The 63,169-nt window shown below is 49.7% G+C and overlaps 1 long non-coding RNA gene across 1 annotated transcript; it reads left to right on the top strand.

The window, feature by feature from the left end:
• Window positions 1-40,898: 40,898 nt before the first annotated feature.
• LOC144932300 (uncharacterized) lies at window positions 40,899-60,532 on the top strand. Its single transcript, XR_013636894.1, has 4 exons — window positions 40,899-41,006; window positions 43,766-44,060; window positions 46,549-46,696; window positions 60,280-60,532. It is a non-coding gene; the product is annotated as an uncharacterized LOC144932300 (long non-coding RNA).
• Window positions 60,533-63,169: the final 2,637 nt, after the last annotated feature.

Raw genomic sequence — 63,169 nt, forward strand, 5'->3', positions numbered from 1 at the left:
TCCGTACATCAGGAAAAATGGCGAGAACCCCGTCGCCGCGTGTGGGGCCACCCTGTACGCTGCTAAGACCGATGGAATGTGGAGGTCCCAGTCGGAATGGTTTTCGTCCACCACTTGGGACAGCATAGCCGCTATGGTGCGGTTAAGCCGCTCTACCATCCCATCGGTCTGGGGATGATACGGAGATGTTCGGACCTTTTTAGTGCCCAGGATAGAGCAGACGTCCTTCAATAGCTGCGAGGAGAAATTCCTGCCCTGATCCGTGAGCAACCGCTCCGGTGCCCCCTTATCAAGGACATAGCCTCCCACGAAGGCATTGGCGATGGTCTGTGCCGTTTGGTCCGGGAGGGCCCACGCCATCGGCCACCTCGTGCAGTACTCGACTCCGACCAACAGGTATTTATTTCCCCGTGGCGTGACCGGCAGTGGTCCCAGGATGTCCAACGCAACCAATTCGTTGACCCTGGTCACTGTGATGGGCTGTAGGGGCGCCCGGCTTACCCAGGGTGGCGGCTTTCGCCGCCCACATTCGACGCAGGTAGCGACCCATCGATGCACGTCAGCGGTCATACCTGGCCAAAAGTACCGACCCTGTAATGTGTACAGTGTCTTCCGCCCCGCCAGGTGCAGCAGCTGGCGGCCATGTACGTCCATAACCAATTGTTGATGCAGCGACTCCGGAACTACCAGGCATCGCGGCGCCCTGTTGGGTCCCATCGCATGAGGAGGTCCTCCCATACGATGTACTCCTCCCCCCCTGCCTCTGCTGAGGCACGTAGCGTTTGCAGTGGGGCTTCCTCCAGCTGTAGCCGTCTCCAATCGTCCAAGGTCAGCCCCAGGTCGTGGTCGGTCAGCTGGACCTCACCCTGTGCGCCCTCCGCCGTGCGTACGGGAGCGATGACCGTCCCCTCCGGCCTCGCCTCCTTGCAGCGTGCCCCGCCTGTGGTGCATGCACAAGGGCCCTGGGGTGCCAGTCAGGACAATGCGTCTGCGTTGGCATGTCTGGTCCCTTTGCGATGCACTACTTGGTACCTGTACTCCTGCAGGCGCTCTATCCATCTGGCCAGCTGGCCCGAAGGCTGGTCGATGCGGAGCGAATACTGCAAGGCCGCGTGGTCAGTGCGGACCGTAAATTTGCGACCATACAGGTAGGGTCGGAATTGCTGCACGAAGTGAACGACTGCCAGGAGTTCCCTACGTGTGACGCAGTAGCGCTGCTCCGCTGATGAAAGCACGCGACAACCATAGGCAATAACCACCTCCCGACCCTGCTGGACTTGCGACAAAACACTGCCGATGCCCACATCGCTGGCGTCCGTGTCCAGGATAAAGGGGAGGCCAAAATCTGGAAAGGCCAATGGTGGTGCATCTGTCAGACGTGAGCGCAGCTGCTGGAATGCCTCTTCCTCCAGAGGGCCCCAATAAAACCTCTGGTTCTTCGCCGTCAACACGTGCAAGGGCTTGGCAATGGTTGCGAAGTTGGGTACAAACCGGCGGTAGTAAGAAACGAAACCCACAAACCGGCGTACCTCTGGAACCGTTGTGGGAACAGCCCAGGCCCTCACGCAGGCCGTCTTTTCCGGGTCTGTAGCCACTCCAGACTCACTGACGACGTGGCCCAAGTAGCGTACCGACGACTGCATAAGGTGGCACTTCGACGGCTTGAGCTTCAAGTTCGCGTTCGGGAACCGCAGGAATACCTGACGTAATCGGTCAATGTGTTCCTCGAATGATCGGCTGAAAACAATGACGTCATCCAGGTAGATGAGGCACGTTTCCCATTGGAGGCCTGCTAAGGCCAACTCCATTATGCGTTGGAACATCGCCGGCGGAGTCTGGAGGCCCATAGGCAGGCAGTTGAACTTTAACAGGCCCTGTGGTGTCTGGAACGCTGTTTTAGGCCGGGAGGCTGCGTCTAGTGGGACCTGCCAGAACCCGGACAATAAATCCAGCGTACTGAAAAATGTTGCTCCCGCCAGTGCATCCAATGAGTCGTCGATACGTGGTAGGGGATATGCGTCGGCCAGCGTGATGGCATTGAGGCGTCGGAAGTCCACACAGAATCTCAGTGACCCATCTGACTTCTTGACTAGGACCACCGGTGCCCCCAGGGACTCGAGGATGGAAAAATTATGTCGGCCCGCAGCATCTCCTGCACCGCTTGTTGAATGTGCCCTTTTTCCATTGGGCTCATTCTATATGTGTTTTGGCGCAGGGGTGCGCATCTCCCGTGTTGATGTGGTGCTGCGACAGATTTGTGTGCCCTAGGTCGAACGGTCCCCGGCTGAACACGTCCGAGAACTCCTGCAATAACGAGTGCAGCTGCTGTTTCTGGTCGGGCGGCAATCCTGGCTCAGGCCCCGCCAGCTGGTCCATCCACAATTCGGCCCCTCTGTCCTCGGACTGGTTGATGCTGCCTACAAGCTCGGGCTCTGTCCCTGGGGCTCCTAGTGACAAGGGACTAACGTGGGCCAGAACTGTTCCCTCCTGCACCGTCGCTGTTCTATCGGAGGTGTTCAGCACCTGAATGAACAGATGCTGGTTCCTCTGTACAATAATTTCGGCTCCCACCAGCGCATGGCGATCTATGGCAGCTGACGCCGGAGACACCAGGATGGGTGAGTCTGGTCGGGCTGTCACGAGGGGGGACCGATATTGCAGTGGAATTAGCATCTGGGCTGCCGGGGGAATGGAGACAGACTTACTGACCAGAGCCTGCACGTAGGGTACACCCCGGCTGGCCCCCTCCGCCTTTAGGAAATGGAGATGCGTTCCCTGGACTTCCACCCGCCCATTGGCCACATCGATTTTCATTGGCATCCGCCTCAGAAAGTCCGTCCCCAACAGGCAGGGTACGGGCAACGTTGCGGAGACAAGGATGGGTCCTGCTACCGAAAGCTGCCCAATCTGTATCGGGGCTTCAACCTGGCCCAGGAAGCCCATGCTGCCCCCATTTGCTGCAATGAACGTTGTCTTGACGGGGACTAAAGGTCGGATTTTATCCGGCAGCATCTCGTGCATGGTGCTCGAGATGATCGTGGCTGATGCCCCCGTATCCACCAAGATACGTGCCGACACTCCCGCGATTTCACCGACCAGGACCGAGGTTCCTGACGTGGCCGCTACCACCCGCCTTGCCAGCTTCCTCCATTGTGTGGCTGAGTCTGGCCACTGACCAGGCGGCGCCTCGTTATCCTGTGGTGCATGGTGAAATGATGGGGGATGGATGTGAATGGATCGAAGATGGGGTTCCTCCCTTTGGAGTGCGTCGCAGCAGGGTGAACGCGCCCTTGTTACATAGTGTGGGCTTACCCCTGGGTTGCGGGCTGGGCTCTCTATGTGGTGCAAATTGCCCCCCCTTGGTGACGTAGGATGGGCCCCCCTTGTGGTGTGGGGGGGCCCCCCCATTGTAGGGGGCGGTGGGGCCTGGGGGGTGGGCCTTCCCGTGAGCCCCTCCCTTCTCCCCTCCCTTTCCTTTGTCACGGGGGCGTGGTCCTCCTGGTTCCGTCTCGCTCTGCCGCAAAGCGGTGGTGAGGCGGGCCGTGGAACTGCTCCAGGGCGCAATGTCAATCTTGTGGGCTACCTCCGCCCCAGGGCCGTTGCCCCTAGCAACTCGCCGGCGTCGCAGGTAACTGGTGACGTCACGCCCGCCGGCGAAACCACGCCCGCCCGCGAAACCACGCTCGCCCGCGACGTCACGCCCGCCTGCGACGCCACTGCCGGCCGCGACGTCACCGCCGGCCACGACGTCACCCCCGGCCGCGACGTCACCTCCGCCCGTGACGTCACCTCCGCCCGCGACGTCACCTCCGCCCGCGATGTCCCTCCCGGCCTCGGCGCGATCCCCGGCGCGGTCCACGGCCCCGGCGCAATTCCCGGCGCGATTCGCGACACCACTTTCGGCCGCGACGTCACTTCCGGATGCAACGTCACGTCCGTTCACGACACCACTCCGGGTCGCGATGCCACTTCTGGTCGCGACGCGATCACCGGCCCCGGCGCTATCCCCGGCGCGATCCCCTTCCCCCGACCCGGACAATGGGGACCGGGGAACAACACCGACGGCGCCCACCCCCAGGAGACTCCCGGTAAGTTCGCGGCGTCGGAATTGTAATTGCTCGGCCCGACCGAGAAGCCGGGCGGGACGGCGTCACTCGCCTGGATCCTGTCGGCGTTCGGCTCTGGCGGGTTCCAGGTGACATTGGCGGCCTCCGGCTCCGTGCGGCACCCCCTCGCCACATGCCCCTCTCGACCACAACGGTGGCAGACCCACGGGGCGTTCCGTCGGGGGGGCTCGGCGCGATGTTGTAGAGGCGGCTGCCAGCGACGCGGCGGCTGGTCGCGCCCCTGGTCCCTGTGCTCCGCCAGTCCCCGGATCGCCGTGTACACCTCCCGCAGCGATGGCTCCGTCTCAGACGTCGGGGCTCCGTTCCCAGCTTCCCCACAGGCAGCCTGTGGCGACGGTGCAGGTTCGGCGGTTGGTGTCGCTGGACCCAGTAGCGCTGCGGCAACGGCTCGGCTGTTCCCCCCCGCCGCGCCAGCCACCGGGCCCACGGGTGGTGCCCGGCCCATGACCTGCTCGTGGGCTTGGATGGTCCGGGCTGCCCACAGCGAGGTGCGTTCCCCCGGCGTCACCACGGGCATTACAACGCCGGCGCGGCAAGCGTAGGCGATGAGGTGCTCGACCACGAGGTCCTCGAGCACTTCTTCAGCCAGGCGAGGGAAAGCTCTCCTCGCCAACACGAGCAGCGCACCCCTGTAGGCTAAAGGGGATTCTTTAGCCCCTCGCTGGCGATCCTGGAACCGTTTAAAGGCTCCTTCCGCTGGGCAATAGATCTCCCCCAAAGCCTCGTAGGCCGCCTGTAGCGTGGACTTGCTGTGCGAGGGAAGGGAGGTGTAAGAGGAGAGTGCTTCTTCGCCCAGAACGGATGGCAGCGCTCGTAGTGCCTCTTCGTCTGTCCACTCGAGAGCGTGGAAGGCAGCCTCGAATCGGCGGACAAACCCCTCCCAATCTTCTTCCTCAGCCACGAACTTGTCGACGGGCCCCAACCGACGCGGCCGTCCGGCCACCTGCTCTCCGTGTTGGGTGTTTAGCCCTGGGGGTTTTGGCGGGAGCGGCGGCGGCTGGCGTGACGAGGTTGGTTGCGGCACCTGCCCGGCCGGCTGGTCGGCCTCCGGGTCCCGTGGCCTCTCCTCCCGTAGTACGCGTGGGGGTGGGGGTCCCGGTGCTGGCGGGCCCCCCATAGGGAGCCTCTGCAGTAGCTCCTGGAGTGCCCTCTCCACGCGGGCCATGCGGTCCTCCATGGGGTCCTCCAGGCGATCCGGGCCCCCTGCTGCTGCTTCTGATAGCAGGCCCCCTTGTTGCCCGGGATGGGAAGGATCCCCGGTCCCTGCTTCCTCTTCCCTTGGCTCTTTTCCGCGGGGATTCTTCTTTGTAGCCATTGTAATCCCACCGCTGCCACCAGATGTAAAGGAGAGCCGACACAAGATTGCAGGGGTCTCGTCCTTTAATCCTTTTCTTCCATCCACACCTGTCCCCAGCCGTCCCAATATCGTTCCCGCCAAAGGCCCCCTCTTCCCGCCCGTTCTCTCCTTATATCTCCTCGATCACCCCTCCCACTCACCCACCTATTGGTGGGAATCCTTCCCCTGACACCCCTACATTATTATGAGTTTCGACTCAAAGGAGAGTCCAGAATAGGTACAATTGCCCAATACCATTCAGTATTTTAACATCTGGGATGGAACGGAGCGCCACGAGAAAGCCGATGGAATCCACTATCTTTTTCTGTACTCATCTCCTGCCCAACTGGCAGCCTCGTGGCTACTACACACGGCAAAGCTGGTTGGTCACTAATCCAACTACGAACCAGACTCGAGCAGAGTTTAATTTATTCTCAGAGCAGAATTAAATACAACAACTGGTCTCTTTAGAACTAAACTGTTTTCCACCCACACTGCCAACATCCCAATGTCTTAGCCCCCAAGAACGCCCCCTCCTCTCTCCCGGCGGTCCCAGACGCCTTCCCTCAAGCGAGGCAGCGATGCTTCACTGACCGCGCAGGGCGACCCTTCTCACGCAAACGAGGCTTCAGCAATCAAAGCGTGTCGCCGGGGTTAAAGGCTGCAGCTCCTGGGGGCATCGCGTCTCGCGGCAGGGGACGAACGCGCCCACGAGGCTCTCCTCCTGCCGCTGTTTCCAACGAGCGGTGATCGGTGCGCCGGCGGCATTTGTCTGGGGAGTGTGCCCACGTTGCGGCGGCGTGTCCAGAATAGAGATACATCGGAGTGGGGGCGGAAGCAGCGGCGGCATTCATTACGAATTGACCCACCCGGCAAAGGACCACGGGGTCAACAGACGTGGGATGAGACGCGTGTGGTGGGGCACGCGTCTGCTCGGCGCTCAGTTGGCGAGGCATCGCGTGGGCGGTCGGGTGGCGCAGCGGTGACACCAGTTGCTTCTCAGCAACAACAAAAAACAAAAAAATGGGCCTGCGTTCGATTTCCGGCTGGTGGCTACGTGGAGTTTGTGTGTTCTCTTTGTTTCGCGTGGGTCTCATCCAGATTATCCGGTGAACTTCCCATAGCTAAAAGTCTACACGCAATGTAACTGCATAGCATCACGATGTTGAAAAACGAGCTGCAAATTACTCAGTTGGGACTACACGCGTAACAACATTGCGGAATCCTACGAAAACATTGGCAGAACCCTCCTAAAAAAGAGCCGTGACTCTTGGGGGAGGCTTTCCTGGGTAAACAAACAGAATTGTAATATTAACAACAAACATAATCATAATAACAATAGTAATGACAACGTGTGTTGTGCTTCCCCACCCCCTCCTCCTCCTCCCCCCCCCAAAAAAAAAACTGGGGTGTGCATGGAAGCCAAGATCGCCATCTCACTTCCTTTCCTTTGTACCTTGGAATGCGTTCACTCCTTTGGCACCCAAAAGGCCGGTTGGTTGAGTTGCACTTTGTGTTCCAAACGAATCGGGTTGTTAAATATTTGACACTGTGTGTTTTGTTGGTGTATGCTACGGGTATCGTTTTTATCTCGCCGATTTCTCAGATTCATGGTTTCCTTCTTTTGGTAAACATGCCTTTGGTCACATTTCTGCCAAAAAAAATTCTGATGAAAATGAGGAATCTTTCGAGATTGAAATGATATCCAAAATGTTTTTGAATGCTGGAATGCTTTCAAGAAATTTTCACGACATTGCTTGGCTACAACATATAGACATCTATTTGTTTTGTATTGCAGTACAAACGTCGTCAAACGTTTCGCGGCCACAATTATGTTTCCATCGCAATGTCGCAGTGACTTTTAATTGGACTGTAGTGGAGACTGCATTTGGTGCATTCTATGCGAATGCCATTGTTTCAGACCGTGCTCTCTCACCTCTTCGTATATTCCGTCGCAACTCGTCATCACCTCTCCCGTTGTCGCCTCGCTGATGATCTCTCTCTCGTACCTTCACTGGAACTGGAACCGCTTTCCCTCAGCGCTCACTCCTCTTTCACTCGGCAGCGTTGTGATTTAATTAAAATACCGATGGGTTTGTTTTACCGTTGTGGTCATTAGCAGCCTGTAGTTGGTGGGAGGGTGGAGGTTAGTCGCTTTATGACCCCATTATGTACAACATCATTACATTGTAAAACATCGATTTGGCGCCAGCACTGCGAGCTACATACGCTATTGATGCGTAGGCACGATTCGCGAACACAAATGTGCAGCTCTTTTAAATTCGTACAAATGTGGTCATTCAATAATCTGTAGGGGCGACTACGGCTCAACTCAGCCAAGGATGGACAGGGCACAGTGCGTTTCTTGGCTGAAGTTCGTTGGACTGCTTGCAATTTGCCATCTCAAGCAAAACAATCGAAAAATTATGTTTTGCTTTACCAGCAATCGTTGTTTGGCTTGCGATGGTCTCCTTCAGCTGTGGCACTATTTTTCATTCCTATTCTCATCAGATCCGAGCTGTAAACAACATCTTCCCATTCAGCTGATGTTGAGCAAAGGAACAAAAAAATCCAAGTGATTATGGTAAACTCGATAGCTTGCAGAGTTCTGCACTGAGGGTGCAGTAAGAGTATAGTAAGAGTTTATAGATAATATAAGCCAGTGCACAACATTTACACGTTTTTGTTCAAATGGTTTATTTTGTTTACATTGCCTGACGCTTGAAGTCGTGACTGTGGTTGCTGGACGCATCCAAGTAAGGAAGTTTTGCTGATGTGAACATTGTGTGGATTGCACAAGGAGCTCGAGGTAAACATAAGATCTCAAAGGCGAGGATCAAAACCATCTGGGAATATTTATGTTTTCATCCATGATCTGTCTTTTGAAAACGGGAGAGAGGCCCAGTGTAAAATAAAAAAACACAACCTAAACAAAAACACAAGCGTTCACTTGCATTCTTCACGAGGCATTATGAGCCATTAGTCCAAGAAAAAATATTAACGCTGATCTTGACAATTCTTATATTCCCTTAGCGCCAGAACACATTAGCTTACGTCCAATTCCCTTTGGATGTGATGTCAATGGGAACTTTAATTGCAAATAACATTAAATTTTGGCTTTATACATCTCATAAAATCCACTTTGGTTTATTACAATGAGTTAATTTTTTTATATATATTTGAGGATTACAAGAGAATGTGCTCGGATGCAGCATTTTTACTTCAAAATGGATATTCTACCATGAATAAAAATGTGCTTCCATATTTACACGTGAAAGCAATACAGTTTGGTACTTTTGATATAAAAAGGGAAATTCCAGGGCTGTTTGGTCTGATAATTATAATTCCGCATTGACAAATAAATTATCTTATTAGTTCAGTATTCTATTGTAGCTTGCCTGATCAAAAAGTAAGATTAAATCTTTGGAGGTTAACTGTGCCCTTGCGATAGACGTCAGGAAGTTATATATTTTTTTCCTATTGTTTGTGTTGGGCAAAATTCTAGTGGCCTATGCCAAATGGATTTGGAGCCATTCTGGCCTTTGCCAATCCTCGTGAAGGCCTGGGGCTTGCACCCTGGCTACAGGCCTGAGTGAAGGCATTGGGCTTAGGCTGTGGCTTAGTGACCGGATGGGTAACAGCCAGCCAGCCCATGGAACCTGGGTCTGTCCCGTGAACTCCTGCCAGAGAGCATTGGACACTTCACGTGGCCTCAAAGTGCAACAAGCCTGGCACAAGCACTGTGGGTTATGTCATCGCCACTGAGTGGTGAATGGCGGTTCTTGTTGGTGGGGGCCTGGCGTGTTGGTTTAACGTGTAAGTGTAACATTCAATGCAGGTGGTGGGAGGAGGTCAAGATAACTATGCTGCGTGTCGGGATTTGTTAATGGGTGGTCAACTCATCCATGTTGACCTCGAGACACAAAGAAATAGACTAAACATGTTGCATTGCCTGGGACACCACTTTAAGAGAGGTGCCGCCCATTTATTTAAGTGTCATATATAAAGAGGGTGGTATTAATACGGTGCAGTGTTAAACACTCTTCACCCTTGTCAGTGTCGTGACGGTATGCCAGGAAATGACAAGGTGACATTGGTGTAATTTACTTCAAATGACTGTGTAAATAGTGAGCATTTCTGAAGTTACATTTTGGATGGATAACATTCAAGAGACAATGGACTCTAAACATCAGCCCTTAGGACTTTAGAATATTACTTTAACCTCCCACGTGTTCCACGTGTTGTACATGTCTCTGCGTTCTATGACTATCGTGATGGTATCTTTTGGAACTGTGCACGGTCATGAACACATTTCATTGTCTCGGGGTCAATGCTTTAACATGCTGTGTGGCCAAATTGACATCTCCACAGCAGTAACAAGCCGATCTTTTCTCTGTAGCCTCCAGGCTCCGAGTCTTGCATGATCTGAATAGCAATATAGTGGGGGTTTGTTTTTATAATTTGAGATTTCGTAAATACCGCACCAATAATGCGGTGTGCTTTTAATGAGGCTCCAGCAGAAAGAGCGCGTCTACAGACGCGCTTGATTGTCTCAGCAACGTGGCGAGCACTCTCTAGTTCGTACATTTTGTTGAAAGTATTTATGAAAAGAATGTTCCATTTTACAGCAGCCCTTAATTGTGTAGGCAAATCAGTACACATTTTTAATTATACTGCTATGCAATTCAGGAAAATTCTGTATCACCTCTGCAGAAGTTTCTTGGGTTTTATTCACATTTTTGAGTTCAAAACATTGCTCACAGCAAAGTTTTTCAAAATAAATCAAGAAGTAGCTTTAACGTAATGCTCTTCTAAACCCGTCATAAGCCCCTTCATAACTTGCGGCTTAAAGTAACCCATCTGCCAGAGTCGTCATCGTGGGAATGTTGTCGTATTATTACTGTCCTCAAAACGTGCGTTGGCAGCTATGGGGGGCGGGGGGGCGGCTGTTTGAAGAACAGTTCGCAAGCCCTCCACCACCTCGTCAAGAATTCCCCCGAGATTTTATTGGCATGTTTTGGCATCGTAGCGGTTTAGCTTTTGTTCGTTTTTCAATCGCATCCATACCACCAAAGCGCTGCAATGTGGGTTTTTTGTGCTTGGGGAAAGAAAGATGCGCCGCTTGTTTGGCCGCGGATGAATTTCTCGGAATTGGTAATCACGGATCAGTGTCGGAGTACAAACTGGAGACGCTTGGAAGAGGCCAAAACGTATTTTGCCTGCGGACTAAAAGTGAATCCGCCCCCGTGGAACGCGAGTGCTGCAACAGGAAAAACGCTCAAATGCACGGCTGGCTTTACCGCTCCCACCATGCGCTGTCTGCAAGGCCGACGTAATTATAGTGACCTTTACCGAGTCTTAAGACATATTCTTTGGTTCTTTTGGTAAAGTCACGTAGATATAAAATATAAAAGTTAATAAACATTTTTTTTTTAAATACGACGTTTCGATCACAACACAAGCAATCGTCATCAGTAGGACCATTGCTTGTGTTGTGATCGAAACGTCGTGATATTGTTATTTTAATTAGTTTTTTCTATCTACGTGGCTTTACCGAAAGAACCAAAGAATATGAATTCCAGCAGTCACGAAAGTTTTTAAGTCGAGTCTTAAGACACTTTATTAGGAGGGCCCTGCTTTGGGAAGAGTGCCCAATCCCATGAAATGAATGTTTCACGGGACGTGGGAGGCAACCCCGGGTTATCTGGTGAAAGCCCCCGAATGCTCGGAGTGACACTCAACACAGCCACATCCTGCTCCGCCGTCTCCTTCAAACGTTGGCCGTGGAAGGTGTCGGTGGCGATTTTAATCACGGAAAGCCACCAGGCTATTGATGAGGAGCCACCAAGGGCGCGTGGAGGTATTGTGGAGGCCTGCGGCAGAATGTTACGTGTGGATACTCTTACATTTATATATGTCATATAACAGGGCTGCTTGTAGAGCCCTCTTTTGCGTTCACCCCGGGAGAAAGAAAAAAACCCTTTCGACACCCCCACCCCCGTCTGGGTGGCCCTCGAAGCTACACAGTCTACACCGTGAAACCCTTGCCACTGCAGTCACACACACGTGCTCCACCATCTGCCCTGTGACGGAGGTGGTGGTGGGTGGTGATGGTCGTGGATGGTGGTGGTGGGGGCATTTCCCTGCGAGCAAAGTCTGAGAACCAGAGAAGAAACATTCGGCGGCATGCGTTCCACCCCCCCTCCCCACACGACCGCAGCAACACGTTGACCCCATCTCCCGCACGAGTCCGCTTTTATTCCCAGCAGCGCGCTGGCTTCCACATGTTGGACACCATGATGGGGGAAGGGCGTTATTGCCGCTGCTGCTGCTGTGTTATTGGTGAGGCACGAGTCCCCATGGGGTGGGGGGATGGAGATACCCCGCTGAGTTGGCTGTTTGTGCATTGCCAATACTACAGAGGCATGGCGTCGGGCGTGCCGGCTGAGAATCGCGGTGTTCGCCTTCGTGTCCGCTGGGCCACGACGGAGATCGCGTAAACACGGCGCGGACGTGCGGAGCAGTGGCGTCTCCTGCTCCAGCCGGGTTCCCACCTCTCCCCCTCCTCGCCGCTCACACGATGCCTGCTCGCCGACTCTGCACGTCCGCGCCCGTCTCGATCTGACGGCGTCGAGCTTTATTCCCAAACGTCTGGAGCGTGCGCCGCGATTGCGTTGCGGGGTTGTGCGCCGACGGGTTTGTTTTTGTTTCTCGACGCCGCCGCCGCCGTATGCTGGCGAACGTCACAGGCGCTGCCTGAAACGCGATGGTCGGAAGCGGTGTTACTTGCCCCCTGTGAACGAACACTTATTGGCCCGACGTGAACCCACTTCCGTCGCCAACTCGTGACGGCGAGCGGACGAGAGTTGACAAATTTAAGAGTGAACGGATGAACGAGGTGTTTTGTACCGCACACCGCCGCCGAGTGGCACGAATTACCACAAAACTACAACAAACTGACGCAAAGTTAGCACAAAGTTATCACAAAGTACCACAAACAATCCTTAAATAACATAAACATCAGGGCATTTTACACTTCGAAAATCATGCATGCTCACTAAATAACATACTACAACACATAACTATAGATAACTTGAGGTGATATACGTTTTGCCTTGATTGTTTGCGGTAACTATGTGGTAATTAGTGGGGTACTCTGTGGTAACTACGTGGTAATTAATGAGACACATCCAGCTGGCCGTGTCCACACTTGATACCACGAGCTCCAGCCTTAATCTGCCCCCGGAATCGAGCAATCCCCTTGCCCCCTTTCATCGAGGGGCTTACAGCCGTGCAGGGGAACGTGGCGATCGGATGTCTGCTTGGTTTGAGCCAGATCGTGAAGGTGCTACAGCTACGCGGCTGCCCGATGTGCCGGTGGGTTCCAGATGGCCAGATCGTGCACGCACGGCAGGACGTGGCAGTATCACGTCGTGGTTTTGTTGGTTGGTTTAAACTTCGCTTGGATATTTTGAGACTAGTGAGGTTGTTGGCCACTTGTGTGCATTTCACTTTCCCTCGTTGGGTTCCAACAACTCTCCCTCCCCAACGTAGTGCAGGTAAAATAAACAAGTCCACGCTAAACCCCTTTAGCATGTGAATAGAGAAACACAACGCGACTTTGGACACGAAACCCAGACTATTAATACAATAGTCGACCACTGTGATCTACGCTCCTACGATTGCTGAATAGCAAAACGACACAAACTCTCTCTCCTGAAGCCCTCTCTTCGTGGAGAGCAGACCTCGGCGTTGGCATTTAGCTCCTAAACATATTGCCATTCACAGGGATAGGAGAGCAGCATCTGAAGCAGTATTTCAGCCGAAGGAAACGCTGGCATCTGCTAGAGATGACCGCGCAAGCCGAGTGCTGCGTGCCGTGTCCGCGTATTAGGGCACTCCTGCTCTGTCAGTATAAAATAATGAAATGTTATACAAAATATATTCATGGGGAAAGTGCCTACATCCATAACAACCTCACGAGACGTTTTTATTGCAGGCGTAATGCTCGAGAAATGCTTTGCTGGTGGTGGATGGTTTACGGTGCCTGCGCGCGCGTGTGTGTGTGTGCACTGGTGGGCAAGTGCTTGCACGCAACAATTGGTCACCTGTCAATTTTTAATTGGTGGTTTTTTTTTGCAATGTGGGCAATTAGTCTGCAGCTGGTAAAGCTGCAGTTCTGGCAACCGGAGAGAGGTTCCAGGATGAGGACACGAACCCCGAGAGAGGCAGTTTCATGCTCTCACTTGAGCATGGATGAGTGCTCGACTGCCATTCCACAACCTTAAAACAGCAGTGGAAATTCCATATTCCCATGGCAGGTGTGAGTCTTACAATTGGACAACCACTCAGTTACGTCCAGGGGTACTCACTTTAGAACCCCACCCCCCTTACCGTAATTTAACTTTCGGCCTTCGCAGGGATTTAGAGCAGGTCGGTGAATGGGAAAGCAAGTCTCAAAGGCAATCGCTGCCTCTCCACTTTATTCACTTAAGACTTCTAGCAAATAATCCTGGGTAGAACCCCGCACCTTGCTTGGCGAGCAATTTTTTTGCTAAGATCTGTCAGCATCCGTGAGCATCACAAGGAAGGAGAATAAACAAGAAAGGTTGGGAAGTCTTTTGTAAAGTAGACACCCAGTGACAGATATCTTATCGCACGGTGCATACCGACGTGTGGGGCTTTCTGTGCCGTTCTGAGCTTTGAAGCTGGCATCACGCGTCTTGATAAACGCACAGAAATAACCGTGCGAGGGAACTGCAACAAACTGGAATCGGGGTTTCTAGATTCCGTTTTTGCCCTGCGGTGGAACTTATCAGTGTGTCGCGGTGGGGGGGGGGGTCGTGCGCGTCTTTGTTATGGTGGCGGTAAGATGGCACGGGTTTAATTTCACTAATGACTTTAAAAAAAAAATCTGGTTGCCCCGCTGATCATCGTGCTTTCCCACCAGCGGTTAAATTCTCCCGGCCTTTACAATCCCCATCTTGTTACCCTGCGAATCTTGTCATGGCACAGCAGTGCCTTTTATAGTTATTGGCACGTGGTGGATGATTTTAGACTTTAAACGAGTACACGACTTTCAATGCAATTCAAAGCCATTGCCAGGCATTGTTGCAACTTCAACGTTTTCACGTAGCACGCAAAAATACCCTTCCCCACCCTTGTGTCGCAGTCAACTCGTCTGGTGGCTCTCGACTCGCGACTGAAACCGTCGCTCAGGGGCGACCGGGGAACTGCGGGAGACTACTTGGTGGTGGTGGGGGGGGGGGTCAGTGCCGGATTATCCTCGTAGCAAAAGTAGCTACAAATGTAGCTACGGGCCCCGCACTTTCAAGGGCCCCGCATTAAATGCTTTCAAGCTTTCAATTCCGCTTCAGTGATTCTGCGCTTGTTCTATTACTATAGTACTACACTGCCTTGAACTTTTATGAACGGCTGGGTGTTTAAGGTTAGCGATTTGTCGTATTATCTGGCTGTATAGGAAATGAAAAAAAGACGTTTATTTTACAATGCAAGTTAAAAATTTGTGTGTTTTAACATTTACGTGGTTCTTCTTTTATTTAGGGCCCCTTTACAACATATGCTACAGGCCCCACACTAGCTTAATCCGGCACGGGGGGGGGGTGCAATTTATCCGCCTGTGCAGGGGTTGAATTACTTCCCACTACTCGTCGTCGTTTTGTTTTTCCCTGTGATTAGCTTTCATTTCCTCTCTGGGATTAATGGCGCACGAAGGCGGGGCAGGGTGAATCGGTCACATTTCCTCGGGACGCTATGGACCGGCTGCTCCGTGCCCTGCCCATGAATCGAGCTCCGTCTCTACGACCCGTTGGACAGTAGACCCGAGCCATGCTGGCTTTTTCCAAGAATCGACGGGCCCTCTGCTCATTTATTGTTCCGTAGGTTTGAGCCGCACATGTCTGTCGACTCGGATACTCTATTACTCCCTCCCTTCCGACTGCAAAACAAATACAAATAGTAGTGTGGAGGGGGGTGAGAAGCGATGCAAATAAGACGTTGAAAATGAGACTTATTTTCTGAATGGAATTGCATCCCCAGAATCGCGGGGTGCCATTGGTCCTCCCGTGGTACCCCAAGAGAGGATGAATGAGTCACCTGCTTAAGTATTCATGCGAGGAGTGTCGGCGAATGGCCCACGAATTCGTTAAAAAAAACATCCGAAGGGCAACTACGTACAGTATTCCCGTTGGGGAATTAAATAATTCTTACTCTTTGGTTCTCGCGGTAAAATCACTTGATGGCCAACTCGATTCGAAGCTTCTTTAAGGCCTCGACGCAGAGACGTTGTCTTTCTGTGTGCCTATGTGTGTGTCTCTCTCTGTTTGTCTCTGTGTGAGTCTCTTTCTGCTTGTGTCTGTCTGTGTGTCTCCGTGTCTATGTTTTGTCTCTCTCAAATTTAGCAATCTTTGGAATTACGTAATCAATCAGGTGGGGTGTTGACTGTTGTGTTGGCCGACTCTCTGTGTTGTATTGCATTATATTTCCAAGTTTACTATGTTTGTTTTCTCATTCATTTGTACCTGATGATGGTTGCTTGTGTTGCAAATGAAACGTCGTATTCTATTATTATTACATTTATTTCTACGTGACTTTACCGAAAGAACCTAAGTGTATTTGATGAAGGCACTCTCATTTTTTTGTCGGGAGGAGCAAAATAAAAAAAAGAGTGCTTTCGGTCCGGAGGAAATTACGTGGTCTGTGCTGATTAGGCTCGCAGTCTGCAAAGTCCAAAAGCAGCACAGAAAGCCCCTTTGTCTTGCTGCCTGCCTGCCTGCCAGGAGGCTCAAGGGTGTTATGCTTGGCATCTCTACGTCGAGTCTTCTGTAGTGCCACACATGCCTCGCACGGCCACCGCAAAAATTATTAGTGAGTCAGATCGTCGTAATTGCAGTTCATCCGTTGGCGTACGTGACCAAATGAGCGGTTTGTGTAGTTATACAAAAACATACAATCGAGTCGCACCTTCACACGGGTCATTATTTTTCAGGTGGTTTCAGCTGCTGGTGAGATGAATGGACATTGCCGTGAAATTAACGATCACAGTTTAGACGTATACCTGAGTTGTTACCTGCTCCAAGATGTAATTTTTTTGTGATGTTACGTCTGCTAAGTCAAACAAAGTATTTGCTGATGCCGCTGCATTGGCAGTGATGCACGAGCACCATTAACCATAAAACTCCACAAGTTAGTCAACGGCACTGTGCCCTTAGTAGACAAATAGATACAATCTCCAATGTTCTGGGAAATAGCCCCGGTGTTTCATTCGTGCTGTTAAGAAAGAGACATTGCTCAAAATGTTGCCCATGCTATACACGTATTTAAGGCAGTGTTATACGTATGTTGAACTTCTTTCGCGCCGTACACAGCCAACCATTGGAGAGTGTGAGTATGTCGTCGGTCTGCTAACCTAGGCAAGGCGCACCTTGACAGCCGTAGAAATCGTGTCCAGGTCACCGCTGCTCATCCAACGGACAGCCTCGGCATGCGCGTGCCCTCCATACTCGCCTCGCATTGGGCTGCATCTCAACAAGTCCACCGTATCTGCAAAAACTGTCGTCATCTTACTTGCGCAGCAGCAACACGTTGCCGTCCATTCATTGATATGCTAATTTTCTCTGCCCCCTCCCTCTCTCCGTCCCCGCCCCCCCCCTCCCTATATTTAAGGGACCGTTTACAGAAACGACCCCTCTCTCTGTGCCGATATGTGTCCTCTCTCTGTGTATCCTTGTGATGTCTGTCTGCTTGTATGTCTGTCTATAGTTTTCTAGTTAGATTTTTGTTGCTATTTCTCTTATGCCTGATGATGATTGCTTGTGTTGCAATCGAAACGTCGCTATTATTTTAATTTAATTTATAATTTATTATTTTATCATTAGACGTGACTTAACCGAAAGAACCAAAGAATAATTCCTGCAGTCACGAAAGCTCCAAAAATTAAGATAGCATTGAGTTTGATTAACAGGACAGTGTTGTGTACATACTGCTAGTGGTAAATACCGTGCTCTCGTAGCTTCAGGCATCATCATTCGAAGCATCTCCAGAAGTAATACTTGCTAGACTTTTAGGTATCACTAAAATACTGCGCAGGAGGTTAATGCTTAATTTCACAACGTGAACAATGTTGATTACGTTGATGCATTTCCAGACGCACACAAGTGTCTCGTACAACAAGTGTCCGGTACACAAACGTCTCATACACAATTGTGTCTAGTACACAAATGTCGAGTAAACAAGTGTGCAGTACACAAGTGTCTTGTACACAAGTGCCTAATCCACAAGTGCCTCGTACACACAAGTGTCTCCACACAAGTGTATCTCTCCACAAGTGTCTCCACACGAGTGTCTCCACACAAGTGTATCTCTCCACAAGTGTCTCCACACAAGTGCCTCTACACAAGTGTATCCACACAAGTGTATCTCTCCACAAGTGTCTCGAGCCAATTGCCTTCCTAGACGATGAGTTGCTGTGCTCCGGGTGTGACCCTCCGCAAATTCCTCTGCTGACCCAGCGATCTCTGCACAAGACCTCTGGCCCGAATCCACAACCCTGAACCCTCAGGATATTTCATCACGTGCGAAAATCATCTCAAGCTGTTACGAATTACGGCCCGCGTTATCTGAACGCCAGCACCCATTTGTTTATTTTGTTCATGCTGCATGTTTTCTTTCTTTGGCAACGACCGCATGCGTTCCTTAACGACATGCTTTTCTGCCCTGTTTTGTAATTTACAAATTCATATTTTCTCAATACTTGCTTCATGGGAAAATGTGCCAATGAGCTGTGGCTGGTGACATGCCGCTCAAGTCCACGTGTGCGTAGCCACAGAGTAACAGCAACTGGAGTTTGCCAGTCCTTGCTGGATCAAGGACTCCGTGCGCCGTGTCGGTTATCGGGGGTTACTTGACCATACTTCGCCACGCTGGTCAGTGCGGGTTGGTAAAGGGGTGGGTGGGGGGCTCATGTTTGGTTCCGTCAGACACCACTCACAACTTGCGTTCGCCACGGTTTCGAGTCAAACTCGGTCCATTCGTGCTATGAACCCTGTAAACAAACCGCTGCACCACTGCGTCCCCCATACTTATCATACTGCAACAGCTAAAAGAAGAAGAATGTTACACAAAGACGCATCCGCAAGAGCCAACCAATGTGTTTTTTAAACTTTATTTTAAGGATTCCGCTCTTGACACGTGAGTTGTTTTCAAGCGGCGTGACCGTCCAGTGACGCACCAGAAGCCCCAATGAGTCGCGCTGGCTCAGCGAGCAGAGTGGGCCTGCACTCCGCGCCTCGGAGCCACAGGCCTTGGACTCGTAAAACATCCCAAAAATCCCGGCGAGCTGGGCGCGATGCAGGCAGCCGAGTAATTAAAACAGGAACGAGACGCCAGCTACGCACGCGGTCGCCAAAGGCGAGCATCGTCATACAGCCAGCAACGAACAGCACGCTTGCATATATGGGGTTGTATCAGCTTCAGCACGATTACAGTTGTATTGGATGAGAGTTGACACGTTTCTTCATTAAAATGTGTTCCATGTCCGACACTATATATCGTCCGAATCATAAGTTGAGTTAAATTTGATAAATTCAGGTTATTTTTTTCAGGCCAATTTACCAGTTTAAATAAATGTCACCTAATGAGTTCTCAAGTAATTAAGAGTCGGGAACATGAAGTTTGGCAATTAGACTAAGTTTACTTTTAATAATGTTCATGGGGAAACGTTTTTTTGTGCCGTTTGGTGAATAAGTTTGACCAAACGTGCATCGGGTCACACGCAGCTCACCCACAAGGATGGAACGAGATTGGTTGTGCGGTTCGCCACCACGCCAACACGTTCACCAGCACCGATGATGAACAGATCGTTGGGCGCCACGGTGGTGGGATGTTAACTACCTCGCCTGGTATACATGACGTGGGTTCGATCCCGAGCTCGATGCCTGTATATTTGGAGTTTGCGCGTCTCTCTCTCTCTGTGGTGGCGAGGATGTTTCTCCGAGTCCTCTGGGTTTTCTCTCCACTTTTAAAAACGTGCGTTTAGAGTATTTGGCTGCTATCACTTTCCACATGATAAGCCACTTCGTTGAGCTATCGTTTGGGGCCAGGTTGCTTCTGAAAAAGAGCTCATAGCTCAGTGGGCCTTTCCTTACCCGGTATTGTATCAGTGTACCCGGTGCATAAGCCACAATTCCGTGCCGTTCCCGTACAGCTATTAATAATAATAAACACCAGCAACGCCACTCTGAGTCCGAAGACTCATAACAGCGTCATCTGCTACTTTGGATGTTTGACCAGCACCAATGACTTTGTGCGTGTTTAGCTTTTGTACACAGAACAGGGGACGAACATACAAACTCTACACACTCAATGACATACTCCCTCACACAAACGCACAATTAATTCACATCCACTCACTCCGTGACTCACCCTCAGACACACGACACACTCACGCAACACTCCCACTCCCCCCAAAAACGGTGGGAAAACATAGGGGCCCGAGTCAGGAATCGAACCAGGCCGTTCTTGCTGCGTGGCACGAGTCGTCAACCACCACCGACCTTCAGCCCGCTGCTCCTGCTTCAGCCAGGACACTTCGAACTTGGGCTCGCTGCTCCTGCTTCAGCCTGGACACTTCGACCTTGGGCTCGCTGCTCCTGCTTCAGCCAGGACACTTCGACCTTGGGCTCGCTGCTCCTGCTTCAGCCAGGACACTTCGAACTTGGGCTCGCTGCTCCTGCTTCAGCCTGGACACTTCGACCTTGGGCTCGCTGCTCCTGCTGCAGCCAGGACACTTCGACCTTGGGCTCGCTGCTCCTGCTGCAGCCAGGACACTTCGAACTTGGGCTCGCTGCTCCTGCTTCAGCCTGGACACTTCGACCTTGGGCTCGCTGCTCCTGCTTCAGCCAGGACACTTCGACCTTGGGCTCGCTGCTCCTGCTTCAGCCAGGACACTTCGACCTTGGGCTCGCTGCTCCTGCTGCAGCCAGGACACTTCGAACTTGGGCTCGCTGCTCCTGCTTCAGCCAGGACACTTCGACCTTGGGCTCGCTGCTCCTGCTTCAGCCAGGACACTTCGACCTTGGGCTCGCTGCTCCTGCTTCAGCCAGGACACTTCGACCTTGGGCTCGCTGCTCCTGCTGCAGCCAGGACACTTCGAATTTGGGCTCGCTGCTCCTGCTGCAGCCAGGACACTTCGACCTTGGGCTCGCTGCTCCTGCTGCAGCCAGGACACTTCGACCTTGGGCTCGCTGCTCCTGCTGCTGCCAGGACACTTCGACCTTGGGTCCGCTGCTCCTGCTTCAGCCAGGACACTTCGACCTTGGGCTCGCTGCTGCTGCTTCAGCCAGGACACTTCGCGGCCACCACCGCAGGCTCGCGGCCTTCCCAGGCCATGGCCGCCCTTCGCCACCAGGAGCTGTCCTCTCGAAGCCTGCGAGTGCTCTCTGCGCACTTGGTCGACGTCGAACCTCCTTCTCTGATCCAGTGTCCTCTGTTTCGTTGTCCCGATCTCGTGGTGTCCAGTCTGCTGTGGGTTGACCGTCAACCTCGCATCGCCAGGACTGAGAGGAGTGAAATCTGAAGGCGACTCTTCAGCCCTCTCGGCTTTTCCTTGTTCGGCGCTCTGCGGTCTCTTATTGGGCAGCGCCCGTTAAGAAGGAAGTGGAGTTGGCTGCCAGAAATAGCATCGGCTTGTCGATAAAACGTGGCAACGACAACTGGCAACAACACTCTTTGGAATGAATCACTTGTGCAAGTCAAAGCCCGTGACCCATACGGGTAATCACGCCCCCAAATAATAGCCTCTAGAGCCCACTAAGTGTGAGTGTTGAGGCACGATCCTTTTGTGTTTTTATGGCTCCCAGTAGGAGTTGAACTCTCCCCCCCCCGCATCCCGACACCTTTGAACTGAGTTTAAGTAGCTCCAAGTGTCACTCAATGGCTCTACACTGCAACCCGAGAGCCAATTCACCTGAATTCCTAACTTAATTCCTATAAAAAAAAACATTACGCAAACCTGAACAAACTACAACGAGGGTGAAGCCTGCAATATGCATCGACAACAAAACATGACAGCCCTTCGTCCACGCCGTGTTGGTAATGCTGGTTATTTGACCTTACTGCACCATGCTGGTCAGTGTGGGTTGGTGAAGCGAGTGGCGTGTCCAGGACCATTTCAGATCGAGCTCGCTGCCACTGATGTTAGTCGTAGCGGGATTATGTTGTGTTGACAACAGTGCCGGATTAAGCTAGTGCGGGGCCTGTAGCATATTACGTTATAAAGGGGTCCTAAATTAAAAAAAACACGTAAATATTAAAACACATTTTAAACTTGCACAGTAAAGTAATTGCATTTTTTCATTTGCTATGCAGCCAGATAATACGACAAATCGCTAATCTTAAACACCCAGTCGTTCATAAAAGTTGAAGGCGGTATAGTACTATAGTAATAGAGCAAGTGCAGAATCACTGAACCGGAATTGATAGCTTGAAAGCATTTAGCGCGGGGCCCTTGAAAGTGCGGGGCCCGTCGCTACTACACGTGTTACTACTAGGATAATCCGGGACTAGTTGACAGACTTATGTAAAAGCCGTGTGCTATTTAGGTCTCTCTGTGATTTTGTTATTTCGAAGAGCTGAATTGAATGCATCGACAGAGGGGAAAGGCCTGCTAAAGGATGTTCCAACGGGAGAAAGACGTCGGACATGGACAAGAGGTTGAACGGATTTGGAAGAATAGGCTGTGGGGTGAAACTAGAGGAGAGCACAAGATGCGAGCGGGCAGAGAGAGCTGGAACATGTCCAGTCGGCGAACTCACAGGAGCATTGTCACGTGCAACATCGTGTACAGTCAACCAAGTTACTTGGTGTAACAAAACACTGTTACGCCGTGATTAACTCTGAACCACAAATAATGAATGAAAGAGTGTGATAGAAAATGATGAATTGACATCCTGACACTTTTGATCTTTCCGATTTGGGTTTGGTATCCACTGTGCCCTTGATCATTATTGACGTAGCATTGCAAGCGTCCGTGTTATTTTTATAAAGAAACGTGATCTCGTGGACTAAAGTTGCACTTTGTGTATGCAAACATTCGTATGCATTTATGGATGCTGAACTTCTTTCGCGCCGTACGTAGCCAACCGTGCTAACCGGAGGTGCGGGGAGGGGGCGGACAACAAACTAAACGCAAAAACATCAGTTGACTGTTCATGATCGGCCGTTATCACTCCACTGCTGAGCGAAAGCCTCCTCGAGCTGTTGCCGCCGTCCATGGTCTCGTGATGCCCCACCTCGCACCCGCAAACGATGTCCTCTTGGTTGGGCATTTCCCTTCTTTTGGCTGCCGATCTATCGTGAGGCTCGGCCACAGGCCAATGTCTACATCGTGAACACTTAGACAATTGTATTCAAGAACAATGCATTTTCGAATGTTTTGTTAAAGTATATAGTTTGCTTAAACCCGATTTTTTTTTACATCAGCATGTCATCATTTGTATAAATTATTAATTATAAAAAAAAGTATTGCATTTACATCATTCTCAGCTCGTGAGCGGAGGGATTAATGTTAAACGACGAATTGGTGCATCAATCCATGCCACATACACAGTTTACGAAGTTATATTTTTTTTGTCCTTGAAATGGAAATGGTATACATATTTAAAATCCATTGATTACCTGCTAACGCTGCTGACCACGGCTTATGTCTTTGCCCAAGTCCCATCCCTCATCTATTATTCACCGGGTGCTGCTTGTGACTTCAGTCTGAGCCCGCCATTAAACTAAACTTAAACCATAATAGAGGTTTTTGGGTAAGATCGCGTAAATATATAAATGTGTCGTTAAAAAAAACATCCGAGTCACATTTGGCACGGTACATAAAATATAGAAATTAATATCTGGTACAAAGATGTATTACCGAAGCTATCAACAGAAGGTGTGTACAGGATTAACTGCACATGTGGTAAATGGTTTGTTGGGCAAACAGGACGAATGATCAGCACGAGACTAAAAGAACATCAGATAAATATTAAATACTCCCAAATACAACTGTCAGCAGTAGCAGAACACGCGTGCCAACAAGGACACTCAATTTATTTTGATGTTGAAGTTTCGTGCAAAACTAGCGACTACTGGCCACGACTAATTATAGAATCTATCGAAATTGAAAGAAATCAAAATAATCAATCTAGCTTTGAAGTTTTCGTGACTGCAGGGATCCATACTCTTTGGTTCTTTCGGTAAAGTCACGTAGGTAGAAAATGAAATCACGACGTTTCGGGCGCAACACAGAAATTTATATCTGGTACAAATAACTTTAACCGTTCGGATAGCTACCGCCTTAGTGCTGTGTGGAAGCGATTAATCAAATAACACATTATTTAAATACATGTCTACAAAGGGCAGCGCACTTCAATAGGGATTACCGTTGGTTGGGCTATTTTAATAAACACAATAGACAGGAAGGACAAGTTCAAAGGGCTCGCATAATGCACACGCATAATGTACGTTGCTTCAGTAATCCCCCCCCACATTGTGCAAGAGCGCAGAAGGGTGGTCAACACATCTACGCCTCTAGATAAGGAACGAAACAGTAAGACTTCTCCACAAATCTGGCTGTCGCTTGATGAAGCTAGTTGTAATTTCTGGCAAAACGTCGTACTCAGTTTGTCAATGTTGTGGCTTGGCTCTCCAGCACACAGGTGTGCTGTACTAGTGACGCATTGGCCATGTTCTATTTAAAGCTTTCGTGACTGCAGGGATTCATCTTCTTGGTTCTTTCGGTAAAGTCACGTAGAAGGGAAGTAATAAAATAATAAAAATACAACATAATAAAATATTTCTCACGACGTTTCGGCCACAACACAAGCAGTCGTCCTCAGGTGAAGACCAGGTCTGTCGGGGAGACACGTGAGAATTATTTTATTATGTTTTATTTTGATTATTTTATTACTTCCCTTCTACGTGACTTTACCGAAAGAACCAAGAAGATGGCCATGTTCTGTTTACGTGACAACCTTTACTAGTTGGCTGTGTCGGGTGGTGGTGGGTTTTAACGACACATTTATATATTTACGCAATCTAACCCAAAAACCTCTATTATGGATATTGGTCGCGAAAGCCTGCTACGTGTCAAACTAAACATTTTTTTTTTTACCAAGTAAGGCCCACAAATGATAGCCCAACAAAAGTGGTTTATCGCCTGGAAATTGTATAGCAGCCAAATTACTCAAAGCGCACTTTGATTCTAAGTGTGCAAGGAAAAACCGAGGGACGCGGAGAAAAAGCCACAATCTCCCGAACACCAGGCGAGGTCGTTAACGTTTCGCCACCGCGGCACCGTCGTATGCACCACGTACTCATTGTGTTTGTCGACTATTTGTGGGTGGCGAATTGAATCGAGAATCTATTTTGTTTGTCTATTTTTTTTTATTTACAATCTTGTTTGCATTTCTAATGTGGTCTCGAAAAACACTTGTAAGTTTTCACTTGCACAAAAATGGGGTCAACAGAGCATGCTGTGGAAGAGGGCAGGTTAAAACAACATGTTCACAGCACGTCGGTCGGCGTCAACTCGGTCGTTCACCAGCGCTGGCCGCTTGCCAGCAGAGTGACCGCAACGACGTGGAGCGAACTCTGTTCAACACACGGCACCAGCAGCGGCGGCGGCTTTCAACTCCGAGTTTCTCCGAAGGGCACGAGCCCGTGTATCAACACGGGTCACAATCCACCCACGTTGGTTTGGTGGAAACGTCCTCCAAACAGAACCTAGCGATGATCTATAAGCAGTTATTACAGTTAACAGCACACACACACAACAACTAATTGCATGATTGCCCAGAAAACTTTGCACAGAGTGGAGCACTTACAGCAAGTGCGACCACACGAGTGCCGTACTGCCAATTTCCTTCTGGTTGACCGCGACTGTGGTGCAACAGAGCTATGCTCCCACCGCGAGACTCGCAGAATAATCATTCTGGATCTGTTCGGTGAAAAAAGCAACGCATAATGAGAAAGTACTGAAGACGAAAGCCGTTGGTGGAATATATTAGGTTGTTGTTTCATATATTTCTCACCAAATTGCCACGACGGTTGCATTTTCTCGATGCAACTCTGGAGTCTTGTCACGCGGGAAGCGTCCGATCTCATCACGTCGGAAGCTAAGCAGGTTCGGGCCTGCATGTGGTGGGCGACCGAGGGCGGTGCAGCGAGATCCACCGTTGTACTGTACATCTATGATCCGTCTTCACCAACACGCACTGACCAGCGTGGTGAAGTATGGTGTTACAACCCCCACGGAATGGAGAGGCCCTCATCCAACAGTGGATTTACCGAAGGGATGTGTGTGCGCTTGCGACTGGAGGATCAGTCGCCGTGGGTCTGTCGAACTGGTCACTGGGGGCTGAGATGAGAAATGCGCGCACGGTGTAATGGGGCCACGGTGTCAAATTCTTTCTGAAGACTCGATCCATTACAAAATTATTATTTTTTCTCAACGAAGTTTGTAAAAATAAAAACCACGTGGAGGTGTTCCTTCCCGCTGACTGGTTAGGTATTAGATTTCATTCATCAAACCATGACTTCCTCGTTATTTAATCCCTGTTTAATGTTTACAGTGAAGTCCTGCGTTTGCAGTGAAAGCACATCAACTGGATTGACCGTGAATGTGTAAACTAATGTAGTCACAGCAGTGATTTGAAACAAACGACCTCTGGTATTTAAATAGAAGTACATACTGAGGATGCTAGGAAATTAACAGGGGGATAGTTAAGCAACTAAGAAGTTCATAATCCTGTACCATTTGGACAGTGTTGGAGATGTTATTCGGAAAAGGAGGTTGTGATTCAAGTTCACGTGTATTTGTTTATCCAGGTGAGAGCTTGAGGCAACAGGCGCCAGGCACCAGTCTTATTAGCAAGAGCGACCTGTGGTATTGGTGGAACGTTTCTGCACGTTAGCAAGACGCTCATTGGAGGGGCACCCAGAGTTTAGCAGCTGATGGGAGGACCGCAGTCAGATGGTGGCATTACTGTAAGAATTGACCCGCAAAGTTGGGAATTGTATAGTAACATCAAAGGCATTATGACCTCTTGACCTTGATGTTTGTAGGCTGTTTTCCCCTACATCTCCCTACAGCCCGCATCACTCGCGAGGCACTGCAGTGGGATCCGCACGGTGGCGGAGAGGCGTTTGAGTCCTGGCGGAGGACTCGCTCCTTGTTGACTGAGTGAATGAAAAAAAATAGGGCTCCTCCAAAAGGAATCGAGCCCCTAAGGGTTCTTTAAAGTGAACAGCCCTCGCTCTTACAGCTCGCAAGCTTAACTGAGCGCGTGTACGCTGCTGTGGAAGCATGGCACGGATCTCACCGTCAGGAGGTCATCGTGGCCAGCGCTCTCGATGCCACAAGACCTTGCTGTGGTGTCCTCTGGCTTCTACCATCTGGCTTCTGGCCTTAGACGTCGCCCTTGTGCATTGGCGTTGCCTGGTCTCGGTGACCTGCGGCGCTCTATCCTGCAGACGAGTCCAACCCATAGCAACCACAGTTGCCAGTCGGCGTCTACGACCACTGGCTTTCCATGCCCTAATCTGACCCCCCCCCTCCCGAGATACCTACTCCATCCTGCCACGCGATTCCCCGTTTTCTCTACACTGTCATCTCTAAAAATAAATTCATTATGGAGAATATAAGTAAACAGGCAACATGCATCCCTTCCATATTTATCCATCCACATAAACGTTTTTTTTAAGATAAAGGGGTTGTTATTTTTTTACACATCTACATGCCATGGGAGTGCATATTTTCAGTACCATTGGATTAATACAAGCCAATTCTGGACAGGTTTAGACATTCAGTGTTTCATCAGTGCTTAAACCAAACTAATTCTGTCATGCCCTGAAGCTGTATATGAAAATACCTCTGTGATGCATCACATGACAATGTGATGTAGAGCAATTATTTCCTGTTAAACTATACTTCACAATGTCCAGTGCTTGTTGAGACTTCACCGGAATGTTTTAGAGTTTAGAAAAGGGAAAGTACCAGGTGGCTTTTTCATATTAAAATATTTCGCCTGGAAAATCCCTTGAGAAGGAACAACTCATTTGCAAGGTTGTCCAGGGTGCCAGCTGACGCATACATAGCAGACGCGTGTACACACACACACAGGCACACTTAAATCCATAACTCATACAGTGTGCATTAACACAATAAATAGTTCACCCAGCCAAATGCATGACTAATTAAACAGTGCTCACCGCTGGACCATAGGGAACATACTGCCGCTGTAACAGCTGCTGTAGCAGCCAAACCTCCTCGTTCGCCATGTACCGGCCATTTCACTCTTTGTCGTGATGTGGGCCACCATGTCTCCTGGCGTAATGTGAAGCCTTTAAAACGTAACTGAGTTAACATATTTAACAAAAGCTCCGTCCATGTGAAGGCAAAACCTTGAGCAAATGTAAACACGTGGCGCTTGAGTAAAATGTGTTCAAAAACCGCCACTTTGGCTTGTCCACAGACTTTGTCCGTAATACTGGCACGATAATAAAACGCGACTCGATGCATGGTAATGATTAGCCCTGTTAGTAGATAATAATACCGCATTGGCGAGTTTAACCTTTGTCTGTGCTCAACTGCAGCTGTCTCGGGATTAACCTTTAACCCGGGTCTTTCCCATAGCTACGTCATTAGCCGGCTGAGCGCAGCCGGTTCGGTGAACCCTCGGAGCAATGGCTCGGCTTGGTCAAGTCCACGTGAGTGGCAATGGCATTTCTAGTGACGATGTGTGCCACTGGCGGTGAACATTGTGTGGATGTCGAGAGGGACAAGGCCAGTGAACTCTTTACCCTGCCACGTGTGTCCGTGTGTGCGGCTCACACCGCCATCGAAAATCAGCGTCTGTGTCTAACAATGGGTGGCGCATTGACGCACACATTCGAGTCGTCACGTGCCGAGTGTACACGACAGAGGCCGGTTTGTGTTTAATTTACCACGATTATCACATGGGCCACTTTAGGCGTTGATTGTGTTTTGTATTTGTTGTTGTTGGTGTATTGGCAGTTTATCGTGAATGTGTAACTTGCACAGCAACGCCAGCAGTACGTGGTCATTGCTGGGTGGGGTGTGGTGGCGGCACAGCGTGGCCTGGCTGCCCAGGGCACTCCTTATCGCCCCAGTGCGATAGCTCACAATCCCTGCCAGGCGCATCCGTGTGAGTGCATTCACAATCACTCTTGCACAACACGGTGCAATACACACAGGGGAGATGATCGTACAAAGAAGCGTCTGTCGAACTCTGATATGCAGCGCCAATGATTTGCTCGGGGAAGCCTCGCTGAGTTGAGCAAAGCCGCGCGATTCCAGCGAAAATTGCGAGTCTCATGGTGTGCAAACTAAAAGGTTGACTCGGTTCGTTCATTAGACAACATAATAATTCCCATTTTTAATAGAGGCGTCCTTTTAAAGAAACATAACAAAAAAACATCTGGCTTGGTTCAAGCGAGCTTCACTGCTGATGAGAAACTGAATGTCGAAACCTGTTCACAGTTTGCTTGTGTTGAACCAATGCTCGTGAAACTAGACACTCCCAGAGTGCCGTGTGACTGATGGATGTGTAGTGTCAACGATGCAGAGTTTCTAGGAGGCACCTTCGTTATTAACAACTTTCACGGACTCGTCCGCACACTCTCCACAGTAGCCTAGCCTAGCCTCTACACAACACTAGCCGTCTAACACTGACAGCACTGACTGAGACAGCCAACTGCTCTCCTTCGTAGCGCAATATCTAGCGGAGACGTTTAGCGACAACGGCGGCGAGACGACGGCAACGACGAGACGAGTCCACTCCTAGAAACGGCAGCCTCGAGCTCCCCGCTCTCGGCTCCCAGTGCGGCCTGGCTCCGCCCTGACCACGCCTCCCTTCTCGAACCCGCTAGCAGGTTCCAGGGGCCTCCAGACGGGGTCCTCCATGACCCTTGCCCCAGTTCCTCCCGTCTGCCCACACACCGTGCTCACGCCCTCACCGGCATGTGTGCTGTCTGTCCACCACAGTTTCCGCCGCTGTCCACCAGCCGGCGCCATTACACTACAGATGTTTTAAAAAAAATTTACTTTAATTTTCATGTGAAGAGACATATGTGAAGGGAGGGGTGTTGTCTACTTATTTATATTGCCATGCATGAGAATGGGGTTCTAGCGGGGATTCTGACATGGAAGATCCATGCAATAGGATTCTGTTGCATTTCTACCTCGAACCTTGCTTCGCGAAGCTTCAGCTGGGCTTGGCACGGCTAAGCAGCGCTGATCTCAGGCGACCAAGAATCGTGGTTGGAATATTATCGCCGATGCCTGGTGCACCGAAGGGGCACGATGTTCACCCAAGTTCTGGCATGGCGTTCAGGTAAATAGGAAGGACCTGGCTGGAAGCCTGCCCAGGAACAGTATGTCTGTGTATGTATTTTGAATTTCTTTCGCACCGTACACAGCCAACGTGCGTCAATCAGAGGTGCGGCAAGAGACACGCCGGACTGCTGATGATACACGTAATGTTGAAACCAGTTCAGGCTCCTTACCCATGCAACACACTGGTTTCAGAGGAACAGCTTCTGGGTACAGCCAGGGCTATATACGGACTTGACTGTCCCGCGCCTGCTCCGGACAACTTATTGGCTGCTCCATGCATAGCCCGGGCGGGCCAGCGGTCCCCACGGAGCCTCCCTCCAGGGTCTGCACAGCCAACGTCGCCCCAAGCGCAACTCCACCGATGCTACGCAGTCCCGTCAGGAACCGCGTTCAACACTCAGAATGGAATTGTGGTTTCAGGATGGAGAGTCCTGGGAATCCCCCAGCTCCGATCCCAGGAGAGAGTTTGTTGTTGGAGAGCGTTCGTTCAATGGCATCAGTGAGCGTTAAACATGTAGAAGGACATCGCAGAGCGCAGAGAAACCCCACTCCATGCACATCCTGATGTGCCCGTGACCTATGTGCCGTGAGGAAGGGCCATTGTCAACAACATGGCCGACGATAAACAGTCGTCCTGCTAAGGCAGAGCCATTGACGCCTGCGAAGTGTTCGTTTACGTGAGGGGGATAACACCCACAGCCTTGTAGAACCCGGATCGGGAGTTTTAGAACCAGTTGCTAAACCATTTGAGACGAGAGCCTCGCAAGACATTTATTTCGCTCCATTGCCCCCCACCCACCACCCACCGACTTATTTTAGTGACCGTAGCAGGGAGTGACAACCGAGGCGGCGTCGGCGCTTCGCCTCAGGCCTGCCGAGTCCACTCGCACTGCGTCTTGTTGTTGTCGTTGTTGTTGTTGCTGCTCCTGAACCCTTTGGCCGCGGCTGTGGCGATCCCCGCCCCTCTCCTCCTCCTCATCATCCTCGTGCGGGAGAGCTGCTGCGGGCTGCTCGGCCGGCAGGACCGGGCAGGCCGGGCCCCCCAAGGGGCATCGTTTTGTTGGCCCCGATGGAACAGGTTCGCTTTTCATCAGAGGCTGGCGGTGAAGTAAGTGTACGGGCATGCCCGGTGACGTCCGACGGCATCACGCGTACGCTCTTTAGGAACACCGTAGATTTACACATCCATAATGACAATGGTGATGTCCGATTTTATAATGCACGCAAGATTCGTGCTGCGAGTCTCTCGCTCAACATTGAGAAACAGTAATGGATTGCAGTGTGAGCGGAGTCGAATACAGTGCGTAGGGCTATACACCGGGCAATAAAACGTGCTCCGCTTTGTTGGAGTTCAATAGTTTCCTCTCGAGATACGAGCCCTGTCATGGAAATGTCGAATTTCTCCACTGGCTTAGGGCTGGCAACAGTCTGGGTCCCATGCCCACTTGAGTGGACGAACGTGAGTGGACGAACTCGCATTCCCTTATCCGACACCGACCTCGGTTGCACGTTCTGCTGGGCTTTTGCCAGTCGTGAGAACTTGGTGACTGATGGAACACAGCGTTTTGTGCGCGTGTGTGTTTATATGAAGACCTTTGAGCTAAGGACTTGTCAAGTGAACTGTGGAGCCACCGATACAATCGCTACTAAACATTGCACTGCATGGAGCTGCACGTTTTCGACTGATGCAAGAAGCACTACGAAGCACTATCGCCGTGCGAATGCTAGATTGCTCCGGCATCTACTCAGTGGAAGTTGAGCTAGACGAGGAATATCTCAAAAGAAGTTATTTGCAACTTTTTGTAAATGGGGGGGGGGGGCACAGTGGTCCAATTTTCATTCGTTTTGTATTTTTTTAAATTAAAATATTTTACATGGAAAATCCCTTCAGATGTCGAGGGGTTCATCTGGCAGGTACACAGCAAACACGGGATGCCACGAGCACGCTTGGTTAGTGGACTGTGCTGTGAACCCAATCATGTCAGAATCCTGGCCGAGGCTAATGTCGGTGGCGAGTGGCATCTGAACCGGTCAAGGGTCAATCGATCAACCAAGCCGACCCGCACTGGCCAGCGTACAGCATCGGCAAATGACACAGAGCTGCTGAACATCTCCACTTTATTCATTATCAAAAACAACACTGCTAAAGAATGGAACCTGCCTATTAAATTAACGATGCGGTTAATTTTTTTTTTATCCAGATGTTAACGATTCTTAGTGGGTCTAAGCGGCAATGAGTGCTGCTGGTTGGAATGCTCCTCTGGCGCTCGAGAGGTCGCTGCGTTCGGCGTCTCATGCTGCCAGAACGCGGAGATAACTTTACAAAAACAAATTGTACAACAACGTTGGAGGCGGCGTCTCTTTGGCCCCGACTCGGCTACTGTACTGGAGCGGGCATATGAACCCGGCAGGCAGAGGGGGGTCGTTTTGGTCCAAAAGAGCCATTTTAGTCCTAAAAATTCGCACTCACTCAGGCGGAGACCAATTCTAATTTGAGACCAATTATAATTTGAGACCAATTATAATTGCTATTGGTCTCCTCCTTGGCCCGCTGCCCATACTTGCCATCGCTAGGTCACCGAACCAAACAATAAATTATATTTCTGTGGGCACCCTCCTCGCCTGAGTGAAACACCTCCTGTTAGCACGGTGGGCTACGTACGGTGCGAAAGAATTTCAACACGTACATACATGCATCCACGGCTGCTTTGAAAGGCCTCGATATGTTAGTCAACTCCAAATGTTCCAATCGTTTTTTTTGCCAACAGAAAATTCCGAATGAATGGCCGATGGCTCGACTAACTACGTTTAACGTGCGGTGCCTTGAATGCCTTTAAAGAGACATTCTTTTCTGACCACAGCAGGCCAGCAGCTGGTATACGCGCCTGCAACTCTTCCTGGGCAGTGGCACATGACCTCGGGATGCTGGCGTGTCGTATTTGGTTCAAACAAGCCTGACTGCCGACGAGACGCTGAATGTCGAAAACGGCTCCAGAGTTTTCTTGTAGTGAACGAATGGTGTTGAAAGAGCGTCACTTTCGTAAGTTCCGTGTGGCTGATGAAAACTCAAGAGGCCAATGAAGCAAATATAAATCAGAGCAAACACAACCACGTTGCAAAGGCAATTAAAGATGGTGCACGAGCATAATATTCAGTAAAAATAAAACTCCTAGTAACAAACGTTGGCTTGAATAAAATAACAAAAACAACTCCTAAGAAGATTCAGTTAAAGAAACATCAAAATCGTTGTATGTGATGTTTGCATGAGTGTGTAGGGGCATACGTCAAATACAAATATCCGGGCTGTCGAATGCTACAGCGTCACATTCCAAATATCGGCTGGGAATAGTCTTCACTTTTACGAAGGGGGGCTTGATGCACAATCCACATGCGTTTGGCTCTCTCTCAGGCACGCCGATTTAATTCTAAGAACCATCGGCACAGCAGACAGTGCACCTCTTTGGCCGCGTGAGGAATGTGAAGGAGGTGTTTCTGTCTTCTCTGAGACCGTAGATTCCTCTCTCCCCCTCATTCGCCCCTATTCATTCACCTCCCAGACCAAAATCTGTGCAATTATTTTTCTCCGTCAAACCGCCACTACTATTCGTCTTACCTCAATAACTTGCTCATTACTCTGGGTCAGCAGACTTTTCCGTCCAAGAACTTAAGAGTGCTGAATGCGTTTTTACGAACTGAGTGTGGGCCGTGTAACACTTTCCCCAAGGTTGCAAATGGCAATGCATCAGCTCCGTCCGTCCGTAATCGGGAAGTGGGGGAGCGGTAATGTAGCGGTTAGTGCGCTGCGCTACGAACCCGGAAACCCCGGTTCGATTCCCACTCACGGCCAATGCCAGTGAAGAATATCTGAATCGGTCCTGGGCCTCGCCTAGATCGACTCGGCCTCAAAGGAGTACCTGTTGCGGTGTGTAAACATTGCCACTGGGGAGACAACGGCGAGTGTTCGTGGTGCTGGCCACCCACCTTCTCGTGTGCCGTGCTGGCCTTCATAGGTGCTCGCAAACAGCACTTGCCCCAACTGTCTGATCAAGGCTATAGGGAGATGTTTGGGGAGGAGGGATCGCAATAACTCCAGTAAAGCTGATGCAAATATTTCCTGTTGTAATTCGAGACTCGCCCTAGAGAAAACTGGCCACATTGATCAAAGAGTTTGACGCTAAAACCAGCGCTAAAAGTGTCACCGTTGGCGTTTAGCCCAGACCGCCACACTTGTCCATTGCGTGTGACGTAATCTCGCTATGTTGACATCGTGCGCCGCGTGGGATCGTCTCGTTATGCGACTTGGAACGTAGCGTTGATCATCATTGCTAACCAAATACTTTAATTGGATGAACGCATGCGGGGTGGCATTACAGAACCGAGTGCGCGTGATTCTTCTTCCTTGTATTGTTGCCTAACAAAAGGGACATGCAGGCTGTCTCTATCTATCTGTCTCAATAATGAGATCAACGGCATGGGATCTGCACTGTTGAAGGCAGATCCATTTGGTGCAGTCGTGTTATGAGCACTAAATATTCACAGTCGTGGTGAGCCAGAGCATGTGATCGGATCTCAACTCCACATGCGCAGCTGTGAGGACGCGATTAATTATTAATGCGCCTACGTGCTACAAGTTTATGCAATTTGACTTTAATATTCACTAAATTGTTTTAAGTACGTATTAATGTTCACTAGTCCATGCAAAAAAATATCCATTGGGTGCTAAGGCTGCTTCTGTTGTCCCTTATAAGGTTCGCGTTCTTTAAATGTATACAGTCAGAGGTCAGTGGCACTTATACTACAAATTACAATGCGCCATAATTCATCAAATAAGTATTCAGCTCTCCGACACCGTGACATCTCGAAAGGTTGTAGATCCTCAAAGCTGATTTTTTTCTCTCACAAACACACGCATGGAACGCTCTTGACCTTTAAACGGTGTTGAAATATTCTGAGAAAAGTTACTTTTGTCAATGTGTGTCCATTGTTTTAGAATGTTTCACATTGTGTAAACACGGTAAAGGTCGCCTTACACACATCATCATCATAATAATACCGCTAAGGGTAGTAGCGCCCTTTACCCAGGAAAGTCTCTCCACTCAAGGCTTTAAAGGTGAGGCCTGCGTTGGAATGTTTGGCCAATTCCGTATGAATGTTTGACAAGTGAGAGGAAACAGGAGTGCCCAGGGAAAACCCACGCACACATTTCAAGCTCCAGATGGATAGATTCAAGGATCCATTGCAGCGCTGCCATCTTCTAGGTCTCTGGCAGGGGCCCAACGCCTCCAACAGCTGGTATTCCCGGACAGCCTTCCATCCAACGACATCCAGGCCACAACCTGCCTCGCTTTAGAAAAATGTCACTTGGGCGCAAAGTGATTTGGTCGTAGGTGAGTCTTTATTTTTGTATGTGGACAGTTTCCCCTGTTTTTTTACATGTACGTTACATAATGTCTGCGTTTCACAGCAAAGTGCCTCAGGATGTTTGGTTGTTGCTGAACAGAATTTGTGATGGCGACGGAAATGATTCCACGCCGTGGCTTCGTGGAGCGTTTGAGACGAGTTTCGTCTAACCCTAGACTGAAAACTAATTTCCTTAGAACTGCATTTTGTGTTCAGATTGTTGTCCTTCCCCACACCTCCGTTTAGCACGGTTGGCTACGTACGGTGCGAGAGAAGTTCAACATACCGACATTCAAACGTTCGAGCTTTTTTGACTCACGTGGTCTCCGAGGCGCGTTCGGTTTGCTTCGCCACAGCTGCGGGCCTAGAGGCACAAGTCCCAGGGCTTTGCTGCGAGTCGCAGGAAAGGCCGTCGAACTCGAGTTCGATTACCGCTCACGGCCAAACACCAGTGACGATCATCTGAACCGGGTCCTGGGCTACGTACGATGCGAACGAAGTTCAACCACCAACGCAGACGCTTGCCGAGTTCGCCGCCGCCGTCGCCGCCGCGTGAATACCCGGCGCTGCTCGCTCACTCGCTCGCCGACGTTCCATCGACGCGTCAGACGACGGCCGGCTGCCTTTTCCCGATAACATTGCAATGTCCCCCCTCGCTGTGGCGTCACCACGACTGGGAGCACACGGAGCCACACCCAGCAGCAGCAGTAGCAGCGGCGGCGGCGGCCACCGCAGTATCGGAGGCGAGGCGCCAAGCCCCAGAACCTCACGCGGGCGAAAGAATGCGGGGGGCGTTCTGGCTCGAACTCTCGCGTCTCCGCGTGCGAGTATTCGCGTACAGCGGCGGCGCTGTGGTTGACGCACTGCGCGGGCATCAAACTCGGCGAACTGAGTTAGATCCCCAGCCACGGCTTCCAACGGAAGCGGTGAATATCTGAGCCGGTGCTCGGCCTCCCCTATGTCGACCTTGGTTATAAAGGAGTACCTGGTACGGTGTGTAAATGTCACCACTGGGGAGACAAAGGCGGCCGGGCGTGGCGCTAGCCGCACCACTTCCGTCATCATTAGGTGCTCGCTAACAGCACTTGTCCCAACACTATGTTTAGGCATCATGCGTATCATTGCATTTGTGCGTGTATGAAAATATTATATATTAATAACTTTAAACGCTTCGTACATATACGTGGTGTGCAATGAAGCGAAGGGAGTGTCGGGGTCAAATATACCCCGTGACCTCACGTTGGGGAGGCCCTTATCCAGCAGTGGATTGGCACGACTTACAATCAGGGCAACGGTAATTGATTGTTTTTTGTTTAAGGAATTGATGAGGAGGGAGGGTGTCAGTGCTGGTTTAGATATTCAGGTATGTCTTAAAGAGGGGATACTTTCAATGACTGTGGGGTCCCTCTTTGAGTCTGTGGGTCATCGTGGGCGCACGGAGTAGCTGAGCCTCTCATTAACGAATCCCATCTGTGGCTGCTACGCCACTGGATCCTGGGTTCTGTCATGTTTAGATCGCACATGTACACGCCACGTGACATGCCACGTTACATGCCACGTGGCGTGTACATGTGAGCATGCTACGTGTGAGACGCATCGACTCGACATCAGCGGTGCGTTTCTTGTATCTACTTACAACACTGGGCATGTGTGGAAAAGTATCTTTGTAGCTCATCGGATTCCTCCAGTTTCAACGAATATTCTGATCCAGCGTCGGTACCAATCCACAAATGCCTCCGGTGCAACTCGAGTGAGTGGAGTTTTTATTTATTTTAAATAAAAACTTAAATGCTGATATATCAGACTGTGTCACTGAGTTCAAAATATATATTTTTAATCGTTAATCGGCCTGTGCGCCTTCCAGAATAAAGTTTCATAGGAGCATTGCTTTAAGGAGGCAAACTCTGGACGTCACTCTTGCTTTTAAAATAAAAACTCGACACATGCGCCCATAACTCTGCGTGGCCTATAAAGAAAAAATACATAGTAAAAGATTTAACAAAAAAGAGAAGAGGCGTTTCGGGCAATGAGCCCTTCGCAGCGCGTACATGGAGGCCACTCGAGTAGCCACGCGTGACTTGAACCAGCGAGTCCAGAATTTGCATATGAAATCAAAGCACTGCTTTGAAAATGTCCGACTGTTGTTGGCACGGACATGGCACTGAGAGAGAAAAAATTGGAAGTGGAAACATGCCCTCGTATTTTCATGGCATTCACTCCAGAGGTAATGCGTTACTTATAATGAGAAGTTACAGGAAGGGCCCTTCCGGGAATCGTAAGACTTGGGCGCAAGGCAAGATCACGGCCAATGCCGCTCATGCCAGTGCACCCAGCAGCCGCGTGCGGCCGCGGGCTCACTCGGCGTCTGCGCAGGGGACGCCTCCCGTCCGACGTCTGCACTTGCAGGAGCCCACCATCTGGCTCAAGGTATTTCTCTTAATCGCCAACTCATGTGTTCACTGCAGTCGCCTACAGTTAGAAACGTTTCCGTTGGTCTTGAAATGCCATCAGAAAGTAAAACGTAAAATACAAATTACATGTCCTGCTCAAATGGGCACCGAGTTTGTGTTCATCCCCTGTTTATAACTCCGAGCCAGTGGTGGAAATTCCACATTCCTACGGCCGGATACGTCTCTCCGCAGGACGACCGCTGTTGACTTCCCCGCAAGGTGGCAGGAATTTAGTCGAACTCTGACGGACGGTGGGCCGACTCAACCCCCCCCCCACCAGGAATTGGAACTCGCAACCTTCCGGTTGACATTCCGCTCCCGGCTTCGCCCGGCTGGCGTGCACCGCTGTTTGATTTGTACATGCGGCTCGGCCCTCCTGGCCACCCTGTTTTGATCCGACACACAATTGTTTATTGTGGACACATTTTTACACGAGGACAAGAAGGATGATGGGTGTTTGTAGTCACCCCCTCTCCTCTCCTAAATCACGGTCTCTGTGTTCTCAGTTCAACTCTCAGATCCCCAGAGGCCAGTGCTGAAGCCCAATCAAAGTGTGTGAGTTTATTGATGATGGTGATGCAGTTAACGCAAACCATATGCGTTAAAAATAATAATAATAATAATTCAAAGCCATTTTGGTATTTTTTTTCACCAGAAGCTGCCTTGTTTGACTAATTTGATATTGGCGCTGCTTATCAATGTTGCTATCTCAAGGAAGTGCCAGTCACGTGAGTCACTTGTAATTAATTAAAACTGGCCATGGCTGTATCCTGATTCCTCTTGAGGCCACAGCCAATGGTCCATTGTCCGCCGGATTCTTGTCAGAGGCTCTTCGCAAGGACATCTCGATTTTCTTTCAACCGCATATGCAAAGACGGCCGCGAGTAAACAGCACTTACCCAAAACGCTTGATTGCTTCGGTATGCTGAAGGGCATCTTTTGACAGATGGCATGTTTAAATAAGCGGACGACGTGCCTCCTTCCCACATCTATCCATCCACATGAGAAAAAAAACTTACACATCACATCAGCCACACAGCCTTTTTGGAGATTTTTTTTCAACAGCATCGGTTTCATATAAAGCAAACTCTAGACTGGATTTGACATTCAGTGTCTCATGAGCAGAGTCAGGCTTGCTAAAACAAATTCTAGTGAACTGTTAGATGTTTATAGGAAAGATGTGGGTCATGTTTCAAAGCAAAACTGTATCATGCACAACACAAAATAATCATTGCCATTGTTGTGTAGAGTATAAAGTAACAATTTAACAATCAGACATGACGCCTCCTCCAAAGTGCATCGTTGTTCTGTAAACTGCGTGTTTGCAGTCTCTGGTTTAAAACAAGTTCTCAAGCTGAATGCTGTTGGTTAACAAGCATTGGCCACACGTTCGTGTAATTATGCTAACAATAGTGGAGGTGCACGACCTGTACATGTGCGTGCGTGGGTGTGAGCCAGTCAGACTGTCTGGAGTGGTTGGGTTGACGCTTGGCACGCTGAATTCCACCCATAGTTGCGCATGTCAATGGAATTTGTTGTTTGTTTTTTTGGGGGGCGTGGGCTCCTCGCTGGATCAGTCGACTCTAAAACGAGAAGTTAGCCATGCACGTCGAGACCGTTCGAAGATCAGATCAAGATGTCCAGCACGACCAAAGCCGTTGATGCCACCGTCACCACCACCGTCATCGCCACCACCACCACCACCGCCACCACCACCACCGCCACCACCACCACCGTCACCACCACCGTCAAGGTGCTCTCTTTACCCTCTTCCGGACCCCGCAGCTGCTGCGCCCGAGACAACACAGAACGTCCAACGTCTGCCCTGATAGTCTCCCACCGTGGTCGCGGATCATTGCGGGGGAGATGCCAGGGTTTATCTGTGTCCCGGTCGAGGTGTCGTGCTTCCCTCTCTCCATCGAAGCCTTCGAACGCGCGAGGGATTCCTCCGGCGAAACGTGACGGACGCAGTCTTTTTTTCTTGATAAAATTTTTCTCGATGATGAGCACAGCCGTGGAATAACGAGTTCCAAACCTGTGCTCGAAATGACTTCGGTGGTCACGTACGTGGGCCGGTGTACGACTTACATTCTAGAGCTCCAAAAAAAATAAAGAAACGGTTAAATTATTGTCAGATGTTCTGAGAGATTTATTTGAGGGGCAGGTTTACAGTATCCTGTTGTTGTTCCCCACGGTAACCACGCCCGGGCATCGCCGGAACTCGTTTGTGACGTTAGCGCTTCGCAGAGTGTGGCCCCCTGCGAGAAGACGGCGATGGCTTCCACATGCCCACGAGGTGCTGGCCAATACCGGCGACCGCCCGAACGGTAGCGATCCGGACAATAAAGGCGCGTCTTATCCGGGCCTCAACAAGAGTTGCCTGCAGACATAAAAGCGCAGCATTGTATCTATTCACATCTGCAGTCAGGGCCCGGGTGTAGCGAGTCCTCCACTTGGGCGGGAGACGTTCGCGGCCACCGTGTTAGCAGTGGCAATCGGGAGAGTGACGAGGGGGTGACGGACCGCGGGTGAGCGAGTGACGGTGAGCGCTGCATCACCACTCACCTTGTGAAGTGCATGCAAACGCGAAGCTAAAGCCTTTCCACGTGACGGCCATAAATGTGGCTGAAAATGAACAAATAAGTCAAAATATTAAGTCAATTGCAACTCCACTGCACGTTATCACGTGACGCGTCTGGGCCGGCGCATTCCTAAATACAAGCCCTTTAAATTGGGTTGTGAAACATTTTATCCACTCGAGACGATAATAATAATACGCCTGAATGTTACCATCCCTGAATAGCGAGGTCACGAGTGCCACGGTCGAGCTTGGAGCCGAGTTGTCAGCTGCACTCACGCCTTCCTCGCCACCCGATTGGCACGGCGGGCTACGTACGGTGCGAAATAAGTTCAACGTTCGTACAGCTGTGCCCACGTGGAGTCGACGTGTTATTCAAATACCGGATTTTTTTAAAAGACGGAAATGTAAAAAAAAATCAGACCTTAAAGGAGCTGGCACACGCAAAAAATAAATCACTGCCGCCTCAACGTTTGGAAACAGAAAAATAATAATTTTCAATTGCATCGGTGGGAATGCGAGCTCTAAGGGATTATTAAACAAAGGCGGCGTTTCACCCTCGGTCTAATTAGCCACAGCTTTTGCCAACAGTTACAGCCACATTGAGCGAGGATACAGCGTGCGCCACGTTCGGGAGCCGCCTCTGTTGCTGCAGGTGCGATGCTGTCACTGGCGCCGAACGCTACGGAATGTGCAGGTGAGCAGTGGAGGCGCGGTGAGCGGCGGCGGTCAACTGGGTCCTGGGACTCCCCTAGGTCGACTCGGCCTCAAATTGGTGTCGGGCGCAGTGTGTGGACGTCGACTTTGGGGGGAGACCAAAGCGGGCCGTCTGCTCGTGGAGCTGGCCACGCCACCGTTTCCCGCATTCATAGCCGCGGTCGAGAACTTGAACTCCGGTGATCGGAGTTCAATTCGCGACCACGGCTGTCATCGGTGGTTTCTGAAACCCGCAGTGGAAATCCGCTCTCCGCCCAACTTCACCAACGCGCACTGACCAGCGCGATGACGCGTGGACAAACGACCTCCGTGATTGACACCCGCACGGGGAGGCCCTCATTCAGCAGTGGCTTGACAAAGCGACGTCATCACGATTGTTATCGTCGTCATCATCTAATATCTGCTATTATGAATAATGTGTTTGTGACTTGGATGTGTAATGTTCACCGCATATCTGATCTTCATGTCAGAGTGCATGTGTATCTGCCTAACTGCACGGGTAATGCCCTGCACACACGGGGGTTGCTCGTGTGGCCTGCGCGTGCGTGCTTGTGCGTGTGCGTGCGTCTTGGGCTCTACACTGGGTCGACCGTGTATTTATACTTTAACTTCTCACATAAACACATCTTTCAGCTGCAAAGAGAAAATGCGTACACCATACCCCAGCTCGCCGTAAAAATGACATATTCGGCAGAGAATGTAAGCCTCTCCGACAGGACTCAGGTGAACTCTGTGAGCAGCTTAAGAACTTCCATAAAAGGGAATGCAGAGCTACTGCCGCTGCTGCTGCATACTTCACCATTATTTGCCATCGTCTTTGTCAGCCTCGGCTCCAGGACTGCAAGCCAAGTCCTCTGTGAAATCTGCACTTTAACCCGGAGATGTATGCTTTTTTTTAACAAAAGGTGTAGCCCTAGAATTTCTCTCTGACGCCACCGATGGCGACAGGGCCGCCACTAGAGGCCGCTCTACAGAGCCCCTCTACGGCAGTGCCTCCCAGCCTGCGATCCCAAGGACCATGGGAAGCGGGGCTGCGGGACTGTTGCAGATACGACGATTCGTTTTGATTTGGAAATATACGTGGTGTTGATATGTTTTCGGTACACAGTGGTCTGAAAATAATTGTTGAGGCTGGAGGGTGGGACTGTGGATCCAGTGAGGCTGGCAACCATTGCTCTAAGAGGGTGTTTTGGCCGAAACCAAAGACCCTCTAGGGCTCTTGTATAGGGCAATTGGTTGATTATTATTGCACGCTGGTCAGGTGGGAGTACTCACCGACGAATGCCAATTATAACGCAGAAAGATGGGAGTTGTATTTAAAACCAAGTGACAATCCTCGCCACCCCCCTCCCTCTCCAGGGCGGCCTGTGTCATCGGAAATGCATTACAACGGATGCAATACAAGAGCATTCAAATATAACAGAACGATAAGACAACGTCATGCAATGTAAAGGTCAAGAGGTACAAATCCATAGTTTTGGTTTAAGTGGTGTAATTTATATCGGTCAAGATCGTGTGTATTCATATTTTATAGAAGTAAATGGAATCGCTCATTACAAACTGAATGGGAATTGTTTTATAATTATATTGTAGGTCTTGATTTGAAGCTTTCGTGACTGCAGGAATCCATACTCTTTGGTTATTTCGCTAAAGTTACGTAGGTATAAAATAAAATAAATCACGACGTAGCTTTCCCACCTGATGATGGACGCTTGTGTTGCGCCCGAAACGTCGTGATTTATTTTATTTTATACCTCCGTGACTTTACCGAAAGAACCAAAGAGTATATTTTGTATGTGTCACGTAGTTCCATGTGAATAGCACCGTGAATGAAATTGGAATGATGAGATGTAGCACTGATTTTCCCAAGGTGATTGTGGGTCACATGCCTTCTTCTTACAGCATATTGGAAAGGAATAAGCAGAAACGTACTGTGAATGCGTAGCTTGAATATGAGAGCAAGAAACACATGTACGCGTTGACTGCTGACGTGAACACATTTTTAAATAATTCCCTGACTCGTATTAAATCCATTGGGAAAAGTCTAATGCAGAGCTGGAATTTAACAAAATCGGATAAATATTTCTGGGGAAATAGCCATCATACCAGGGCCTAAATCTCATTAATTAAATTCAAACCATGAGCATTTTTCGCGCCATGGATAACTTTCACCCTTTGATTTTGTTTAATTTCCTTCGAGGTGTTTTATAGCTGAAGGCACACATAACACAATTGTCCGTTTGTTCCTAGGAAATTATGTTGGCATGTGGATCAATTTTGTTCTGTCCTGCAATCGCTATTACCCAGGAAGAGCCGGTGCTGAAGCAGCACTTGCTAGGCCAGGTGGGTCCAATTGTGGCAACTGAAGAATGAACGTCCTCTGGCATTCCCACTGCAGCTCGAATGGCCCCGCGTGGCAGAGGCATTTCGGAATTTCGTGTTGATGCCCCGAACACGATTGCGCGGATTCCACCACTGACTGTGGGTCTGTTACGCCTTGACCTCTGGTGCTCAGAAATTATTTCACATATTGTAAAAATAATCCAATCACAGTTATCAACCAGCCGCTGATCGTTGACTGTTAATGATACAATACTGACATTTTGAAATAACGAATTATATATGAGAAGGTGTAAATAGTATCACGGGAAAACAGGTTGCACAAATACAACTGTCGCTATTTAATACATTCTCCTCTACACTTCTATAAACGTTGCTTGTTTTTCTTTCTTCCCAAAGCGAAGACGCGTGTTGGACGTGACGTGACATTTTCAAAACAACTCGCCGCACACCGCGTGCTCATTGCACGCAGCTGGAACGAGCTCTGCTCGACCTCGCATCTTCAAAGTTGCTGCATTCAGACAACATCAGCACGGCGCTGCCTGGGACTCGTTGATTCCGGATAAGCGGTGTGCGACGTGGCCATGCGGGCGGCACGGGGGACGGCGTCACGGCGCGCGTGCCCTCCCGCTCACCCGGCCGCACTCCACGCGATGTGACCGTCCGCGGCATCGTGCAGAATGCAAGTTACAAGGTGAATCAGCAGACGCTCTACGCCTCCTTCACGCAGCTGTGCCGCCACATACCCACTATTATTTTTTTGTACACATCCCGACGGCCACACCCACCTCCGGGTAGGATCTTTTTCTCAGTAACATTGATTCAATGTAAACTCTGCACTGGTTTCGATATTGAGTGTCTCGTCTGCAGATTCAGGCTTGCTCGAGCCATATCGAACATCTGGTAGTTCACTGGCATTGTTTTAAGCAGGCCCGACTCTGCTTATGGGATGCTTATTGTCAAAACCGGTTCAAAGTTTTTTTGTATTGAATCAATGCCGCTGGAATGATGCAGACTTGGTAAACAATCGCATCAGGCAGGCTTCTCCCCGGGTTGGGTCCCACATAACATCAGAATCAGTATTAATACTGCAGGACAAATCCGATGAGCTATCGAGTGTTTCTTTACAGATGTCCAGTAGGGGCGAATCAGAACGTTACAACAACAAACACTGCGTACATTTCTTCATGAAATATAGTTACGACGGCTTAGGCTGATTTAGATTGTCAAAAGAGCTAAGCCTCTTTGTTCAGATATAGAGTCATAGGATGACTTTCGGTGCAATTTCATCAAGTCAGATATGCAATTAAACCAACCACTCGTGCCTCAGCAACGGCATGAGCTCATTGCAATCCACTGCCATGAGCTACGGTCGACACAACTTCGCAACTAGTCAGCCCACACAACCGAACTCATTCTCCTCTATCGTGAATGAGATCATTGCTCCATGGCGATGAGTGCACTGCACTCTCAACTCGCCAATGCCAAGATAGATTACCATCCATGGTGAACATCAGTAGGGACAAATATTAAAACACAATTTTTTTACTTGCATAGTAAAGTAATTGTATTTTTTTATTTGCTACACAGCTACGACAAATCGCTAACCTTAAACACCGAGTCGTTCGTAAAAGTTGAAGGCAGTATAGTACTATAGTAATAGAGCAAGTGCAGAATCACTGAACCGGAATTGATAGCTTGAAAGCATTTAGCGCGGGGCCCTTGAAAGTGCTGGGCCCGTAGCTACTACACGTGTAGCTACTACATATGTAGCTAATACACATGTAGCTACTACATATGTAGCTACTACATATGTAGCGACTTGTGCTACCGGGATAATCCGGCACTGCCAACCCGCACTGTCCACTGCGGTGAAACGTCGTCAAGCGACCTTCGTGACCTATTTGGGACTTTTTTTCGAGTATAAAAAAAAATAGGTTTTAACCTTTCTGGCAAAAAAAGAAACCCACAGGTGTTAAGATGTTCAATAACCAAATAGGTACCTCATAATAATTCATAATCAAGGGTTTTGGGTTCGCTCGCGATGTTGCCAATTCGGAGAGGCGGTAATGTCCTCAGCAAAGGAAACGTTTTATGTGGCAACTTTGTTTTCGTACGACGAACCATGTGCGATATACAGAGCGTGACACTTTACACGGCCAGATATACCGTGTGAAATAAATAAACGTGTCCCCACAGTGTCTGTGGCACTGTATTGTGAGTGAGTGGAACTTTCCGGAGCCAGAATTGATAATAGTGAATTCAACTTGTAATGATTGGCCTCGTAGAGTGTCTGTTCATGGGGATATAGATTCCAGTCAACTGGTGTCACTAATTTGGTATATCACGTTAATGTTTAAGAAAGTAAAAACATATGTAGGCACACATTTTTTTGTCAAAACTATATTTTAAAATTTTTATAATAACATTTCATTATTCCTCATTGGAAGCTATCGTTACTGCAGGAATCTATACTTTTTGGTTCTTTCGGTAAATTCACGTAGGTATAAAATAAAATAAATCACGACGTTTCGGGCGCAACACAAGCGTCCGTCATCACCTACAAGCGTCCGTCATCACCTGATTTATTTTATTTTGTACCTACGCGACCTCACCGAAAGAACCAAAGAGTATGCATTTCGTTATATCTGCGCTCTATTTGTTACGGTGCATTTCTCTTTGGGGGTTTCTTGTCGCTGTCTTGCTTACACATTCGAATTCGTTGATTCGCTGGCGCTAACCTAACGTCCGGTCTCCCCAGAAAGAGACTCCTCTTCTCAATGGCCCATTATCAAATACAAGTCACCGGCCTATTTAAACACATTACACGCGGCCCGTGCAATGGATCCATCTGCATTTAAATCGACCGAATCCAGGACAATGGACAAGAGGAGGAGGAGGAGGGAGGAGATGAGCTGACATCGCGTGCACTCTCTAATTGGACCTCCACTGTGAAGAGCTGTTGTGGGTAAACATCAAAATCAGCGACTCTGCCTGACTCACGTTAGCCATGAATCGAACACGCACTCCCGCAATCATCTAGTCAATAAACACGGAGCCATTCAAAGTGCCTCCTGAGAACGGATGGCACCGTCTCGCCCGGTGTTGACAAACGGGGGGTGGGATTCGTATCGTCGTGACTCACAAAGACACGGCCTGTCCCGCGTGCTCGTTTATTGCAGCAGGACCGTTTCCCACCACACTTGCTGTCTGCTGCGGCGACACCAGCTGGGCCCACCTGCTGCACAGAAGGCCGCAGGGGCGCCTCGGGCAAGTTTCGTGAATGGCTCTCCGACTTTTCCTTCTGACCACGGCACCATCCTCATCTGTGTACGTTCAGAGCTCGCATTCCTCTACCCAGTCCGGTCAGAGTAATTCAATCATCTCGGTTGAATGTTGATTTCTTTAGAACTGATTTTTGTATTTAGTTTGATGCCCCCCCCCCCCGAACCTCCGATTAGCGCAGTTGGCTACGTACGGTACGAACGAAGTTCAACATAATACACAGTGTGGCTTCCTGGGTGAACAACTAGTAATACTTGTTATTATTGTGATACTTTGTTGGCGAAGTGGCTTTGTCCACCCTTTGTCCCACAAACCACTGGCTTTGCTTGGTAGCACACAACGCGCGTGATCAACATTGTGGGGGAATTTAAGCAACAAAATAAATCATCAGACGTTCCACCTCCTCCACGTGTCTGTCCCTCCACCGACGGCCCACAACGCCCCTCCCTCATTTCGTCACAATGGACGAGGAGCGAGCGGCGCATCGTCCCAGAGGCCTACGCAGTGGGGCTGTTTTCACTTTGGTCATCTCCACCTACGCTGTCAATTCTCCGACGTCCTCTTGCCTCCCCTCTCACATAAACTTTTTTCTGAAGCGCAGTCTCAAAGCCATCGCGTCAGCGCCCGCAAACGCGTCCACACCGAAAGCGAACCGCAGGTCGCCGTCGACGGTGTTTTTTTTCTTTCTGTGAAGATACGAAATCTCGTGTCGGTGCAGACAGACGCAGGCAGGAGCTGCCCGCATGGCACTGAAGGGCACACGAACCGGAGTGCTACTGTTTCTGTTGACAGCCGCCGAGATGAAAGGGTTTCTCGTGGCTCTGGTGGCTTCCGAGTCTCGCACTAGGCTACGTTAATGACCGTATAACAACATTCATGATGCCTCCTACCCAATTCGCGTCTTCACAAAACATGTTTTTGGTACATTTTTTGTACATGACCCGTTGGCCTTCTGGGAAGTGCATTTCATGAGCAGTATTGGTTCAAATGCAAGAGCAGTCAGAACCGGTTTCGACACTCGGTATGTTGTCAGCGGTCAGGCTTGCTTGACCGTTTACAACAGCTTCCTGGTCAACTGTCCCGATGTTTATCGGCACGGACCATTTCTGTACGTAATGTTCTAATTACCGATTTGTTTTATGTAATGCGGACTGCTCGATAACAGTCGTTGCACCTGTGGCAAACAAAGCTGAACAATTTCCTTTGCAGGCGAATTTCCTGGGAATGTAAAGAGGTTGTCAAACAGAACCACGCCCCTTGTCCTCTGTGCATCCTATTGTTGATTTTAAGCCAAGGAGCGACTTGTAAAACCTATTTTATTAAGCAACGATTTTGTCGAAGCCTTTTAAAGCAGGCATGAAACTGTAAAAGGGATAATAAATAATGTTGGACCTGCGCCAGTGTTTGACAAGTTGACGACAACCTGTCGACACGTGTTTGTGTTTGTCGTGGATGACATCTCGCTGTGAGTGTGGACGTATTTGCGCCGCGCTGGCAGCTCACGCCGCTTACTGCAGGTGCGTTCGAGGTGTGCACTCGCCAGCTGGGCTCGTGAGTCTGACCATCGCCACCACCGTCCCTTGTAGCCACGACGTGTCCTGCCAAAGCCCCCCTTGGATGATGCCACGTATAATAGTGAATTAGGTCGTGGGGAGTTTGCGTGCGTCTCTCTGCATGTTCGCGTGGATTTTTCTCCGGGTCATCTGGTTTTTCCCTCCATATTTAGAAACGTTCGTTGAGAGTATTTGGCTGCTATAAAAGTCCACGCGATAAGCCTCTTCGTCGAGCTATCACGTGTGGCCAGGTCGCTTCTGAAAAAGAGCTGTGCAGCTCAGTGGTCCTTGTCCGGCAAAACTACAAATAGTTTTGCTTAGAGTTGATTTTACTTTAAATTATGGATGAAACGCGCGTGGAGCACAATAAAGTTGTACCAAACACACGCACGGTGCTGCTGTGGGGCTTTGCAAAACCAGGCAGGCACAGGACCGTGCAGTGCTGCGCGGAGTCGCACCCGAGGCTCCCATTGCAGAGGTGGATGGAGTGGGGGCGACTTGCGTGCGAGATGCTTTGGGGCTGCCTCTTCTGTCAGCCGTGGGTCCGGAACGCGGGCCCCTGTTTCACGATGAGCTAAACATTTCCACGAATGTAATCTCGCCAGCTGGGGCACTCAGCAGGACCCCTCGCGATTTATCGCTCTGCAACGCGCTGCTTGTTAAAGGGGTTCACTGTGCCGAATACTTTTTCTCCCTTTCGTCTGCCAAGCCATTAAAGTAACGCCGCGCATTCTTCCCTAAGGCAGATGACAATGTTCTTGCCGATTTTCGCCAGTGCATTTTTGCCACAAAAATGCAATTTAATTGCGTAACATTCGTGTGCAGGCGTGTGCCCGTGCGTGTGAGAATACACGTATACGGTACTGTGTGTGTGTATCGCATAGGGGTTTGGGCATTTTTTTTATTTCGCATTCAAAGCTCCACACAAGATTTTGAAAATCCTTTGCTGCATTCGCCATGTCTACAGCGTCTGTTATTCCCTGTTGGTCTCCCATCCAATTGCTAAACAGGCAGAACTCGGCTTAGCTTCCAAGATCTGATGATTTGCGCGCATTCAATGTGATTTGGTCCAACGTGCTCATGTTGTAAAGTTATGTCGGGAATAGGCTTATCGGAGAATTTACACTACGCCCTTATCATCCTGGGTAGTTCGATTCTTGGCCATTGGCAATTAACATCTGACCTCGGGCAGGATCTCCCCCAGATTAGCTTGACAAGAAAACTGGAATACAGAACACGAAATAATCGTGAGGGTTCATTTCGTTTTGGGAACTCGAACGGGGACGTGCGTTTCCAACAGTTCATTTTTAGGAAAGGAGAGAAGCCCTCTCGTGGCTATCAGACCCCAACGTTGACATTTAGCTCCGAACCTCGGGTAAGACCTCAATCCACACGGTGGTGGCGATGGTGATGCGGCGATGGTGATGTGGTGGTGGTGATGATGTGTTATTGTCTGAGCGGACTTTGAAGGTCCGGTCCTGGGTCGCCTTTACAACAATCGCGAGGGAATCAATGAGCAGGAAGGAAGCGGTGGCCGTGTCAGAGGCTCCGGTCGGGATGACCTCAACCGATGTCTTAGGACCAGAGGGGGATCCGGGGAAGGCAATGGGAGAGAATGACCCCCCCGCGCACCCCCCCAACCCCCCCCACTCACCGTCCCCCCCCACCCACCGCCCCTCCAACCACCGCCCCCCCCCACTCACCGCCCCCCCCACCCACCGCCCCCCCCCCACTCGCCCCCCCCCCCCACTCACCGCCCCCACACCCTTTGAGACCCTCAATATTGATATAACAGTAGTATTTATGAAAGTGTTTTTTTTCCCCATCCTATTGATGTTTTAATAATTTTCTCTAAAATAAATAAGAAAGTGCATACAAAAAAAGCCATATTTGCCAGAGAAAACGCATTGAATGTTTGTTTACGTGAACGCAGGGCCCAGTTTGAAAGGCTTGGGTTTTGGACGGCTCCTTTCCTTCGCGACTCCGTCGATATAAAAACAACGAAATAAATGCAACAAACTTCTTCGCACATATCTTACAAGGAATTGTGGTTCATTATCATAGCTCACTTAAAGTTTTCATAATGTTTTCATAATTATTTAAATTGGTCCCAAATGGGAGAATGAAGGGACATTAGACATTCATAATTGGTCAATTTAAGCGCGCAGTCATGGATAATAAATCTTTTACGAACTTATTTTTTACTTAATAATTAAAAACAGTTGCTTCAAGGGAGAGCTGTGCTTAATGAAGACTATACAAGACCGAACATTGGCACGTCCGTGTGTTCGCAGTCGTTCGTATCAATACGGCGTTACTGTAAACGAATGCCACTGAGAGACGTAATCAGTCATCGGGTCCCAGCTGTAGCTGGGAGGCGGCCCCCACGGGGTGGGCAGCCGCTCTGCAGCTCTCAAACCCTCAGGCCCAAAGCCAAAGAAGCCTCTTAGTGAGGAAGATGGGGGGGGGTCAGTCGGGGGGCCGTCTCGTGACAATTCAGCAGGTGGCTCGACAAACGCTCCACGATGAACTGGAGAAGGGAAAAAAATGCGTTCGGAGCTTCAAATCCCTGCGTGCTGCCTCGCGACTGTGGGTCACACACAGAGAGAGAGAGCGAGAATATACCGAGGGCACATCCGGAGCCAATATCTGCCGAAGTGATTTCCTGCTCAAATGAGCATTGAGCATTGCGGCTCAAAGGAGCTTGCGATGACGGCGGCGGCGCGTGCCGCGGCTGGACGAAGTTGACCTCTGGCTCGTTACACCGCAGAGGATGAAAGGTCAATCGCACAGAGGGTGGACGCACAAGAGGTCGCCGAGCTCCCCTGTTCCACCACGCAGCGCTCTGTGTCGACCACCACCACCACCACTGTGTGGGTTTCTTGCTCAAGTTGCCCCGCCAGAGTTACCCCGCTACAGTTACCCCGCTACAGTTACCCCGCTACAGTTACCCCGATACAGTTACCCCGCTAAGTTACCCCGCTACAGTTACCCCGCTAGAGTTACCCCGATACAGTTACCCCGCTAAGTTACCCCGCTACAGTTACCCCGCTACAGTTACCCCGCTACAGTTACCCGCTATAGTTACCCCGCTACAGTTACCCCCGCCAGAGTTATCCCCGCTCGGCAGTGCAGGGATACGGTACTGTTTGTGTAAATATGTAAATTGAACTTTGAACCATATTCTAGAGCTGTAATCGATCGCCTACCGTTGATATGGTTACAGAAACCCTCCGTGAGATGTAGGGAAAGACGTACAAGCAGATACTAATGTAGAGCCCTTTGCCAATCCACTGCTGGATGAAGTCAGGGGGCCTGTGGCCGTGACTCGAACTCGCCGGGTGCAGAGCGCGCGGCGCCCGGCTGCCGTGAGGTGTGGAGGAGCCGCAGCACACGCTGCGGGCCTTTGTTGGTAGAGTTTAGGGCTGAACGATTAATCGATTTCAAATCGAAATGGCAAGTAGATATTTTCCCCAAAATCGTTCAGCCCTAGTAGAGTTCCGCTCGTTTTCTAATCTGCGCGATCGCATTTTGGAAGCAAAACAGTTTAAATTCACCACCACCACCCTGGATTTAACTTAATGGTTTGGCTGGCAATTACTCTGAACGTAATCACTATAATTAATGCTTGATTGCTCATTGATGAGCGCATGATTACCATAAGCGGTGATAACCAAAATGAGCCATTGCTCTTTATATTTTGATTATCCTTATGAGTAATTACGACCGATTAGTGATTAATATGGCTCGCTTACACTTTCATCGGTACCATAATAGCTGGGACCGGTGGTTATGTTCATTGATTAAAATTGGATAATGATGCAACAAGCTGCATCCGTGCGGTTATACACCATGATTAAATTAATTATGAACTGCGCTGATTTTAAATGTTACCAGTGCTGTATTATAATGTGGAAATATCATTGCAGCGTTAGTGAGTGTTTCGATGAACTTTCATTATTCTTAAACTAACTTAGCGGAAATAAAAGTTATCGTATGACCACAGAATGGCACCATATTCTCTGGAATATAAGACGATCTGGAAAGTAATACGCGCCCCAAACTTGTGCCGCTGTCAATGAAATTATACAGTTCTGGCCTCACACATACACACACGATCACCTATACCGGAATGCAACACGCACCCTGAACGTTTGCTTTAAACTCACGGTAGAATGCGTGCGTCTTATAATCCGGAGACGGCGTTTTCATGGTCATAACCATATCTTCGTTATACTTGTTGCTGGAGAGTGGTGTAAAGACGCGCGCCTTTCTCCCAGGCCCGTGACCTCGTGCTCAGGGATCTCTGTCTGAGCAGACGGTGACTGACGCTTCTTCACCTGCGTGCATCTCATCCATCCCCCCTCCCCACACTCCACATCTGGCATCTTGCGTCTCAGACACACACCCGCCCTCCCCGCGGGGCTATTCCCTCGTTACCATACGAGTCGCCGTACCCACGGCGCACTTCACATTTTCAACAAAGGACAGATTCTTGCATGAAGGGAAGTCAACAGGCGCGGAAGGCATGGCGCGGAATAGCAATGAGCGGCATGTCATTAAACACCGGGGAAGCACTGATCTAAAATAGTCCACGATGGTGCTCGCAGAGGCCGAAGGGTGAGAGGTAATTTGCGGTAATGTGAATAACAGCACGTACACACTTTTACTTGGAAAGCTTCGTTGCTAGTAGTTTCAATGGCGATGGTAACATTGTATTGCTGCGACTTTGTCTAAATGTGTTGGGTCGTGTGAATGAGAAAACCGGAACGATTCGTCCATTTCATCGGTGCCATTTCCCAAGCTCGCCCTGCACGCATTCACAAAGCACGAGGCATACAGAGAGAACGTGTGCGTTTCAGTCCACGCCGAGCTTGCAGCCATTAGAGGCATCACCGTTCACCCAAATGTAAATAAACACACCCGAGGAGTGGTGACATAATTATCGAATGGCCGAGAAAGGCAGGGAACTCCCACCGTGGTACAGGAGTCACAGAGCGGTAATTAATTAGTACACAATTGTAGGCTTGTAAATTTTCGTCAACGGAAGTTCCATCACATTCGGGCACAATTACAATTGCACACGACCAGAGGATTAACCACAGAAACAGATTATCTCCCCATGACAATGTATAGAAAAGCACACACACGCTGAATATAATTCAGGAGGATTAATGTGATGCTTGTCGCCGTGGAATAATCATTACGGTGACCATCGCAGCCAAAACGATTATAAAATGTAAGCGCCTCGCTACTGGCGTTCAGTGTTGGCTTCATTGCCTCCGTTTCTCGCGGCAATGCCACCGTTTGGCGAGAGAATGGAGTAAGTTTTGCCCCTTCGGGGGGGGGGGGGGGGGGCTCTGTGCCTCGTGCGACGGACCTCGGCCTTCACAATCCCACAGATCCCTCCCTCCCTTGCCACGGAGCGACTCGCCGTGGGACGCGAGGCGTCGCGCTCCAGCGCGGGCCGCGAGGGCGTCTGTGGTCGGCAGCGCTGACCGCAGGCCACACCGCGCTCGAGAGGGCCGACGTGCGGTCGCAATTTTCTGTAACTTACAAATCTAATATTTCCAATACAGCCTGCTTTAATGTTTACGTTTGCGATGGGGTTTACCGTCACATACCGATTCGAATCTTCGTCGGCGAGCTACAACTGGTGGACGCGAGACATTTGAGATTATTTTGCTGCTAGAAATGCCCAAATGATAGGACACTTTGTTGAGCTATCGTTTGTGGCCAGGTCGCTTTTTAACAATACGTTAATACCTCAGCGGGCCTTGTCTGGAAGGATGGGGATAGTTTAGTTTAAGTTGTTTGTGTTTGGGTGATTTGTTTACCTTTCTTGTGCTTTGCACTCCTATCGTGTTTTTGTCCTGTTTGTTGTTGTGACGTTCTTACCCGCCCCAACTGGACATCTGTGAAAAAAGAGCTTCATAGCTCATCGGATTCTTCCAGTATAAATACATCTTCTGATTCTGATTGAGAATAAATCGGCTCCTGAAGAAGCTTCCTGTAGTACACGGAGCGAAACGTCGTATATCGTGCCCGAACAACAAGCGGCACAACCCGAGAACATGTCGGGGGAGGCCCTCATCCAGCAGTGAAGTGACAAACAGGCTGCGCACGTGGGTGTCACGCGTGCCGTGTTTACTGCTCCCTGTCGGGAGAGAGGTCATGCCCCCCACACACACACAGACACCCTAAACTTAGGCCTGCCTCGTGGCTGCCTTGGCAAATCTGTAATTCCGCGCGGTCTACTGCAGCAGCAGCAGCATCTTGCGGCGTCAACGCCGAACGATGACGAACCGCCCGCCCTCTGACGCAGTCTGCTGCTGCGCTGCGGTGCCCGAGGGCGACCCGTGGACAGGTTTGCTGCTGGCGGGGGGGCGGTGGGGCGCGTGTGGGGAGCTTTCGCGTGGAGCTGGGGGACGCGCGGTGCCTACACGGTGTGATCGCCGCTCCAAGGTTCAGGTTTCCACGCTCAGAGAGAGAGAGAGCGAGGGGGAGGGAGGGAGACAGACAACAACATAAACAAAGAGAGAGAGAGAGAAAGTCATTACGTTTCGTGATGCGTTATGGATTCCAGAGCTCACAACCCCAGAGGGAGAAATCCAGTGGGAACGGAGTGCGATCTGATATTCGGAACACTCCTGGCAGTCTGTTTTCCTAAATCATTGTGGCATTCGAATAATGAATTAAATATGAACCTTGTAAAATCATTGGAATACAATGCGCAAATGTGATGTATGTATTTAAACGCAGTTCCTGAGCAGAGGCATAAAGGCCCAACACGTCAAACGGCCAGCAGACACGGAGCAGCACTATCAGCGTTGTACGAGATTCGAGTGAACGCGTTTCTTGAATCGGGCGAGATTATTTTGCAAGCTTCGGAGCAGAGAGAATAGGAGGAGGGAATTCCAACGTGGAGCAGTGCGAGGGAAGAAGCAGAAAGAGGAGTGAGGCGACCTGCAGTGTGGTGAGTGGGTGGGCAAGCACAGAGTTTGAGTTCATGTGTTCCACGGATGATCCCCAGTGTGAATGAGACGGAATGGCAAATGACAAAAAGCGATGCATGATCTACAACTGCACAGCAAAATAATGTGTCAGTAAATGAATAAATGATACGGTGAAACATTTAAACATTTGCACTACATGGTATGCAACTATATTTCACTCGGTCAGTGGGTGGAATGTGCGGTAAAGTGCCTGTGTAATGTGGTGGCTATTACAGCCTATATATAACAAAAGGTCCAGTCAGTCGTCTCTCGATAATTAAGTGCAATTTGAACCATTTCACGAATTAATGAACATTCCTTTAGATATGAGGAACAATTATCTAAAAAAAATCACAAAAGTGGTTTCAATCGTATACAACACAGAATAATCCACGTTAGCATCGTTGTGAAGAAAATCAGTTGCAAAATACAAAGGTGGACGATGCCTCGTTCCCATATCTCTCTCTCTCTCTCCAGACGGCCTTCTGGGAGTAGATTGTTTCAGCAGCATTGGTTTAATTCGGCAAATTGTGGAATAATGTTGACATTCATTGTGTCAGTAGTCAGGCTCGATTAAACCAGTGCTGGCAGACTGCCGCATGTGTGCTGGCAAGTGCCCCCTCATCGATAGGCGATGCAAAGCGATATAATACAGCACCAAATAATCATTCACATCGATATGGAGAACATACAAAATAATAATAATAATGAGACAACATGCCTCCTTCACGTAAAAAACGTACGAAAAGTATGTTTCATACATCCCATTGGTCACACAGCCTTCTGGGAGTTATTTGTATTAATCTTGATTTGAAGCTTTCGAGACTGCAGGAATCCATACTCTTTGGTTCTTTCGGTAACGTCACGTAGGTAGAAAATAAAATAAATCACGACGTTTCGGGCGCAACACAAGCGTCCGTCATCAGGTGAGAAAGCATGCCTGTTAATTGCATTAATGCCTATTAATTGCATTAATGCCTATTAATTGCATTAATGCCTATTAATTGCATTAAGGCCTATTAATTGCATTAAGGCCTATTAATTGCATTAAGGCCTATTAATTGCATTAATGCCTATTAATTGCATTAAGGCCTATTAATTGCATTAAGGCCTATTAATTGCATTAAGGCCTATTAATTGCATTAATGCCTATTAATTGCATTAAGGCCTATTAATTGCATTAATGCCAATTAATTGCATTAATGCCAATTAATTGCATTAATGCCTATTAATTGCATTAATAGGCATTAATTGCATTAATGGGCGACTGGAGACGAGCCACGCTCCGATCATTTAAAGAGGCTGCTGCGCCTCTTCCTCAAGGTCACGTTGCTTCCCACGGTCTGTTTTTTGAACATGCAAATGAGTCTCGTTAAACGGCACCGGACACGCAATTAAGCTGAACCAGTGATGTGGTTACATTCTCCACTGAGTTGACTGTCTGAGCGAACGTTGTTGTTGTTTTCCCTAATTACGTCCGATTTTTTTGTTGCAGAATCTTACATTTCTTCCATCTGGTCAGTTGCACGACATATGCACATGCAATTGTTGATTCATGCCAATCGTCTAGCTGGTGCTTCAGTGAACACAATGCATAATAAAGCAGATGTGCTACTTTCAAGTATGGTGACAGGTTTGTTTATGCTATAAATGAGGGTCGACTGGACTATTGGCCTGATATAGCAAATGTTGACATTTACAGAGTCTTGGAAACGGAGTTTGGATGGTGGGTACATTTGAATTGGAGTAACACTTTACTCGCCACTAATGTTCACCACAACCAGCAATCGAACTCTGGGTGCTTTCTTCACGGCGCGGGGCTCTACCCAACACCTCACTGCCGCTCCCTTCCACCCCAGCGCATTGCACTTCCTCGTGAGTTCTTATGAACTCAGTGGTAATGCACAAGGGCCAGCTTCATCTCAATGTCAACAAGCTCTCGTCTTTGTACAGCTGTGTGTGTTTTGTGTGCGAGCCACTCGTCGTCCTCTTCGTAACTGAGTAATCGCCCATTGTCATGAGGGTGAGCCATTTGCGTACCTCGCTAATCCCGTGTCTGGCCGTGTGTCTTACCGTGAAATGACATCGAACGGCGTCTCTATGTTCGCGTACTCCGCCTCGGCTAGAGGAAGTGTTGTATACATAAATAACCTTTTAGCCGTTGCTGCAGAATCCATGAAACTCGTGCTAAATATGAAGCTGCAGCAGCTGCAACCACAGACCTCAACACGGCAACGGCCTCAAGCCACAGAAGTCAAGATCGCTAATTACGCCTCTAACCCAGGGAAGCCTCACGCACTCTCAACTACCGGACAGCTTTATAGCTCATCTTCTTGGTTCTTTCGGTAAAGTCACGTAGGAGGGAGATGAAAAAATAAAAAAATAAAAAATATAATAAAATAATTCTCACGACGTTTCGGCCACAACGCATGCAGCCGTCCTCAGGTGAATAAATGTAGCTTTATAGCTCGTCGGATTCCTTCAGTATAAATACATATCTATGATTCTGAACTTTTTTTTTTAGAACGTCGTGCCAATTGTTGGCAGTAGGGTGCCGGTGTTGCTGTGTACAACATTATCTCGATTGATTTAATTTGCAGGTACAATTTTCAGTATTGGAATGCTTTGGCCAATACCATTACTGTTGTATGTTTATTTTTTTGAGCTATAGGAGGGAAACCGGAGACCCCGAAGGGAACCCATTGCAGAACATGTGAGCACGTTCAATGTCCTCGCAGAGAGGCGCCTGAGTTGGGAATTGAACGCGGCGCTTCTTCCTGTGCGGCGTGCGAGTGTCTCCACTGGCGCTGCGACCCTGCCGGTCACAGGGAAGCCATCCGGAGAGAGAGAGAGAGAGGGGCGGCCGCGTGGCTCGGAGGTCAGAGTGCTGAGCCGCTACCGCTGAGGACCTGGGTTCGCACCCCGTTACGCAGACTTGCTGGGTCCCATTTGGAAAAAAAACATTCAGTGACTCACACTCGCGTGTGTGTTTTTTATTGTGGCATAAGTCAGATGCATCATTATTGTTGACAGCCTTTTTTTCTGACAAATCTACCGCTGGATGCAGGCTTCCCCACTCCGTGCCGGTCAGTGCGTGTTAGCGAAGGCTGGCGCCCAACACCTGTGCAGATGTCACTCGCCACTGGTATTAGTCGTGGCCCCGAATCTAACACGGGTCGCCGCATTTACAATGCGGCACACTCTGCGACCCCAGGTCAGAGACCGCGATTAATTAGCGAATTAATAACAAATAGCCTTGATGAGTGCGGCAGGAAATTGGTCACGTGCCAACTACCTGCAAGCCCTCTCTGGGCAGCTGCCCCCTCTCTCGTTTTGTAATGACGCAAAGCCTCGGTACTGAGAAAGCCCCCTTCTCTCTTTTTCTCGCTTCCATTCATGGTGGCGCAAGGTTTTGTAACGCACGAGCCCAGGGTGGGAATTCAGGAGGGATGTTTATCTGGCTCACACATCTGCTTGCTGCTGTTTGGGCTTCTCACAGCCGTGTCCTCGCTCCGTAAGGGAGTTGCTGCTTTGTGAGTGAGTCTGTGCTCTGGTCAAAGTTAACTTGCCCAACAAAAGTAATGTAATACACTCACTCCAGAATGTGTATTATGATATATGTAAAAAAACCCTGTACTGTTAGGTATCCTGAACCGTAGACAATAACACGAAGTATAATATACCGACTATTGGCCACATTCCTCCCACGATGAGGACTCGCTCGACCAGACTGACCGTCTCGTCTCATCCACAGTGCTCACCCTCCACAGTGCAGGCCACACTCACCCACTCACCCACTACACCGCATGCCACTAACCTATCACAACTTCGCACCCGGCCGCTGTGTTGCTGCCCGCTTGACGTTTTGCCCATTAGGGCCTGCACTCAGCGACCGTGGTAGAAACAAGTTAACCGGTCCTGAAACCACCCGCCCCCGACGCTTCTCCAAGCCGCAATAGCCGGTGCAGCGAAGTACGGCCAATCAACCCGCATGGCCAACAAGATGCGAATAGATCTTCATCCAGCAGTGGGTTGACAATTAATTGCAAGTAGTTTGCCTAAAATGTTACGGCTAAATCAAGCGAACAAAAGCGTGCGGCCCAATGGTAGAGTCACCATCGAGACGCGGGATTTATTTGATTTTGTCCACTATGACGGACAGCAGTTTTCCATGCCTGGGGGGGAGGGGGGGTCATTAGTCGCTGTGGTTTTTTTTTGTTGTTGTTGCTGTTTAACCGATTTATTTACGTCCTTCAGAACAGCGAAGACAAAAAATAACGAATGAAACCTGTGGGAACCACGGGGACATTTCCGGATTAGAGGGGCTGCACACACACACGCCCCACCGCCTCCCCTATTCGCCCACGGCTCTGCGTGTCCGGGGGAGTGATGCGTGGTTGGGAGTGGGCCTACAGAGTGTTGGGGGAGCGGGGGTGGGGGGCATCACCTGCACCCCCCCCACCCCAGGAAACAGACGCACGCACCACGCACAATGGACGGAAACAGCCAACGGGGACATCATCGCGCGTCGTTATTTATCGTTGTAAAAAAGTGTTTAATTGTAACAACAGCAGCAGCATTATTATTATGATGCCAACACGTTTGAAACAATCAAAAGCAATGTGACAACGATGGCGCTGCGTGTCAGTTGCAAATGCGTTTTGACCCCAACAACGAAAGCTCGACACATCCCTTAATAAAACTGGCGTCAAGAGAAACCAAACAGGTGACAGTCTGGGCAGTGGCTCTTTGTTCGTGGCTTAGAGATAAGAAAAAGGTCCGTCACCACGTGGGGACCTTTACCAACGCGGTCTCACGAACACCCACCCACACGTGGCTATGTGTGTACAGTTTGTTGCTGTGAAAAAAGAGCTTTATAGCTCATCGGATTCCTCCAGTATAAATACATATTCCGATTTTGACGCTGATGTACGTTGAACTTCGTTCGCACCATACGTGAGCCAACCGTGATAATAATCGGAGGTGCGGTGGAAAAGGGGACAACGCGCTGAACACAAAATGCAGTGTGTAAATAAATGTGTTTTTCTCCGTTCGCGACTCTCGTCTGCCGCGTCGCCAGAGACTCGAAGTCGTGAACGTCGAAGGTGGAGCTGGAAGCGGTGGCCGCCACGCGCTGCTGGCGCTGCGAGCGACGCTCCAACTCCGTCCGCGCCTCAAGCGACGGCTGCCACAGCGCAATTGGCGCCCCACTTGGGCCACGGAGCAAAGCGGACGGTCCCCGCTTGGCGCTGACCGTAGAGTTTGTCGACGGGGCGCGCGAACGCCGCCGATTCACTCGCAACGGGCTCGCACTAAAGGCAGAATGTCCTCGAGGAAGGGACAGTATCACACGAGCGACACACAATAACTCCCGCTGGTTACATGCCGTTCGCTTCTCGGAGCAATTGTATAGCGTTGTCATTATGCGGTGATCATCTGCCAAAAAATGTGCTACTTGTTTTATTTGTACTTAACTCAAGTTTAAAGGATTTTTTTTTGTAATCTCGGAGAATACAATGGGGTTTCTGATCCTAATGGTATGCCTTAGCCAGACTGTGTAGTATTCCAGATAAGACACCAAGATTGGAGTGTTCAAACAGTCATGGTTCTGTTTACCACTCTTGCTGTACCATTGTCTTCTAGATTGACTCACGAGTCGCAGCAAATGCCCTCACTTGATTGCAAATACAAATGTGGCCTCAACTGCGGCATGTTTGTCCTGTGCGTACGAAATGAAAGCTTGGCACTCACACTGGGATGACCTAAACACCCCCGATTACAAAACAATCATTAGCGTCTTTGTGGAGAATGTAAGGTACACAATAAATAAACACTCGTCTCCTTCCTTTGATCTGAATCCACATGAACACAAAGTGGTTTGTACTCATCCATCCACGGCGCGGCCTTCTCATGTCCATGTCTATACACATCTGGCAGTTCAGCATTGGTTTAAGCAAGCGTGATTCTGCTGATGAGACAATTAATGTTTAAACTAGTCCAGAACTCGCTGCTGATACGCAGTGCCGGAATAAGCTAGTGCGGGGCCTGTAGCATATGTTATAAAGGGGCCCTGAATATAAAAAAACACAAATCTTGAAATACTATTTTTTTTACTTGCATAATAAAGTCATTGTATTTTTCCATTTGCCAGATAATACGACAAATCGCTAACTTTAAACACCCAGTCGGTTATGAAAGTTGAAGCAGTATAGTACTATAGTAATAGAGCAAATGCAGAATCACTGAACCGGAATTGATAGCTTGAAAGCATTTAGCGCGGGGTCCTTGAAAGTGCGGGGCCCGTAGCAGATGTAGCTCCTGTTGCTACTACGATAATCCGGCACTCCTGATACATTCACTCACTACTAAGAAAAACCCGTCATGTAACCATTGCCGCATTGATTCATGGATATTGTGCCACCCATCGCGAGCAGGAGTAACTTCAGCAATCACAAACCATCGCTGTGCCTGCAGGCAGTTGTACAAGTAACTTTGCGTGTGTGCGAATGTGCGACCGGAGGAGACGAAACGATTACTTTGAAACGATTTACAATAAACAGTGGCAATAATAATCAGGCGGCACCCTGCTTTGGCGTGATCGTGGATGAGTGGAGTGGGCGAGCGAAGCGGGCCAAGACTACAACAACAACAACACATTTACGGCACGCGAGAGAATAAAACTCAATTACATAAAAAAAAAACTAATTGATATCAGCACAAACAGATGTGTATACACCGATAAACTAAGAATCGATGACGATCGGCACGATTCAACATTGCCAATCACATCGTCTTCTCCAGGTTAGAGGTTGTTTGGGTTAGATCGCATAAATATGCGTCGTTAAAATCCGCCACCACTCGACACAGCCAACTAGTAAGAGTTGTCACGTAAACAGAACATGGCCAATTAGTCACTAGTACAGCACACCGGTGTGTTGGAGAGCCAAGACACAACATTTACAATCTGAGTACGACGTTTCGCCTGTAATTACAAGGAGCTTCATCAGGCGACAGCCATATTTTGTGGAGAGGTCCACATCGTCTCCTATTGTACGTTAATTCGCCACCACCCCCGGGGTCGACAACTCAACGATCTTCTCTGCCACCCCCTCCGGGTGCAATGGGCACAGAGGATGGGGTGAGCGGCTCGTTCACGGCGAGGGCCGCTGCGCCCACGTGCTGCGGACCGGTACAGTGCTGCTGGGGCTGCGTGCGCCTGCTGCTGCTGGGGCTGCTGCTGCTGCTGCTGGGGCTGCTGGGGCTGCGTGCGCCTGCTGCTGCTGCTGGGGCTGCGTGCGCCTGCTGCTGCTGGGGCTGCTGCTGCTGCTGCTGGGGCTGCTGGGGCTGCGTGCGCCTGCTGCTGCTGCTGGGGCTGCTGGGGCTGCGTGCGCCTGCTGCTGCTGGGGCTGCTGGGGCTGCGTGCGCCTGCTGCTGCTGGGGCTGCTGGGGCTGCTGTGCGTGCGGCCCGCTGCTGCTGGGATTGCGCCGACTCATCACATCTCTGACACGACCCACTGGCGAGCAGAGAATGTTGCGTTGGCACACAAATAACAAAAACACACATTCGCACACATTCACACACATTCACAGACACATTCACACACACACATTCGTCAACAGCACTGTGGCCCGAAAAGAAACAAAATATATCCCGCAAAACGGCGATGTTTAGGGCAATGACGCACCTCATTGCCCTGCACATCTCATTATTTTTTTCCTGTTAGGGCCACGGAGTTATTGGTAAATGTGTGTACTTTTCTGTTGAGCAGAGGCACCGTGCTTCTCTGTAGGAAGCTGACTGTGGCGCCCGTCAGTAGCCCCCTATATGTGAACAGCCACGTAAACATCCAGCCAGATCACATTCACAGCTTTGCAATCACTCCACTGATGTCACGATTCAAACGTTGTGCCAGGGCATTATAATTTTGTTTCTAAATGATAGTTTGTCAACATGATGTATGAACGTAAAT

Source organism: Lampetra fluviatilis, chromosome 5 (genome assembly GCF_964198595.1).
Source record: "Lampetra fluviatilis chromosome 5, kcLamFluv1.1, whole genome shotgun sequence".
Classification (NCBI taxonomy): Eukaryota; Metazoa; Chordata; class Hyperoartia; order Petromyzontiformes; family Petromyzontidae; genus Lampetra; species Lampetra fluviatilis.